The sequence below is a fragment of the Anser brachyrhynchus genome (genome assembly GCF_964034855.1).
Source record: "Anser brachyrhynchus genome assembly, chromosome: 4".
In the NCBI taxonomy this organism is placed as follows: Eukaryota; Metazoa; Chordata; class Aves; order Anseriformes; family Anatidae; genus Anser; species Anser brachyrhynchus.
The window spans coordinates 57543779-57615867 of NC_137698.1; the positions used below are offsets into that span (position 1 = coordinate 57543779).

At 36.1% G+C, this 72089-nt stretch overlaps 1 protein-coding gene across 1 annotated transcript; it reads left to right on the plus strand.

Moving 5' to 3' along the window:
• Positions 1-25905: 25905 nt before the first annotated feature.
• LOC308194035 (uncharacterized protein) lies at positions 25906-53028 on the plus strand. Its single transcript, XM_080589377.1, has 2 exons — positions 25906-26456; positions 52493-53028. The coding sequence occupies exons 1-2, from the start codon at positions 26426-26428 to the stop codon at positions 52840-52842; spliced, it is 381 nt and encodes a 126-aa protein (XP_080445503.1). The 5' UTR covers positions 25906-26425; the 3' UTR covers positions 52843-53028.
• Positions 53029-72089: the final 19061 nt, after the last annotated feature.

Genomic DNA, 72089 nt, shown 5'->3' on the forward strand with positions numbered 1-72089 from the left:
AGGGGGATTTAAATAAATTTATTTATTTCTAAAAAAAATATATATGGCAAGTCATAAACATAGACAAAAGCTCAATTCCATGTGATACTGAAAAGCAGGAAGCCTATAATTACTGATTTTGGACAAATGAAGTGAGGGGTTGTTTTACAATGTACCAAATAAGTAATTAAAGAAAAAGCAGAATGTCAGTAGACCATCATAGAGCTAATGGAGGTCTACACCTGTGATATTGCAAGTTGAGGGCCTGCCAACTGTAAAACAAACAAATATAGCATTCAGAAATATATTGAATGAACTGTATACCTAAAGTCCACTGCTGATTAAAACCAATTCTTATTTAGATTAGAGGTAAAATAACTATGAAACTAAAATTGAAATGATAGATACATAATAATTAATAGAAAAGGAAATGGTACATTATATAGGAAACCATTTTAATTCACGTGGAGGAAAAAGTTCACCATAATTCTTCAGACTCAGGTTGCTGCAAGCTGATTGTTTCCAACAAAGTGGGTAATACATGCCATGAATTATGCTGTCACAAGTAAAGAAGCAAATGGATAATCCTAATGATGTTTGTGACTGGGTTTGTCCATGGAATGCCTACCGTGACAGCAGTACAAATTGTAAAGATATATTGTGGAGCAGTTAGTTGGAGCAAGTGCAGAAACAGCTGCTGCAATCAGGTGTAATCAGAAAGTTGCACAGTTGATCAAAGGTTCTGTACTACCAGCTGTGTCTCCATACATAATGGAAGAGACATATTCAGATCCAGAAATCAGTAACAGATTATCAAGCAAGTTTTTGGAATCTGTTAAAGCTAACTTTTTGAGGCAGGAGACAACATCACTTAACTTCTAATTCAGAAGTCTCAGATAAATACTTTTAATGAGATGGAATGAAATGGGGACATAGTGCCAGTTCTTCAGAAGTTATATATATGTATATATTTCTATTCAATCCTCAGCTCTGAAACCCCAGCAAATAATTAAATAATCTATGACTACTTGGAAGAGAATAAATCGATAAAGAAATCCATCAAGATTTAATTAACTACATATATATATAATATAATTACCATTAATTACCATAATTACCACTTATTATTTTTATGGGCATTGTTAGGCATGTTTCCTGTGACTTTCATATAATCAAAATTTAGAAATAGTCTTATAAACAAGACTAAATACATAAAACAAGTCTTATAAACAAGAATAAATAAATAGTTTTCAATGATTTATAGGGAGAATATGATAGGAATGACAAAAGGTAGTACCATTACCAATCAGGATTATTTTGCTATCTGAATGTTTGTAAATTCAGTAGATACATCTGAGTCAAAACAATAACTGTCAAAAATGGATTAATTTTACCAGGAACAGTTCTATATGTTGCAACCATGAGCAGATTACAGTCCATGACAAACTGAAAGTAAATATGGTTTCATATTGTAGCAGAAATTCAAAGTTCTGGTTCTTCTCAAGCTCCTGCTTCTTCTCAAGCTCATCACAGCTAAATGTATAGACAAGAGTTTGACATGTAACGTATTTGAAGTATTTGAAGTAATCTACATGCTTTACTTGAGGTTTTTAGCTTGGAGTTTTGTCAGTTCTGGGCACCAGACTTAAGTACATGAACACGAAGTGTGTGCACCAGAAAGGTCACAGAACAAAGCAAGATGAATGAGGTTTGGAAAGCATGACCAGAAAGCAAATGTTAAATGCTTTTGCTCAATTAGACAAATGAAGGCTGAATGACATGATAAAATTCTTCAAATATCTAAAATAGCAATCTTATTCTGCAGTAAAGAAAGAATAACCTAACTTTACTTTGTGAAGTAAACCACACAAAAAGTCTGTAATTAAACTGGAATGAAGTACCTATGGAGGTTGCCAAAACCAGGTTAGAAAATAAATAAAAACTATTAAATAAAAACTATAAAAATTAGTTAAAAATAAATGACACTGAAACATAAATGATAAAACACTAGAGAACTTATCTGGCCTCTTGTTCTTCTGTTTTCTATAAATGCATGGTTTGAGACTTAGGAAGAGGAATAGGAGAAGATGAGGTCCTAATGTTTTGCCTCAGTTTTTATAATTCTTTGAATCACAATATAAACAACTTTCTGGGGCAAACTCATTTTTTTCTTTACTGATTTTTTTTCTAAAACGAGACCAAAAAAATCCTAACAAATATTAATAAATTAGTTACTGGAAGGTGAACAGTCAAAAGGAAATGATTCTGTTATTCATAATGTTTAGTACTTTTCTTCAAAGTGTGTACCAGTGTTTGTCTCTAGTTAGGAAACTGATAATGATTGACAAGTAGTTCCTTTGAAGCATTTTAAACTTTCTTTGTCGACAGTAGGACTTCAAGCTTTTAATATATGTGCTCTTCAGCACTGATCATGTGTTTAGGAAACTGCACAACTGACCAGATTTGGTGGTCATATAAATTTGGTGTGTTCAACCTGTATTGACCAGCCTCTACCAGTTACATAGGGATCATGTATTAACCAAAATGAAAACTGTAAGGTAATAGTGTAAACATTCATCCAAAAATGATCATCATCACACTTCCATTGAAAGTCTGTGAAAAGAAAAAATGTTTTTTTCCTCTGGTTTTGCAAGAATTTTTATTCTTATTCTTCTTATTATTATTATTATTAATAATAATAATTATTATTAATAATAATAATAATAATGTTTTGTTGTTGTTTGTTGTTGTTGTTTTGCTGTTGTTATTATAAATATAATTTATATTAATAATTATATTATTAATAATAATAATTCTAAGTCACAAAGATTAGTTCTACCTCATTTTTAATCTTGACCTCTGAGTCTGATGGATCTCAGAGAAAAAAAGTGTATTTATCCATCACCGAACATAATTAATTCTGTGTTGGACCCTGTGGAGATTACTATAGGACTTAATCATAATTTTCTGGGTAAAACTGTAAACAATTAACCACTGTTGCCAAATTTCAGTAAAAAACAAATGACAAATTTAACGTATCAGAACAAGCTTCAAGAAAAAGGAAGTAACAAATAAACAGCTTAATATGTATTTATTTTCTCTTTCCTTTTTTCCATTTAGAAATGCATTTTGTCCAAAACACTACTTTGAAACACAGATATAAAAATAAAAATAGTTCAAAGCATCAAATTAGTGGAAAACAATCGAAAGCTATTATGTTATGATATGTAAAACTTCTTTTAAAAGTATCAATGCAATCAATGTAATTTGGCATAAAAAATCATGGAAATCATGCAATTCGTTAACAAATGGGGCCATAAGCATCTAAATCTAGCAATTGTTTATATAAATTCTATTCATTTTACTGATCAATTGCTTGAAGATTTTACTGCTTGTTATTGATTATATTCATTTGGAAATGATGTCAACAAAGAACAATTGCTTACAATGCAATAGCTGCAAAGAAAATGTTGCATAGCAGTAGGGTGTCCAACAATAAGCAGTGGTCTAGAGAAAAAAAATCATAAATGAAGAAGAAAACAGAATAGAAGAAAAAACAGTAGTATTTTAGTATGAAATCACGTACACACATATATAAATGTTGCATTGCAGATTGGCCTTAATTATATTTATCCTAATCTGTGTGTACTTGTAATTATCTCCATATAAACATATTTCTGATTATTGTTATGGTTTATTTCAAAATACACAAATATGCTTGTGTGTATTTGTGTGTGTGTGCAGGGGGGTGAGGGTGGGGAGATCCAAGTAAAATTGTTTTGATTAATAATTCTTTTTTTGAAGCATTTCATCCAGAAGCATACCTGAGTACTTACCTGATATTTATTCTGTCTCTCTGGAAATAAAGCATCTGCAGATAATAAAGCTGAAATCAGTAGCTGAATTTACAGTACAGATTTAACATAGATTTAGCCAAATATTGAAAAAAAGAAAGTAAAGCTTCCTAAAAAAATGGACTCAGAATACAATACAGAAATAATCTTATACCAGACAGTAAATGATGTGAGAGGAACTGTTTGAAATGTTATTGCCTTCCTAGACACAGCTATCTGCAACCTTAATTAGAAGCCCATGTGAGGCTAGAATTCTGATCTGAAAGTGATTCCTGCACTTCAGCACTTCAAAGTACGGGGGAAAAAAAGGAATAAAAAAAAAATCCTATGTTTTAAATTGAAAGATGGAAAGTGGTCACTGTGTTTATCTGGTTTTTGTTTGCCTTATTGTTTAATTTTCCATTAAGAAAGCTTGGAATTACTTAAATTACTTGATAAGCTTGGAAAATAAAGGAAAAAGAAAAGGTGGGAACTGTGGAGAGCAATAATTCTCTGCTTTTGAGGCAGGCAGTTCCAGAAATTAATAACAGAATAATATGATCTGATACCTGACACTGTTAAAGTTTCAGTATGTACAAGTCACAGGGAGGAAAAACTGAATCACAGCATACCTGCTGGTTAGTATGAGACAAGTGTAATCTGATCAGGGAACACTGTAGGAAGACCTTGACAAGCATACCCTACTCTGATATTGCTATACTCAGATCATTCATGCTTATAAGAAAATATTGCCTACTCAAAGTAAAATTAAAATAAAATAAAATAATACAATAAAAATAAAATAAAATAATAAAATAAAATAAAATAATAAATCATTGCCAGTGACATCTTTAAACATCATAAACCTAATATTGATCCTAACAGTGTTATCTTCTCTTTACTACTGATTTTGTTTTAAGATGTTAAAAGTGTTAATTCATGCTGCCAGCTGCTGTTAATGTTTATACCATATAACATATACCGTTACTTAAATCCGATTTCAATCCTAGTAATATTTCCCATGTTTTCATCTAATGTACTATTTTCAATAAATGATGTACTAACATTTGAAAATGACTGTAACCAAATTCCTAAAATCTTACCCTTTAAGTAGGTCTTAAAATGTCAAATGTTCTGATTCGTTATTTCATGGAGATACTTAACATTTTCTACTGATTTTGATCATCAAGAAGGTAGCACAGAGCTTGTAGCCACGGTAGAGAGCCATGCTAGACTTTGCTTTGTTGTTGTTGTTTTGATTGATTATTTGTTTTGATCTGTTCCATTGTTAATTTAAAAGTTGTTTATATACAGAACTATAATAGTTGCCACTGGAAACCTAACTCATAGAAACCTGGAATAATCATAAGTACTTCAACTCTCACAGAAGGTTAAAAGCTTTGGTAGAATGCATCACTAATACATCTTAGAAGAATCGCATGCAGCTTTCAGGATCATAGACTGAAACATATTGAAAGTTGAGTGTAGAATATAGTAAGCAGCAACTTGAATAGACAATTTAAAGAAAACATTTGTGTTGTACAGTTTAAACCAGTAATTATTTATGATACATTTCTAACTTGAAATTGCAGCAAGAACTTATTTTATTTGTGGAAAGTAAACTTTTGCCCAAGTATTGATGCTTTTCTAGGACTCTCTAACTATGTGAAAAGTATCCAAAAATACATTTTCATGTGACTTAAATTGATTCCTTTCTTAGAAGCGCACTATGAATGAGTAGAAAGTGGTGTGCAATTAATAGTTCTGTTTTCCCAAATCACATGGTGAAAGGTCGTTCTTGGTTCAGAGGAATCCTACTCTGTCTTATCCAGGGTCTTGATTCATTCTTTCTTTCATGTCAGAAACAAATAGGATATTGATCCCTCTGAGACTGACCTCTTCCTCACTTAACAGTAAGGGAAAATAAATAAATAAAAAACAAAGCCTCCAAACTGGGAAAAAAAATAAATACATAAATAAATAAATAAAAATCAACTATTCTTAATATGAAATGGAAATATTTTATATTTTTTAAATGTTGACTTTTTAAAGAAGATAATCTTCCCCTCTTCACAATGTTTCAAGTTTTATTTTTCTTCACAGAGACATACAGCACTGGTATTTGAAAAGATATTTGGCTTAAAAACAATATCCATCAAACTTTTGATGACACTTATTGCATCAAGAAACAGAGTGCCTATTCATTCCAGTAAGAACAAATAATATTGCACCAATGAGCGCAATTACAAAGTAAATAGTACATAAGCAGAACATACATGTATACAATAAGATTTCTAAAAATTGTGTAATATTTACTCCCTCAAAATGTAATGTCATTGATGTTCATAATGAATGTCACCATCAGAATAAAAGTTATTCTGTCCCTCTAAATATTATGTGTTCCTTTCTTACTCTGCTCCTAATTTTATTACTGAATTTTTGCACATTTTATGTCACCTCCTTATTGCCATTGAATATTGATTTTGATTTGGTATTATTCCACATTCTCTGGAGTTTTCTTTTGCTTCTTTTATTCATTTTGTTTTGTGTTGCTTTGTTTTTTTAGGGTTGGTTTAACTTTCATTTATTGGAAAATCTTAGAAAATCTCAAAGTCATGTAGCATGTTAAATGTTACAGAATTTATTATTTAATATGATGCTAACATTCATAGATCAGGTTGTGAGCCCTGTACATGATCACATTAGAGAGCATTTACTCCATAAGCATTGCCATTAATTCGTTTTCAGAACAGTGAGTAAGAGGATAACAATCTGACCTTGTGTGATCCTATTACATTCAAAAACTTAAAAATCAGTTTATAAAGAATGATCTTGTTCTTGTATGTTTATAGGCAAACAGAGACTTCTGTGTAACAGTCACTAATAAAGCTTAAAACTTATTCCTTCATACATTGAGAAAAATGCTACCTGTCACTATTACTCGTGTAGTAAGTGATAGAAAAGTCCTTTATGGTGCTATGCATGTTTTGAAAAGCTACAGTGAACAATAAGTATTTCATATTATTGTAAAGTAATCAATTCACAATGCTCTAGTTGTGCCCTTTAAATTCCTAAATCTGTGAGTTTCAATGTTATTCTTTTCTACTTAGAACAATAGTACTAGATTAGATGTTGGTAAATTTGAATCAACTTTGGAGAGAATATGCAGCTAATACTTCACTGTGAAAAAGTGCATGCAATTGAAGAAATAGAGTTTTAGGTAGGATAAGTTGTAGGTGTTCATGCTTCCTTATCAGTGCTGTGCAGCTTCCTTATCAATGCTGTGCAACAACATTAAGGGAGTTAACAGCATTTGATCAGAATGAATGTTAAAAACAAACAAACAGAAACTAGAATAAATTTTTTGGCATAAAACTATTTAAAAATTTTGGAAAAAAACTAACTATTTAAATTATGTTGAAAGCACTGTCCTACATGACAACCTCTGCATTTGCAGGAATAGTTTCTACTACTTACAGCACCCTAACTATGAACCATTTGATCAACAAAGCAGCAGAAACCACCTGAGAAATTGCTGCAAGAGTCTCATTATCCCCCCAGCATAAGATTAACACACACTGGAAAAAATAAAATTAAAAATAATAATAATAATAATAATCTGTGTAGATTTTGTGTCCTTCCACAGTTTCAAATCAGTTCATTCTCTCATTTATGAAGATGACTAGACAGTAGACAGGCAGTTCCTGGCCCACCCAAGGAGTTAATGACTCATGCATGGGTGTATAAACAGGCAGAGCTGTGATGCTCAACTACAGCACAGTTACAACTGTGGTACAAACTTGAGTTTCATATACTTATAACTTAGTTTATATGGGCCTTGCTACAGTCCAACAGCTTAGAAGGAATGGGAGAGAGATTCAGTCTATTTCAGTCTGCGTTTATGAAAGAATGTTTATCTTTACCTTGTCATGTGAGAAATAGGATCACGCAGGACCAGACTGGAAAGATACTTAGGAATTTGTCTGTTTTTTCATCCCATTTGTGGTCCAATGTGTCATACAATGACAAAAATCAGTTAACTGAGAATTTTTTCCATTAAAAATAATAATAATAATAATAATAGTATCTCAGAAGAGAAAGCTGTCTAAAACAAAAAACACGAAGGTGAAAGCCATATATTAAATTTTGATTATTTGGTATAAGAATAATATGTGCTCCTCTGTTAGTTAAATTTATATCCTTGAATATCTTCTGAAGTTGAAGACTGATAACTAATCTTTTTTCTCATCAGTATTTGAAAGACAGTCCTTTTAGGCCTTTATTTATTTATCTATTTATTTATTTACTTTCCCTCCTTTAAAAAATGCAGGAGGAGTAGAAGTATTGCAATCTGGCAACTCAGAAGTAACATGATAATATGGTGTTGTGGAAATGGATATCTGAGACTTAGGTTCAGTTACTGGTGCTTGATGTCCACTGTGTATGCTTAAATGGCATGAAGTTTACATGGCTAGGCAATCTCTGTATGTACATGGCAATATGCAAGTCTGCTAGCTCATATTTTAGGGTAACTCTAACCAATGCTACTGCACATTTTTGCACTTTATTTCTCATCTAAGAAAAGCATCATATTGCTATAGTATATTCTATTCTAGAGCTATAAATCTATGCTGGTTCCAGTTCTAGATATACCTTATTCAGACCTAGCTACAGTATTTATGCTTTGTATACCACTGTAGTATGCAGACATTCCCAATGCAAAGCATTTGAAAACTAATTGTTTTGTGCTTCAGTTCCCTACATGTAAATGGGAGATAACAGCATTCATTTTGTCTTTCTCATTTAGACAGAATTTCTAAGACTCAGGGACTCCTTTATTATTGTGCTTATTCAATGATTAATTCAATATTATAGTTTTATTGAAATAAATAATTGTGAAAATGGATAGAAGTACTCGACCAGCTAAAGACACAAATACAATTTGTATCTACAGTTGAAACTACAGAAAAGTTACAGAAGGCAAACTATATGATAAAAATTTAGCCTTGGTGGATCATTCTTCACATTTATATTGCAAAATGTGAAGAAATCCAGTTCTTCTTCGCAAATACTTCACTTTATCTAGACTGTTAGTTAGGGGAAAATATGCCCCAAGTATTTTGGTCTATGGGTATGTACAACTAGCCAATAAAGCTTATGCTGCTTTCATCAGAGTTACTGCCCTCCAAACCTCAGGCTATGTTCCAACTATGTTTTTTGACAAGAGCAGCCAGCTGTCTAACATTTCTTCAACATTTTGCAGACAAAGATGACATTTTCTCCCAAATTCTAAAAAATATCAACTTAAAAGACTCATGAACAAGAAGCTTTACTTTTAAGGACAGAATACAGAATTTTATTCAGGTCCTAAACAGTCAATTTTTTTATATGTATTTTGTGTTTTAACTCCCTTGCTTGTAAAAAAAAATGTAGGATTTTATTGGTGTGCTGACCATGCATCTTCTACACTGCATTTTCTGCTCAAGGGGAAAAATGTTCACTTGCAAAACTGGAACTTGATTTCACGCTTCTTGGAGAAATTCCACACACTACAATTTACAGCTAACACATATAAAAGTTTAAAGTAAGAGACATAGTGCTATATATGTAACAAAGACTGAGAAGGATGCAAATGCCTTCCTGCCTTCAATATATTTTCTCCTACAATTAGAAGATGTCACTTTACAGAGTGTGGATTTTTGCAAAGAATAATGTGGTAGTATAGTGAATGAACTAGACTGAATGAATATCACTTTACAATGATAATGGCTAAATTGGGGTTTCAATTATTCTTATCATTTTTGTGTGAGGAAGACAGTAATATGTCAGAAACATAATCAATACTACTGATTAATTAGTAGTTTTGATTTAAAAATAGAGAAATATTCAATAATTTACTTTCAAAACTCGTATTTCTTGTGTATTTCTTGTATTTTCCTTGTATATTTGAAGATAGTACATGCATTTTGATTCTTCCAGGTATTCTGAACGGAAAGTGAGGCTTTGAGTAACTTGTGTAATTAGTTTGCATTTCAGAGAATGCAGGATAAAAATAATAGTGAGACAACAACCATGTTAAAGTTTATAGAACAAAATAATTAAAGATTCAAAACAAGTCTTTTTATTTTTATTTTTTTTTCTATTTTTATTTTTTTTCTGTTGTACTTGGAGGGAAGACAGGTTTGTACTCCAGATGTCTCTTTAAACTGGACTTCCAAAATTAGTATGTCTGTTATAAAATATATATGTTCCTGTGGCTTGAAATAACATCAGCAAATAAGGCTACTGATTTGGTATTTTCTGATCCTAATTTGACCTATTTTATTCTGTTGCTTACTTTCAGGGACACTAAGATAACTGACTGAGACAAGTTAGTTAGGTGCGGTGGGGGATGGGGTGGACGGGTATTTATTTATTTATTTATTTATTTTGGACATCTAGTCCAACTCCTTTGCTTGAGCAGGGTCAGATACAGTAGGTTTCCCAGGGCCATGTCCAGCCGTATTTTGAATATCTCCAAGGACAGAGATTCCACCACTGCTAGGCAGCCTGTGCCAGAGTTTGACCGTTCTCACATCCTCACAGCTCATAGTATGAAAGCATTTTCTTGTGTTCAGATGGAAAGTTAAGATGCTAGTTTCATAACGATTGAATTAAATTGTGTTTATAATTAATCTTCTCTCTTTTCCCTCAGAGACAAAGAGAAGTTCCCATATCATAACCTTTGTAAAACCTGAGAAGGGCTAAGAATACCTTAACAGCTTGTCTACATTACTGACCAGTATAGTGCAAAGGAGCAGATTTTCCTTTGCTGTTTTTTGTATGGTTCTAGGGCAATACATCTACATCACATCTCTACAGGCAATGAAATCAGAACCAGCTGCCCATTCTACACGTGCACTCTGTGTCTACATTGCTATACAGTCAACCCAGATTGATTTGCTGTGGGCTTTTTGCTTTTGTTCCACTGGGAAAGAAGTGGGTACACCTGAGAATGAACTTCAAGACTGCACTGATGCAAGTCAAATTCGCATTTTACAAAAGAAGAAAAAAGAAAGGGGGGGGGGGGGGGGGTGTTGGAGATTGAGACTCCAGTGCACTAAACTTGCAATGTACACGTTATGGACATTAATACAGCTATTAAGATCTTAGGACCTCAGACAAATCAAATTTTGGGGAGATTTAGGTTAGATATTAGGAGGAAGTTTTTCACTCAGAGGGTGGTGAATCACTGGAACAGGTTGCCCAGAGAGGTTGTGGATGCCCCATCCCTGGAGGCATTCAAGGCCAGGTTGGATGCAGCTCTGGGCACCCTGGTCTAGTGGTTGGCAACCCTGCCCAGAGCAGGGGGGTTGAAACTAGATGATCTTTAAGGTCTTTTTCAACCCAGGCCATTCTATGTTTCTATGAAAATTAAAAACAAAAGTGAGCATGGCAACTTTAGAGTATTTATGAAACAGTTTTTTTATTTCACCAGGTCAGGCCTAGCTCTACACTATAATGTTGTATTTATGAAACAGGTTTTTTACTTTACCAGGTCAGGCCTAGCTCTACACTATAATGTTGTATTGTCACCAATATATTACAAAGTCACAAAAATGCCTATCTTTGGAAGTCAGTTGTATTTTTAACTAGTTTTTGACTTATTTTGAAGTTAAAGATCACTTAGACATCTGTTCACTTGTTGAACGGTTTGGGTAGAGGCTTTTGAGAGGTACCAGCTTCTACTTTGTTAATATGTGGTTAGATCTGTACCAAGAAAGGATTAAGTGAACCTCAGTACAAAGGAAGTGATGTACAATGCAATTGCTTACCACTCACTGACCGATGCCCAGTCTGTCCCCAAGCAGCAGTTCTTCCCCCACCACCACCCCGCCCCGGCCTCCCTGCAGACAGAAACCCCATATAAATTGTTCAGCATGATGTCAGATGGTATGGAATATCCCTTTGGCTAGTTTGGCTCAGCTGTCCTGGTTCTGTCCCCTTCCATCTCCTCATGCACCCACAGATTCTCCTTATTTCTCCTTGCTGGCAGGGCAGCACAAGAAGATGAAAATTCCTTGACTGAGTGTAAGCACTGCTCTGCAACAATTAAGACATAAGTACGTTATCAACATTATTCTCATCCTAAATCCAAAACACAGTGCCATACCAGCTATTCTGAGGAAAATTAACTGTATCTTAGCCAAAACCAGGATAAACAGATATACTAAGTATATAAGTTTATCCATTCACATATTGCTTACGTTTTCAGTCCCCTTTTCCTTTAGATATCAACCACTGACCAAGAGAATAAATCTTATGTGGTTGCAAGCCATATAAGTGAAGGCATAAGCCTTACAAACATGCATGTTGTGCTGCACAAGGAAAAACATAGCAGCAGGTCAAAGGAAGTGATCATTCCCCTCTACCTGATACTTTTGTAATTGAATCTGGAACACTGCTTCCAGAGTCAGACTATTCAGTACAAGAGAAATATCTTCAAATTGGAGAAGATTCTGCAGAGGACCACCAAGTTGGTCAAAATTGATGTGCATGATGTACACCTACAGACAGAGAGAACTGGGCTTCTTCAGCCTAAAGAAAAGACAAGGAACAGAATATTATTGATGTCTTCAGCTACCTAATGAAAATTTGTGTTGAAGATTAAGTGACTCACTTCTCAGAGGTGCACAGTGGTAGGTGAGAGGCAATGGAACCAAATTGCACAAAAGGAAATTCAGAGTAGATATAAGGAACAGCTCTAAAAGACAAGGATGATATAATACTGGGGCAGGTTGCTTAGAGAAGCTGTAGAATATCCATGCTTGGAGGTATTTCACATTGAGTAGGAATAGCCCTAAGTAATGTGGTATAACATTAGATAGCCCTGATTTGAGCAAGTAGTAGAGTTAGATGACTTTCAGGTATCACTGGCAACCAAAATGATTCAATGTTTTGATAATACTATAACAGGAAATAGTCAAACTGCAAATAGGATAATAGGGTGAGTACAATGTCTAAAAACTCTGGAAGGTTTATTGCATTAATTAGTCTGACATAATTTGAATGCAAGCCCAAAAATGAGACATAGAAGACATAGTACTTTCTTGGTCCTGTAATTATATACTCATCAGTATATTAACCAAATAGCAACTTCTTGACTAAACATAACAATATGTAAAACTATTCATTCACAGACCATAGAGATTTAAGGCTTGGTCTTTTCACCCAAACAAATACGTGCTCTTGTAAGAAACATCACTATTTAGTTTTTCTGGATAATGAATGGTGTAGCCAAAGCAAAGGCCCATGACATTTTCAACTTTTCAAGATATTCTGCTCCTATTGTAGTAAAAGGAGGACAGGGATCTACATCAACACTTTAGAGTATGTATTGCTATTTGTGCACACATAATAAGGAGAATAAATAATTGATAATAATAACATAAAATTAACTGACACTGTTAAACCTTTATCTATAGAAACCAAAACACTTTGCAAAGCATACGTGAGCTACAGATTCCTAGTAGAAGAATCAGAAAATTTGTCAGTGAAAGGCAGCTACTTCTCAGTTGAAATGTAACAGTCTTTTTAAATGCACCATGACCTCACAGGACATCTGATGAGAGAAAATAAAAGATAAATCCAGTTCCAAATATATTACAGAATCACAGAATCACAGAATCATCTAGGTTGGAAGAGACCTCCAAGATCATCTAGTCCAACCTCTGTCTTAACACTAACAAGACCTCCACTAAACCATATCACTAAGGGCTACATCTAAACATCTTTTAAAGACCTCCAGGGATGGCGACTCAACCACTTCCCTGGGCAGTCCATTCCAATGCTTAACAACCCTTTCAGTAAAGAAGTTCTTCCTAATATCCAACCTAAACCTCCCCTGGCGCAACTTTAGCCCATTCCCCCTCGTCCTGTCACCAGGCATGTGGGAGAATAGACCAACCCCCACCTCTCTACAGCCTCCTTTAAGGTACCTGTAGGGTGCGATGAGGTCTCCCCTGAGCCTCCTCTTCTCCAGGTTAAACAACCCCAGCTCCCTCAGCTGCTCCTCGTAAGACTTGTTCTCCAGACCCCACACCAGCTTCGTTGCCCTTCTCTGGACTCTCGAGCACCTCCATGTCCTTCTTTTAGCGAGGGGCCCAAAACTGAACACAGTACTCAAGGTGCGGCCTCACCAGAGCCGAGTACAGGGGGACAATCACCTCCCTAGACCTGCTGGCCACACTGCTTCTTATACAAGCCAGGATGCTGTTGGCCTTCTTGGCCACCTGAGCACACTGCTGGCTCATATTCAGCTGCCTATCAACCAGTACTCCCAGGTCCTTCTCGGCCAGGCAGCTTTCCAACCACTCATCTCCCAGCCTGTAGCGCTGCTTGGGGTTGTTATGCTCCACGTGCAGGACCCGGCACTTGGCCTTGTTGAACTTCATACAATTGACCTCAGCCCATCGGTCCAGCCTATCCAGATCCTCTTGCACAGCCTTCCTTCCCTCGAGCAGATCGACACACGCACCTAACTTGGTGTCATCTGCAGACTTACTGAGGGTGCACTCGATCCCCTCATCCAGGTCATCGAGAAAGATATTAAAGAGGACTGGCCCCAGCACTGAGCCCTGGGGGACTCCACTAGTGACTGGCCTCCAACTGGATTTGGCTCCATTCACCACAACTCTTTGGGCCCGGCCATCAGGCCAGTTTTTAACCCAACAAAGCGTACGCCAGTCCAAGCCCCGAGCAGCCAGTTTCTTGAGGAGAATGTTGTGGGAAACGGTGTCAAAAGCCTTACTGAAGTCAAGGTAGATCACATCCACAGCCTTTCCCTCATCCACTAAGCGCGTCACTTGGTCATAGAAGGAGATCAGGTTTGTCAAGCAGGACCTACCTTTCATAAACCCATGCTCACTGGGCCTGATCGCCTGGTTGCCCTGCAAGTGCCGCATGATGACATTCAAGATAATCTGCTCCATGAGCTTCCCTGGCACTGAGGTCAAAATAACAGGCCTATAGTTCCCCGGGTCTACCCTCCGGCCCTTCTTGTAGTTGGGCGTCACATTTGCTAGCCACCAGTCGACTGGGACCTCCCCTGATAGCCAGGACTGCCAATAAATGATGGAAAGCGGCTTGGCCAGCTTGTCCTCAAGTTCTCTCAGTACCCTCGGTTGGATCCCATCCCGCCCCATCGACTTGCGTACATGCAAGTGCTGTAGCAGGTCGCCAACCATTTCCTTGTGGATAGTGAGGGCCACATCCTGCTCCCCATCCCCTTCCACCAGCTCAGGGTACCAGGTATCCAGAGGACAATTGGTCTTGCTGCTGAAGACTGAGGCAAAGAAGGCATTGAGCACCTCAGCCTTTTCCTCATCTTTTGTCAATAAGTTTCCCCCCACATCCAGTAAAGGATGGAGATTCTCCTTAGTCCTCTTTTTTGTGTTGATGTATTTGTAAAAACATTTTTGTTATCTTTAACGGCAGTAGCCAGATTGAGCTCCAGATGAGCTTTGGCCTTTCTAATTTTGTCCCTGCACAGCCTCGCAACATCCTTATAGTCCTCCTGAGTGGCCCGCCCTCTTTTCCAAAGATTATAAACCCTCCTTTTTCTCCTAAGCTTGAGCCACAACTCTCTGTTCAGCCAGGCCGGTCTAGTTCCGCATCGGCTCGTCTTTGGGCATGTGGGGACAGACCGCTCCTGAGCCATTAAGATTTCCTTCTTGAGGAGTGCCCAGCCTTCCTGGACTCTTCTGCCCTTCAGAACCACCTCCCAAGGGACTCTGCCAACCAGTGTCCTGAACAGCTCAAAGTCAGCCCTCCAGAAGTCCAAGACAGCAGTTTTACTGATCCCCTTCCTGACTTCGCCAAGAATAGACAACTCTACCGTTTCATGGTCACTCTGCCCAAGACAGCTCCCGACCACCACATCTCCCACCAGTCCTTCTCTGTTTGTGAACAGAAGGTCTAGTGGGGCACCTCCCCTGGTAGGCTCACTAACCAGCTGCATCAGGAAGCTATCTTCCACGCTCTCCAGAAACCTCTTAGACTGCTTTCTCTGGGCTGTGTTGTGCTTCCAGGATATGTCTGGGAAGTTGAAGTCCCCCATGAGAACAAGCACTGATGATTTCACAACTTCTGCCAGCTGCCTGTAGAACTCCTCATCTGTCTCCTCATCCTGGTTTGGCGGTCTGTAACAGACCCCCACCAGGATGCTTGCCTTGTTGGCCTTCCCGACGATCATAACCCATAGAGACTCAACCTTATCAGTCCCAGCCTCAAGTTCATCAACATCAAAACACTCTCTAATATAGAGAGCCACACCACCACCCCTTCTGTGCTTCCTGTCCCTTCTGAAGAGCCTATAGCCAGACATTGCAGCACTCCAGTCATGACAGTGGTCCCACCACGTTTCCATGATGGCAACCAAGTCATAGCCTTCCTGCTGCACGATGGCTTCCAGTTCCTCTTGTTTGTTACCCATGCTGCGTGCATTAGTGTAGATGCACTTCAGTTGGGCCATTACCTTCTTCCCCAGCTTTGCCATTGTTCCCCCTGGTACAGCTCCAACAAGCCTAATTTCAGCCCCATCCCCCTTCTTTCCTAGTTTAAAGCCCTCTCAACGAGCCCTGCCAGCTCCTGGGCTAGGATCCATTTTCCCCTTAGAGATAGGGACCCGTCTGCGGTCACCAGGCCGGGTGCCGAGTAAAGCACCCCATGGTCAAAAAAAACAAAATTTCTGTGTTGGCACCAGTTTCTGAGCCACGTGTTAATCAGGTGGGCTTTCCATGTCCTCTCGGTACCCCTCCCTGCCACTGCAGGGGTAGACGAAAACACCACCTGTACTCCCGCTCCATCCACTAACCGTCCCAGTCCCTTTACCATATTACCTTTGTGTGAGGCAAACAATTTCAAATGGCCAAGGAAATGTATTCAGTGTTTCCTTCTCCTTAAATCTTCTGGAGTTACAATGAGCTATCATGAACGGAACCTGTTAGACAGAAGTAACGTTCATTAAATTTTGCAAGATGAAATAACATTCATTTCAGGAATCAGTTCTTACTGATGGAACACTGAAATATGTTGCCAGAGAGGTAGTGGAGTGTCCCTCCTCGGAGATCTTCAAATCCACCTGGACATAGTTCTGTAAAACCTTCCCTAAGTATGCGTGCTTGAGCAGGGAGGTTGAACCAGATGACCTCCAGAGGTCCCCTCTAACCTTAACCATTCTGTGATTCTGTAAAATCAGAGAGATAACGGGTACTGGTACAGTCTAGACCATCCTTGAGACATCTAAAGTAACTCATGAAAAATAAAACTGGTAAAAATTAAAATTGGTACAAAAATCAGAAGAGAGGGAAAGACTTCCAAAATTCTGAAAAAGTAGAAAGGAGAGAAAACAAATAGTATATGGCTGCTGTAACTTAAGAAAAAATAAATAAATGTATTTCTGCCTGCTAAGACTTGAGCTGATCTTCAAAACTAATTTTTCCATTATTGTTCTTCCATGTTCATTTCTTTACTCTGATGTCTGTAGAATTAGAAATTCGACAATGTTTCTATTTAATTAGGTGGTTGAATCCTATCTGCAGAGCTGCTCAGTGTCCATGGTACTTAGGACTTCCTGATGTAGCAATGACATAAGTTCATTTCCCTTATGAATTCTGAATCATAAATTGCTTAGGACTTCAAAAGCTCTTTAAATCTTTTCTTTCTCATAATAAGACTATGAAGTGATCCACGCACTTGTACAAGACACATGGGAATCTAGACAAAATGTACTTTGCAATGTAGCACAGTTTCTGACAAGCCACGTGGAGTTTGAAACTGGCACCATATTGTTTTAGTGGCAGCCTATATGGTTTAAGATCGTTTATATGGGTTAAGATCGTTTATATTTTCTTAATTATTGGATTATATTTGCATTTCTCATGTTTATATTTAAATGAGGTATAGATGGATGAAATTATCTAATGAACCTTAGTTGGAATCATTACATTTTAATTTATAGTGGAAAGAGTAGACATTTAAAATAATTCTGTCTTTATTAATCACAATATATAACTCTAAAATAGTCACATAACTTAAAGTTGTAAAAATATACTAAAAATAAACCTTTTTGTTGTTGTTCTGGAGAATCATAAGAAAGATAGTTTTCTTAGTATATGGAATTGAATAAAATTTTACAAATAATTGCACACAAAAGAACAAATAAACAAAAAAGGAAACAAGCTGCTCATGGCCTTTGAAATTTAGTTCCACATGTCATATGTATTTATTTTAAGTCTCTGCATCTAGCCTAGGGCATTAATCATTGTCCATCTAGTGTTTCATTAACAAGTCATTAAAAAAAAAAAAATCTAGCGTAGGGAACACTGGATGGGATAAAGCTGTTAATACTACTACTACTACTGCTGCTACTACTACTACTACTACTACTATTACTACTACTACTACTACTACTACTAAGCTGCTTTAAGGATGTAAAAATAAGACACAAACACACAACCTACCCTGTAAAATCACACATTTAAAACAACCTGTCAACAAAAATGCATGGCGTCTGGGATAACCAGGATATTATGTTTCAGCAACAGGAAAGGGTAAAGTTTCATCTAGAGGCACATTTGCATACTTCTTAAATTCTTTGTGAAACAGGATGTCTAAGTGAAATTCTAACAGACTCAAGACTTAACTACTGCTTATTTATAAATATTATATATAAGCAGCATTATATTACCTATTTGCCAGTTGCTGAAGGAGATGTATTTAAGACAAGGACGAGCTTTTGGGTTCAGAAATGTTAAAACCAAAAAGGACTATTTAGACAATCTACTCAGATCTCTTGACCAAAATATAATCTAAAATGTTACCCAAGTTGATAGAATTATAGAATAAAATCATATAATGCTTAGGACTTCCAAAGCTCTTTAAATCATAAAGCTTTGAGTAGACCTTAAAGATTGTGGTTCCAATCCCTCTGCCATTGGCAGGGATACCTTCCTCTAGATCAGATTGTTCAAAGCCCCATCCAAACTCTTAAGGGTGCTCTGTCACCCTTACAGTAAAGAAATGCTTTCTCATATTCAGCCAGAATTTCCTGTGTTTCAGTTTGTGTCCATTACCTCTTGTCCTGTTACTGGAAACCACTGAAAAGAGTCTGGCCCCGTCTTCTTGACACCCTCCCACAAGATCACTTGCCTTGACATGCTGGTAACTCTTCTTTTGAAGCAGCCCAGCATACGATTGGCTTTCTGGGCTGCAAGTGCACATTTCTGTATCATACTCAGTTTTTCACCTGCCAATATCCTTCAGTTCCTTCTCTACAGGGCTGCTCTCTGATCGCCAAGCCTGTATTCATGTTTGGGATTGCCCTGATCCAGATACAGGACCTTGTATTAGTCCTTATTGAACTTTATGAAATTCATGGGCCTGCTTCTCCAGCATGATGACCTCAGTTGCTTAGTTCTGATGACGTCAGTTAAGTTAATATGATAATACCCTATGAGTTTGGGTTCTAAGCTAGATTAAGAACAAGATTTAAAAGGCCACTAACTTATTTATTTAAATAGCTAAACAATAAAAATTAGACATCTAAACAATATTTTGACTTTTTTATTTTTCAAAACATGGTTTTAAATCCTCCAAAAAAAAAAAAAAGTTATACCGTAACACTCTCAAATCTCGTTATGAACAAAAAGGGAAAATACATTAAATATAAAGAACAAAAATTTATCCATATTTATTTATTACAGAAAAAGAAAATAAATTATTAATACTATTAAAATTGTTATACACATACACTTCCTAGTATCTACCCCTTCTTGCTGGTATTATATCATCCATCCACTGTTCTTTTAGTTCTGAAGGTCCATGTAATCAGTCTGGTAGTGGTTCAAGGGTAAGGCAGTGAACAGGATTTGCAGGGAGGAATTTGATGTTGAATGAATTTTTGCCCTTCATTCAAGGATGTGCTTGGAATTATTTTTATATACTCGCTTTTACACCTTTTTTTTTCTTCATTTGTCTGCAAATCACATCTGAGATTATGTGCTATGTGTAAAATACTGTGGTTTTGTTCTGTTTGTTAAAACTGAAAAACAGTTTTGTCTAACTCTGTATTTCTTTAGCTGACCATTGTGGACTTGTCTATAACTGTAGGATCTCCAGTAACCTTTCACCACACCAAGAAGTAGCTGTTACTACTATTCTTTACCAAGGCCACAGCGTAGCACTCTCCTAAACACAAATGAAGTACCTTTAATTATTAAAGTGGATTTAAGTTAAATTTTAATATGTAGTTAAACTTAACTGGTAAAGACCAGAGAGCTTTGCACTTTCCAGCATAGACCCCTAAAATATTTTTAAGAGTCTTTCCTCAAAAATAGTTTCATGAAGTTAAGCCAAGGATTGACAAGTGACAATATTTATGCTGCAGTAAATGCACATTGCTTCATTCTGCCTAATTTTGTTGTTACACAACAGCCACAACTAACAAGATTATGGTGGGACACAGTGTGAGGTAACACACTAGAATATATCTCAACCTCATCAGATATTACAAAGAGGCAAATATTTCTAGACTGATATTCACTATAAATTGTATCAGCAAACATGATCAAGGTTTAGTAAAATAGATAATTATGGGGAAAAAAAAAATCCTAATTGTCAGGCACACCACACAAAAGGGGATATCACTGCTTCTCCAGCTGGTATAACCATATAGTATTTGCCATATCGCTTATTATTTTGGGGGTGTAGGAGGAATGATGGTAAAAATAAACCAACCAAGCAAACAAAAAACAATCAGTGATCATCCCTTTTAAGATGTGCTAAGTATTCTTTTTCTCTGTCTTTTCTTAAACACGTCCCCCAGGAAAAGGAAATGAATTCAAGCATACAGAGTAATAGCTAAGAAAAAAGAAAGCCTCAACAAACAGTATGGTTCTAAAAGCCAAGCCTCTTACCCTGTTCTGATGGAAAACTCCATCTAATGGACTATTTAATTGAGTTTAACAAGACTGTTTATTGTTAATCCTAAATGCACTAATAGGAAACCTAAGGTCTACATTCAATGTTACTTTGGTCCCTTTGGATTTTGCTCATAATTACAGTTTGCTCTTTAATTATTCTTCCTCATGTATTTAATTTATGATTAAGACCAACAGCTTGCCCTGGAGGCTGAAAGTGCTGAGGTGGACACTGGTGACTCAGCAGAGAGCAACTCCTTCAGCAATGTGCAGAAGCAGCCAAAAAGCAGCTTTTTACACTAATCGTGAAATTCAGAGCTCAAGACAGGGGAATACTACTTCAGCAAGTGAACAACCTCTGATAACTCTCTAGGGAAAGGAAATTAAAGAAAAAATCTATAGCTCTCAAACACAAATGTACTTTTATTGAAGAAAATTGCATTGTGTTAACAATTAGAACAGCTTCATCTATCTATTGCAAGTGTTGTACAGTCAAATGCTACCCACCTTTTGCTTCTTCCATTTGCTGTTTTATTTTCCCTATTTAGGTATATTAACCAATATGACATATCTGAATGCCCTTGTGAATGCCTGTTGAAAATCTGTTAGCAAAACAAAAAAAAATAGTGTTTAACTAATTTATCCTGTAATTTGTGATGCAGAATACAAAGGAACTATGTATGGAAATTTCAGTAGCATGAAGTAGTATATTTCTGTAGCATAAATGTGTTGTGCCTGGGCCTTTGATTTAAAGAACTACAAGATTGATTGATCACAGTAGATTTCTGTTTTGTGGTTAAAGAATTTTAATGAACTTTTGAGAAGCGAATATAGATTAATAGTTCTAGGAGTAGAGTTAGAAAGGAGCTAATAAGCACAAAACAATAATATAGGGCATACACATGTGTAGCACAAAATTAGCCAGGTCTTGAAATCAGTTTAGCCTAGCGAAAAGTGTATATCCATGTTCATCCCAAAATAAGAACATTTTGAACCTCTGTGGAGATGTATGCAATCTAATTTGATGGTAATTTCTTCCCCATGTTACATATACCTTAAATTTGATTTCAAATCAAACATCTGAGATGAAATGTGCAACAGGTAGTTAAGACAGATGATTGATGATTGATTGTTAGATAGATAGATATAGATAGATAGATAAAAGAATCGCTCTGTAGAAATTCCATACAGCACTTTTCAGTATAATTACGTTATGCTTGACATTGAATTCTGAACACTGATTTTCCTTACCACCAAAGAACAGCAATGGCATTGTGAAATTCTTAGTGAAATCATTCCCAGGACTGGAAAAGCTTGAGTCTGGAATTACTGCATGCTGTGAAGTAAGCATATTGGCATAACTCTTTAGGATGAGATCAACTCTAAATCATCTATTCTCTGGAACCCTCTCCTTTCTTGTCTCTAAAGTGGTAGGGTCTAAGAATCATCCTGCTGATAGAAGTGGATAAGCAACAGTGTACATTGGATGACAAATAAAAGAGTCATGCTTTTAAAATAGCAACCAATTGCATATACGAAGTAGAATTCATAGTGGATTTTTTTGTTTGTTTGTTTGTTTTTCTATTATTGTGTACGTTTTCTACTATATTTTAGATCTGTGTGTGAATTCATTAGCTTGTTACTTCTTTAAAGATTTTTCCAACCAAAATGGCTGTCACTTCTGAAACTGAACACTCGAAGTGCTGACATTAAGCCACAAGACCAAATTTTCATAGAGAGCTACTTAAGTATTCTAGAACAACATCTTTGTATCAGCCAGACCTTAGGGTATTTGTGATTTGTGCAGTTTTAACTGGAAGAAAAAAAAAGAAAAAAAATGTAGCTGCTACCACAGATGAACACAAAAAGCAATCTAAAAAGATTTTAAGAATAAACATGCTTTTCTTCTTCTATTTGTTTTTCACTATTGATACCAGAGCTACAATTCCTGTTTTTATTCTTTAGGAGAAAACTATGCTTTCTTCAATATGCACTGAGATTCTCATTAAAGGAAGTTATAGGAAATTGCTCTCAAGGTAAAGATACTTTTCAGGGGGAATAGCCATGAAATGTAGCTTTTCATAAAGTGTTATGAAACTTTAGTTCAGCTGTGACTCCCTTTTGTCATATATTTGTCAATATCAAATTCAAACAGCAAAACAATTGCTTTTCTATACTAATTATTTTGACTGTATTCAGTAACTTTTCATCTTTTTTTCTTTATATTATTAACTTGGAGGAAAGGTGGTCATGAAAATCCTTTAGCCTCTTACTCGGTATGAGGCTAAAGGCTACCTAAAGGTAGCATACCATGAAACTTCTCTTTGTAACAGGTAAAGTAATAGCAGGGAAAATTGTGTCTCTAGCATTATTACTCAATCCTGTTTTGGAACTGATTCTAAGAGAAATCTAAGAGAAAATCTAAGAGAAAATAGCCATGCATTTTCAACAATCCTTGGTCTTTGGGCTAGTTTGATAACAATAGTTTATATGAATTCTTACAGCAAGCTTGTGAGACAATTATACTCACTCAGACACTGAATGCAATTCATTATTTTTTGTGTATGGCCCCAAAATTAGCTTTAAGAATACTATACCATAAGTACGTATGATATGTACGTCAGCATATCATTTTAAGGATGAAGTATAGGACTGAGTGGTAATATTAATTCCTAAGTTAAGAACATAGTAAAAATTCTGAGAAATAAGAAAAAGATGCAAAACTGGGGAAACAGAAGTTCATGTCTGAGGAGGGAGAGGTAATTTTATAGAAAAATAAGAGTAACGACAATTTGTCTGTTATGGCAATTGAATGGAAAGTACAGGGCAAAAGAATTACTTTGGGTTCGTTATCTATTTATTTATTTATTGCTTTTATTATTTATTGATATAATATCGTATAATATAATATATTAATATATTAATATAATATATTGAATAATATAATATATTAATATACTATGATTAACATTATATTATATTATAATATTATATTATATTTATATGCTTTTATTTATTTATTTATATTTATTTAAAGATTATCATTATCTTATTTCTTACTTTTGAAGATTTTGAAATAAAGCTGTTTCATGATCAAAAAAATAAATTTTTTTTAAAGCTGTCTATATCTTTACATCATAATTCCTTCAGGAAAAATTTAAATGTAGATTTGAATATAGTTTTGTTCCTTCAGTGCCATTTACACAAACATTTCTTCCCCCAATAAATAAACAACTCTGCTTTGTTTTCATTTTACCAAGAATTTCAGAAATCCTGATGAAGTTGAGACTGTTACTTAGTGAAGGTTGAGAGAGTGATATAATTTCTACAATTTCTTATAGTTTAGGTCTGGCCAGTTTTACTGGGGGAAAAAATAAATAAATAAAATCTTTAAAATATTAAACTAGAAGCACAGAGTTGCAGAATCACAGAATGTTTGAGGTTGGAAGGGACCTCTGGAGGTCATCTGTTCCAACCCTCCTGATCAAGTGGGGACACCTAGAGCAGGTTGCCTAGGACTATGTCCAGATGGCTTTTGAATATCAAGAAGCACTTTATTGTGCTGGTGACTGAGAACAAGGACTACGTAAGGACTAGGCTCATTTTTAATCTCTGCAACACAAATAAAAGAAAGCAAACTTGTTAAGGTTTTCTTCTGGGGAGATATGTGATAACAACATGAGGGGATGAGAGGCTGGAGAGCAGCTTCGTGAAAAGGTGTCTGTGGGTTCTTGTTGTGGTTTAGCCTGACAGGCGACTAAGCACCATACAGCTGTTCACTCATTCTTAAACAAGAGTACAGTGTATGTAAGGTGGAAACAGAAGGGATGAATAATAACTCCTTGATAAGGAAGAATTGATCAAGTTAGTGCACAAAATTTGTGTTTATTGCTTTTCATAGCCCAGAATAGAACACAAGATTTCTGGAACTCATCATTTCTCTTCCAGCATCCAATATCACTAAAGCTCCTTAGCCAAGTGTCCATTATTCTTCTATATTTTAGAGCTGAACAAGCAGGAGATTTTATTCATATAATATTGCATACATAGAAGCAGACATTCACTTCAGATCTGTAAAATGGAAATTAAACCAACTTCTAATTTAAGTAATTTAATACTTTAAATGGATTTTTTTTTAATTGCATTTTATTATCTTATATCAAAATGTTATATTTGAATGCATAGAAAGCAGTTCTTTGGGGATAAATCACTGTTTATAGAAAGGAAATTTTTTGTCTACAGACTATATGCTTCAGGCAGAAGGCTTCCTAAAGAAATTACACAGAAATAAAAAAACAAACAAACAAAACAACAACAACAACATCCAACAAAAGAAAGCAAAAACCATCAGGGTTAAAACAAAGAAAAATTGTCCTCATGAGCTGGTTTCTCTCCCTGGTTCTATACATAATTGCTAGGACACTCAGCAGATTTTTTCTGAGTCATCAGTTATTTGCTTTTCTGTTTTTCTGGGCATCTGATCTCAGACTCTGAATGTCTCATTTACAACTGTACTAAACAGTCACAGCTGCATTATAGCTCAGTAGGCACTGTGCTTTGAAGTTATGAAATATTTTATAATGCAAGGTACAATGGAAAATTCGGTTCTGTGGTTCTAATTTCGGTATCCACGATAAGTAGATATACTAGAGATACTTATCTGTCTGTGATTCAGATCTTAACGTAAAGAAGATAACATTACCATCTTCCATGTTATGGCCATTATGAAAATCCATTAATTAATGTTTCAAGACAATCAGAAACAACATTGCTGTTAAATGCTATGGAATGTCTATCTAGAATGCCTTTGATAAAGCAATAGTAAATAAGATCTAGAGCTACACATTGAACTAGGAAGACACATTCAAACTAGGAAGTACATATTCAAATACTGCTTATTGTTCATCAGTTGATCTTCACCAATTCCATGCAATGAGTAAGGCAGAAGACATGAAAAACATTATAAATAATCATGAAACTGGAGACTGTAACATATCATATACCCAAAAGTTGAATGAACTATCTAAAAATTCCAGAATACTTGATTTTAACATTAACATTTTAACTTGATTTAACATTAATAATTTGTTTTTAGCAAAGTGGAGATGGGGATTTTTCTTCTGTACTTTTGATATTTGGCTCTTTGGGAGCAAAAAGCTCCTAGGATTTTATTGTGAGACAATTTGAATTTCTAGTCCAAAGAGAACAGGTACATCTTGAGAACGTTACATATTTTTATTATGATTTTTTTTTCTCTCATGAATGAAACTATCTGCAATGAACTGTTCACAATAATGTGAACAAGTTTGCTCTTCCTAAGTTGCTTCTTTAGTAGTATTTGTAAGCCTAAGATTGAAATCTCTCAGGTTTTATTTCTGTGACGTTGAATAAATTTGTAGTTATTTCTATGCTTACATTTTCAATTGTGTTGATATAAAGGAAGAAACCTTTCCTTAGTTAGATATTGCACATGATATTCTCTTTCTATGTTTTTGCTGTTTGTTTCGGTGCCTTCTTTCCCATTTTTTGTTTCAGCATAATTACAATTATATTTGAAAAGGATTACTTCTCTCTATTTCCAGGGATATTTTTATTTTTGTTTTTATTTTTTTTTAATTTAGGCATAAACAAAGGAGATAAAGTAGAATTTATCCTATGATCCACCTTCTTCTGCCTATATTTGCAGGTAAGAAACACAGAAGAAAGTTAAATTGCTTTTCTTAAGTGTTTTAAATTTTTTTTCTTTTTTTTCTTTCTTTTTTTTTTTTCTGCTGTCCGACTTCATTTCATGCCACTTTCCTCACTATTCGTACTAGGTGATTCTTGGTTTTTCTAACAGTCAAATCAGAGGGGGTTCCTGTGACAATAGAACTGACACAGCATGTGAATAGAGAATCTATCAATCCTGATATATAATTAATAGTAAGAAATAGTAAGAAATAATATATAAAGTCACTCTTTCTTTGTATTCCCCTTCACAACTGTAAAGGTCCACTGAAGCTTAATCTACACTTCATTTTAAAAGGAAGATACATTCTTCGAGGTTATTACATTTTTTCTGTATACAATTGCAATTAAATATTGTTTCAAATAAACGTATAGTACCATGGCTGGATATGCTGGGATATGCAGCAATTTAGGAACCTGATAATAAATTCAGATTCCTTAAATAGTATTGTTCAGGTCACCCTGGTCTGACAAATTTTGAGGGCAAACAAATATGGAATATTTGGAAAAGGTTTGATTTCCACTAATATCTGAAAGATGTTTAGAAATGATGTTTAGAAATTATTTTTAATAGAAGAACAGGAAAACAAGAACTGTCAATGACAGCATTTGTTTCACTCAAAATTTAGTTAATGACACTGAAGTTGTCCTCCATCTGTCGTTCTGTTGTCTCTTCCAGTCCTTTAACAAATGCCAGGTTTCTAGCGAATTGATTCCTTCCTATCAATGATGTTATCAATCTGTTGTCATAAGCCTGCAGTTTGCCGATATATCCATTAGCAATGTCAAAACTGAGAAGTTTCCATTTAGTGCTTATTTATTTTTCCTCTCTGACAAATACAGTGACACAGAAGTTTGTTTTCTCTGTTATGTGGGTTCCTAACTCTGTAATAGCAAAATTTACTTCCAGAAGTCAAAACCAAATGTTTTTGGCTATGATCTTGCAGATTTATGCAAGTGCTCCACTTTATTACTGTGAAGAAAGTTTATACCTGTCTCTCCACTTAAGGACTGAGGTTTTCACTTACATTATAGCACATTTCATCTGACATAGATGGGAAGATGGCACTCATTTGGGTTTTCTAATTTTTTAATTCCCCTAAGAAATACTTTTAAACTGAAATACTTTTAAACTGGAAAAAAAAAAAAAAAGTAGCGACAAATTACTGAACAGGTTCAATCATAATTCAAAATGAGAAATTATGCTTTTATTCAGAATCATTAAGAAAATGAAATAAATATTGACAAGAAAAAGAAAAAAAAAAAAGAACAAAAAAGAATACTTTCCAATGTGATAATTTCTTCCAAATGAATATTAAAAAAAAAAAAAAAACTTTTCTTATACATCAGTACAGCCTGAAATTTTACAAACAGGAAAGTAACCCTGACTAAAGGCTCATTTTAAAATATTAGAAATGAGGAATGGATTGCTACAGTCTTTATTATTGTATGGTTTCATAAGAATACCCACATATTTTAAAATAATTGGAAAAAATGCAAGCTACAAAACTCAAGTATATTAACATTTAATTTGATTTCAAGAATATGTTTGAATTCCAAATAACTAAATTTTCTTTGATACTTTAAAAGATGTGTTTATTATTTATGATTTCTTAAGTAATTTGTTTAGGGTTCTATGAGAACTATAAGCTTTAAATAATAAGAATCAAAAATTCAAAAATCACAAAGATTTCATATAGTCCAGGCATACACACCAAACATAAAGACAGAAACAAAATTTACTGTTGTAAATTGGCAGTTTTGGGATTTTGATCAAAAGAAGTCATATCATTATGTATTTCTATGGTTCTGTGGTGATATTTGGGTTTCTACAACTGCAGCTGAAAAAGTGTATGAGCTAAAACAAACATGACCATGTGTTCATAGATCTAAAAAAATACACAGAAGAGGTATAAAAAATAACTACATCATTAACCAATAGCTGAAAGTCCACAGTACAGGAGTTTGAAGTGCAACAAAATGTTGCTGTTGTTGTTGCTTCAATTCTATAGTTCAAATTTTCTGTTTGATAAATGAAGTTTTCTTTAATGATCAGGATTTAGAAGGTAAAAGATGCTTCTTTAGAAGGTTCTTTTACTGAAATGGAAGTATAAAGCTGTCATAATTCCTTTTTGTTTTTGTATCTACTTAACAAGTAAGGAATATCACTTCACTGAATCTCTGTCATTGGAGTTTAACAAAGCAACATGTTTTTACCCCTCTTTCCTTCTTTATCTCCATGGTAAAAAAATCCAAATAGTAATAAAAAAAAAACAGGATAAATAACATTTGTCAGAAAAGATTTAGACAGGGTTTGTCTAAACAGGACATAGCTGATACCTCATGGTCTCTTCCATCTGTATATTTCATAATTGTAAACTATGAAACTCATTTTGTAATATTGTGCAAGGCAGTTCCTGTGTAATAGGAAAATAGGCCTTGCGCAATAACAGATTATTGATAATATAGGTCAGAAAATCATATCAAAATATAGTAAAATTTATATAGGAAATGATATTTTAAATGACTTTCAAAAGTATTTAAATGTTTTATGGGGAAAATGTTTTTTATTCTGTTTTGAAATTAAAAATATTGCAAAAATATTGTCTTTCATGAAGTTACTCCCTTTTTTCAAATGGCCTTTGTCTAAAATTATTTGAAAGCAAGAACAATAGATGGTGTGGAACCTTCTTCACATACATTTTCACACTTACATTTTCTTATTATGTAGAGATAATGTTCATTTTTATTTGGAAACGTTTTTCAACAGCAATTAAACTTTCTCAAGTTTCCTACGAAGTTATTTTCTAATCTATTGTGAAAGATATATTCTATTTTATATAACTCTTCACATGATCCTACTTTTATAGCTCAATATCCAAGATAAAAATCTAAAAATAACCTTTGCTAAGTTAAACACAAATTATATTTAGATTTTAATTCTGTGATTTATTACTAAAGTGACAAGTTGAAATATATATTTTCTTGTCCACTAAAATCTAGAAATATTTTTTTTTTCTCCTTTGTTCCCAGTTTGCAGGCAAGGACAAATTAACAGAAACAAATCTCCATAGTTAACCTGTCCCCATTATCCAATGGGGACTCATTTAAAAATAGTTCAGCTATCTCTATGTACAATACATTGTTATGGCCTTTTCTGGAAGAGGAAAGTAAGATGTCTTAGCTTTTGCTAACATGATTTAAAAAATGTCTTCTTAGTCAGTAGAGGGAAAAGTTCAACACTTCTAAAAATGTGTTATCTGCCTGTGCCCAATGCTAAACAATTTCATCTTGAGAAAGCACAGAATATCATTAAAAACACCTCCAAAATTGGGTCATCTTTGGATATCAGCTATTAACCTTAGAAAATCAAGCATACTCCTCAATAAAACAAATCATAAGTGAGTCTATCCTTACACCCGTTTGTAGAACAAATAAGAAGAGTGTACCACTGTTAAAAGAACTGCTGCAGAAATAGCAATAGTTCAAGAACTTGCAGATGCAGTTTTTTCTGCTGTGAGCAGCAGGAGTTCTGGTGTCAAACCAAGAATCAAAAATCCCACAAATTTTTGGGGAAAAAGGGGAGGGGAGGGGAGGGGAGGGGAGGGGAGGGGAGGGGAGGGGAGGGGAGGGGAGGGGAGGGGAGGGGAGGGGAGGGGAGGGGAGGAGAGGAGAGGAGAGGAGAGGAGAGGAGAGGAGAGGAGAGGAGAGGAGAGGAGAGGAGAGGAGAGGAGAGGAGAGGAGAGGAGAGGAGAGGAGAGGAGAGGAGAGGAGAGGAGAGGAGAGGAGAGGAGAGGAGAGGAGAGGAGAGGAGAGGAGAGGAGAGGAGAGGAGAGGAGAGGAGAGGAGAGGAGAGGAGAGGAGAGGAGAGGAGAGGAGAGGAGAGGAGAGGAGAGGAGACGAGAGGAGAGGAGAGGAGAGGAGACGAGAGGAGAGGAGAGGAGAGGAGAGGAGAGGAGAGGAGAGGAGAGGAGAGGAGAGGAGAGGAGAGGAGAGGAGAGGAGAGGAGAGGAGAGGAGAGGAGAGGAGAGGAGAGGAGAGGAGAGGAGAGGAGAGGAGAGGAGAGGAGAGGAGAGGAGAGGAGAGAGGAGAGGAGAGGAGAGGAGAGGAGAGGAGAGGAGAGGAGAGGAGAGGAGAGGAGAGGAGAGGAGAGGAGAGGAGAGGAGAGGAGAGAAAACTTGATCTAGGTTATTTCAAAACAAGATTTCCAATAAGGAATTTTCTAATTCCTAAATAAGACACTATAAGGTTATTTTGGATGTGTTGGTGAACTTTCTGAATAGCTGCAAAAAAATAAGTTGTCAACTATATCCATTAAAAAGTGGATTTTTTAGCATTTTCAAGTCTAGAACAAATTAAAATATAAAGTAATATGAGTTGAATATCAATAGTTAATACTGACCAAAAAAATCTACTTAACTAATTGATGTTAAGCAAAACTCAAGACAAAATCAGAACTTTTTCACAGTCCTTTCACCTTTTTACCTGCTACCTTTCTACACACAGTTTTGTGTAATTCATAATTAATAACAACACAACCAGTTGCTCTAGTAATAAAGACTTGCATCAAACTAGCAAAAAGAACTGGAAAGCAGTGTATAGATCACAAAAATTGTTTAGAGGTTATCACTGAAAATAGCTATTTCTCTGTACTGTAATATCAAAGTAATGTTGTGAACTGTTTACTGTTGTGAACAGTAAAAATATGTGGAAGATAAAGTAAACCAAATTATTTTTTAAACAGGGCAATCACACCTCTAAGCTGACTATGGTAGTCAAGAACTACATAGTGAAATATGTTAACAGGAATACACTGTAGCAGCTAATGTTAAGCCCTTTATGTACTTTTCCATTCAGTAAGTCCAGTCTTGGTCACAGACTAATAATGCAAAACTCTGTCTTAAAATTAAATGTTGTCACTTTCTGTGCTTATTCTTTTACATCAGCATTCCAGTCTAATATAATTGATATCTAATTACATAGAGGTTTGATGTGGGTTTGTTTGTTTTTGTTTTTGCTTTTTTTACAGCATCTTTTTAAGTTATCTATGAAAATGTGCAGCACATATCACTAAAAAATCTAAGTCTTGCCTCTTAGAAAGCTTCTGTCACTGGTATAAGACAATGAAAAAACTTAAGTCTGCCAGCTGCCAGAGACCCTGTATTTGTTACTTAAGTAATGCTTTCTGGCATTGTTCACATTAGCTTCATCTGTGCCAGGTCCTAAGTCATTCTGGCTTAAATAACTGGCAATGCCATTCATTTCCTATAATGAGAATGAAGGTTCCGTGCACAATTCTGTAAGCAATATAATAATAATTTAAAAAGCAATAGGCAAATCTGTCATCTTCATTGAAGAGAAAGATCTTCTACCTCTGTCAATGAAACTCACACAGATTTAGTCAGAAATAGATGCAGTAATCTATCTTCACTGGTATATTCATTTTAGGTTTATTAGCCAAGAACTCTCAAATCAATGGTACATTAAAAAAAAAAATCAAAATTGGGCAAGTAAATTAGATCTAGCTTTAATTAGTGACTTTGGAAATTAATTTTATATAGTCATGCAATCACATGTATGAACAAAGTTTGATCAAAGTATCTTCATGTAAGTAGGTTTTTTTTCTTCATGTATATATCTTGTAATCGTCATCAACTGAAATCTATTAATTCAGGGTTTCAGATAGTTATTTTGCATATTTCTATAATATATGTCACCACAGGAGTCAGCACACTGTGGACATTATTACTGTTAGTTGCAGAGGACATAGGTGGTGGCATTTTATCATTTAGGCAAACCTAAAATTTGGGGGGGGAGGGGGGGAGGGTTGACCATGGGGCGGTTTACTCGGCACCTGGCCTGATGGCTGCAGATGGGTCCCACCTATCTCAAAGAGGGAAATGGATTCTAGCCAAGGAGCTGGCAGGGCTCATTGAGAGGGCTTTAAACTAGGTACAAAGGGGAATTGGGGGTGAAATGAGGCTTGATAGAGATGAGCCTGGGGGAGCGATGTGAGGCTTGGGGGTAAGGGCAATTGCACATCTGAAGTGCATCTACATTAATGCACACAGCATGGGCAACAAACATTAGGAGCTGGAAGCCATTGTGCGGCAGGCAAACTATGACCTACTTGCCATCACTGAAACATAGTGGGACCGGTCCCACAACTGGAGTGCTGCAATGAATGGTGATAAACTATTTGGAAGGGACAGGCAAAAAAATGGGTCAGTGGTGTGGCTCTCCATACTAGAGAGTGTTTTGATGTTGTTGAGCTTGGGGTTGTGAATAATAAGGATCAGGGGGTTGGCCAACAAGGTGGGCATCCTGGTGGGGGTCTGCTATAGACTGCTGTTGTTTGGTCTGCTATAGACCAAACTAGAATGAAGAGACGGATGAGGCACTCTACCAGCAGCTTGCCGAAGTCACACAATTGCCAGCACTTGTTCTCATGGGGGACTTTAACTTCCCAGACATATGCTGGTAATACAATACAGCCCTGAGGAAACAATCTAGGAGGTTCCTGGAGTGTGCGGAAGATAACTTCCTGACTTAGCTGGTTAGTGAGCCTACCAAGGGGGAATGCCCCGCTAGACCTGCTGTTCATGAACAGAGGAGGACTGGTGGGAGATGTGGTGGTAAGGAATTGTCTTGGGCAGAGTGACCACGAAATGGTAGAGTTCTCTGTTCTTGGTGAAGTCAGGAAGGGGGGCAGTAAAACTGGTCCCTTGGACTTCTGGAGGACAGACTTTGAACTGTTCAGGACATTGGTAGGGAGGGTCCTTTGGAAGTCAGTCCTTAAGGGCAGAGATGTCCGGGAAGGGCTGTATGCTCCTCAAGAAGGTCTTTAAGGTGCAGGAGCAAGCTGTCCCCACGTGCCGTAAGACGAACCAGCAGGGAAGAAGATCAGGGTGGCTGAACAGGGAACTTCTGTTAAGTATCTGGGAGAAAAAGAGAGTTTATGTCCGGTGGAAGAAGGGACAGACAACTCAATGAGAGTACAAGGAAATTGCCAGTTTATGCAGAGAGAAAATCAGGAAGACTAAAGCCCAGCAAGAGCTCAGCCTGGCCACAGTGGCTTTACATCTGTCTTTACTAGTCAGATCATTTATCCTTGGGGTACTCAGCCTCCTGACCTGGAAGTCTGGGGAGCAGCAGACCTGGATGGAGAGCAGAAGAAACTCCCCACAGTTCAGGTGGAAATAGTTAAAGACCTGCTGCTCCACCTGGACTGTCACAAGTCCATGGGGCCTGAGGGAGTTGGCAGATGTGATTGCTGAGCTGCTTTCTATCATCTATCAATGGTCATGGTCATCTGGAGAGGTCCCGGATGACTGGAGACTTGCTAATGTGACACCTGTCTATAAGAAGGGTTGTAAGTAGGACCTGGGGAACGACAGGCCTGTTAGCCTGATCTCAATGCCAAGAAAGGTGATGGAACAGGTCATCTTGAATGCAATCACACAGCATGTGTGGGTGTACTGGGTCTGGCTGGGATGTTAACTTTCCCTGCAGCAGCCCATACAGTGCTGTGCTCTGCACTTGTAGCTAGAACAGCACTGGTATCACACCAGTGTTGTGTCTGCTGCTGAGCAGTGCTGGTAGAGCATCAGGACTCTCTCTAACCCTCTCAGAGTCAGCAAGCTGTGGATGGGCAAAAAGTGAGAAGGGAACATCACCGCGGCAGCTGACCTAAACCAACCAAAGGGATATTCCATACCATATGATGTCACACTCAGCAATAAAAGGTGGAAAAAGGAAGAAGAGGGGTGGGATGTGCTCTCATTGCAAAATCATCTGTCCTCCCAAACAACAGTTACGTGCGTTGAGGCCCTGTTTCAAGGACATGGTCAAGCATCGCTCATTTGTGGGAAATAGAGAGTAATTTCTTTCCTCTGCACTTCCACACAGCCTTTACTTGTTTGTTTTTTTTTTCTTCTTCTTCTTCTTCTTGTTTTTGTTTTTGTTTTCCCTCCCTTTTCCCCTTTCCCTTTTTTCCCTTTAGTTAAATTGTTTAATTAATAATAATTAATAATTAATTAATAATTAATAATAATTTTTCCTTAATAATTATTTTTTCCTTTAATTAAATTATCCTTATCTCAGCCCATGAGTTGTTTCTTTCCTTTACTTCTGAGGAGGAGGGGGAGTGAGAGAGTGGTTGTGGTGAAGTTCAGATGCCTAGCAAGGTAAAACCACCACAGTGGGACAACCTGGGGATCAGGCCCAGTCAGCACGGGTTCATGAAAGGCAAGACCTGCCTGACCAACCTCAGCTACTTATATGAGCGGGTGACCCGCCTAGTGGAGGAGAGAAAGCCTGTTTATATAATCTACCTAGACTTCAGCAAGGCCTTTGACATGGTCTCCCACAGTATTCTCCTGGAGAAGCTGGCAGCCCATGGCTTGGACAGGTACACTCTTTGTTGGGTTAAAAACTGTCTGGACTGCTGGGCCCAGAGGGTGGTGGTAAATGGAGTTAAACCCAGCTGGTGACTGGTCACCAGTGGTGTTCCCCAGGGGTCGGTATTGGGGCCCATCCTCTTTAATATCTTTATTGATGATTTAGATGAGGAAATTGAGTGCACCCTCGGTAAGTTTATAGATGACACCAAGTTGGGGGGAAGTGTCAATCTGTGGGAGGGTAGGAAGGCCCTGCAGAGAGACCTGGACAGGTTGGGTTGATGGACAGAGGCCAATGGGATGAGGTTCAACATGGCTAAGTGCCAGGTCCTGCACTTTGGTCACAACAGCCCATGCAATGCTACAGGCTTGGGGCATAGTGGCTGGAAGTCAGTGCAGAGGAAAAGGATCTGGGGTGCTGATTGATATTTGCCTAAATGTGAGCCGGCAGTGTGCCCAGGTGGCCAAGAAGGCCAACGGCATCCTGGCTTGTATCAGGAATAGTGTAGCCAGCCAGGGTCTGGAAGACAAGTCCTATGAGGAGCGGCTGAAGCAACTGTGGTTGTTTAGTCTGCAGAAGAGTAGGCTCAGGGGAGACCTTATTGCTCTCTACAGCTACCTGAAAGGAAGTTGTGGGCAGCTGGGGGTCGGCCTCTTCTCACAGATAACAAGCAATAGGACTAGGGGGAATGGCCTCAAATTGTGCCAGGGGAGGTCTAGGTTGGAAATTAGGAGAAACTTGTTCTCAGAAAGAGCAGTTAGGCATTCAAACGGGTTGCCCAGGGAGGGGTCACTGTCCCTGGGGTTGTTTAAGGTAAGGTTGGATGTGGTACTTAGGGGCATGGTGTAGTGGGTGATATTGGTGGTAGGGACATAGTTGGACCAGATGATCTTGGAGGTCTTCTCCAACCTTCATGATTCTATGGCTCTATGACATAGGTTATTTTATCATTTAGGTAAACAATAATCCTAAATTTTACACTATTTGACATGAAAATGATAAGTACTTTTGATGGCATACAGCAACAGGGTATTATTCTCTTCAAGTTCTCTAGTACACATGAGTCTAAATGTAGTATGCAAACAAGCCCAACAAAGAAAACAGAAAGGTATGCCTGAACTAACTGTGGAACAGAAAGCAATACAGCCATACCAACAAAGTGAGGCTGAATTTATTATCTCAGACGTGACATCACACTACATCACTTGGCTAGCAAAAATCTGTGTCTGTAATGAACAATTTGCCTCATAGTAGCTGAAACACTTCCCTGAAAAGTAGAGGTAAAAGTTAAAACTATAGTCTATGCAATGAAAAGCTGTGTCTTGAAATAAACGGAAAGAGTCCTGGTCAAAGATGGAAGAAAACTTTAGATCTTTTACATCTGTCTGGGAGAACAGAACATTAGATTGTTAGACAGATGAGATCTCTGACAGTAATTGATGCTTTCCCTCTGGTCCCCTAAAAATGTATTTATCTGAAAGTACTAAAACCAGGCCACAATTTACAAGTAATCCTAAAACTACCAAAAGCACATTATTAAAGGAAAATGCAAACACCCAGATCTGTTTTTGTTGTTTTTGTTGTTGTTTTGTTTGTTTGTTTGTTTTGTTTTGTTTTGTTTTGTTTTCAACAACAATTCTATGGGAAAAAAACTAAGGGCAAAACTAGTGACATGAAAATATGTTTGATTCAGTTTGCTGCATGTGCTCTACACTGATCTGAGGAGAGCATATTCCCAGGACCCAAGAACAGTCTAAGTCTATGTCTGCATTAGAAGTAATATGTAGAAAAACAAGCATGATTTTTCATGAAGTAGAACCAGTTCACATTAAGAAACAAGGAAATTTTACTTGGACTAACTCCACTTTGGTCCCTTGAAAGTGATACTCACCAGCAGTCAGAGCACATTCACTGAGAGAGCATCTTCATGTTTAGTTTCATTCATACTTAAAGAGGTGAAACAACTTCATGATGGAATGAAAGTAAGATCATTTCTATACGTAGAAATGATCAGAAAAGTCACTTCAAAAGCACACTTCTCAACAAAATTAAATCTAATATAGAAACACCTTTGAGTTTTCCCAGGAGACAGTGTCCCTTCAAAGAGACAAATCTTAAAAGACTCTTCAGTGCTTCTTGTGTAACAGCACAGACTCTTTCAAGTTCACAGCTGCTTTAGTGATGTTTCGCAAGTTTGACTGTGAGAAGACATGAACCTATTGTGCTCCTAAGTCAAAGAAACATAGACTGTCTTTGAACAGAAGCCATATATGTATTACATTTCTTCTTGGTGAAGTGGATTTGTGTCTTGGTTGGGCTAGAGCATCAGTAAAGGATGCTGTCTTTGGGCCAGAACTAAACACATAGCTTTGTTTTAATGATACAACATAAGATTTTTACCAGCTCTTAACACTGTTTTGAGTTTAGGACAATGATAATGATGCAAAACTATGTAAAACTTAACAAACATATACATTTTATGCATCCGTAAGTCACAGAAAACAAAATTACATATTTTTTTGCTATATTAGGAATCATAGCCACTGAGTACTAGATAAAAAGAAACTAACTAAAACCAGCTTACATTCTTCCACAGGGGAAAAAAAAAAAAAAAAAAAAAAAGACTTTGCATTGACCGTATTTGAAAATTTTGAAAAGGATTTGCAAATTCCAAGATCATGAACACCACTTTTCAATGCAATTTTTTCTAGAAATCTGAAAAAAATAAAAATAAGAAATTACGCATCATTAATAAAAATGGCAAAAGAACAAAATGACAAATAAAAGCAGATTTGGTCAGTATATTTAAAATATCTCTTGCATGCTTCTTATACGTGCTTCTAAAATGCAGTGCAGCAATGTAATAATTATAGGAAATATTTTCCTTGAAAATTACAATCAAGGCCCTGAATAGATCCTCACTGCACCCCAGGGGTTTGGAGGACTGGGCTTATGGCCAAGGTAGTACAGCTGGTGCCCTTGGGGAGAGGCTGCCAGGCAGCTATGATGGAAGGCCTCAGGGAGGGTTGCCCCTTCATTCTCTTGGGAGGTGATTTTAAGCTGTGGCTCTCATTCTGGCCCCTTGCCTGATCTGCAGTTACAACAGTATCACAGCTGTGCTTGTACCTGGCCAAGGCACATCCATTCCAAGGCACAACTTTCAGGCTGCCATCCTGGCCCATCCTCAGCCCGTCCCATCCCTATGGCCCTGTCTGGCCATCCTGGGGAGGTATGTGACCTTGTTTCCCCTCATTGGGCCTGATTTTGACCCCTACGTGTGGGCTAATGGTCCAGCACAGCTCTGTCCCCTGGGAGGTGCATGATGCCCAGAGCTGTCCCAGCTGCCCCCCAGCCTGCCCCACTCCCCATTCAGAGCAGTGGGACAGGCCTGGCTGCCAGGGAGGCAGCCCTTGGGGAAGGCCCAGGTATTCCCAGCACCCCAGCCCCAGTGAGATGCTGGACCACAACACACCTTTACACTGAGACAGATCTGCCATTGCTCATTAAAGATTTCTGCACTTACATGAAAGCCCTTTTTCTTTTCACTCATGCTGAAAATGTACGTACAGAGACCTGTTCTGTAATTTTATTTAAAAGTGAGGCCAAATTCTCTACTGTAATTATAGAGGACTTGGGAATGCCTAAAGGAAAGTGTAAACTCAACCAGAGGCTTCCCCACTCATAAAGTCACTCTAATCTTCTTGTACCTATTGCTACTTGTATTACCTGTCAGGAAGATTATTACATAATCTTCAGCAGAAATGTCTGGGATAGGAGAGCTTTCTTTTAATAAACAGCTCCATGAAGACATTATTAAGCAGCAGATGAATTATGCATATGCCTAGCTTTTAGCAATGATCGTATTAAAAGGTCGTATTAAAGCACAGTTTTAAAACCTCTCACATCTTGTAGGGTTTTGTTTTGTTTTGTTTCTGAATCCAGCTGCTTTTTTTACCCACTTACAATTTTGAAGTTTATCCCTCCTGAAGATCCATAAATTTTCACTGGACTGGAAACAATATCAGCAATCTCTGTGGGCTACCTGCTTAACTGCCTTAGTTTCAGTAATTCATTGTGATCTGCATGGCACTTTGTGCACTGTCTGTCAGAGTGGTTGTGCCACAACACTACCGTCAGAACACATGCATGTTCTGGCAACAGAATAAAAGGTCTCAACAGGCTGTGACACCTGCTTTTATCTTTTTTATGAACTCTAAGAGATCATGCAAATCCCACAAAAGTAAAATTATCTTTCCAGTAAAAGCAATATTGCTATTCCAGTAAAGTAATTGTGTGAATCCAGAGATTAAGGAAATATTTGCCTTTATTACCTTTTAATTATTATTAAATTAAATGCCTGCACTCTCTGGAAAGCTTTACATGAAGACATGTAATTTTAAAAGAATTTACAAAGTTATTCACTAAACATGAAGATAAAAATTCACTCCAAATTATTAATAACTATGTACCGTAAGTAGAATTAACATGTGTTTGGCATTTTTAGTGAGAGATCACCTGTTTACTGATAAGCCTTGCGTATCTATAACCTTACATCTTTGATTGATACAGCATCATCAGGAAGTAACTCTTACTTCACACAGTATAACACCAAAGCCCAGCACAACTGCTAAAGCATGGCAACTCTGTTGAGTGTTTCATAGTATCCATATGATTCTTGTGGAAAGAGCCTTTAAAATTAAGCAGATAAAACTACTTGTAAACTCCTTTCTTTATTTGTTTTTGGTTTTTTTTTTTTTTTTTGGAAGCTGTTTTAGTTCATTTTTATGCATGAGACAAAACTTTGTGTCTCACCTAGTGATGAGAAGGGGAAAGAATTTTTAATCTGTAAGGGGCATCTTTAACATGCCAAGGAGCCTATTTTGAAAGGTAATTCCCTTTTCTTTGCTCCATAGTTTGGAAGCAGGGTGATGATCTGAGGAAAAGAGTAATAAAAAGAAAATAGAGTACACATTGAAATCTTAAGCCTCCCTCCCACAAATATATGGTTTATTTTGCTTTGAAATTTTGCATTACCTTGGATGTTCTTCTGTCTGCAGTATGAATATTGTGTACCTGCTATAGGACATAGCAAACAGCACAGCAGTGCACTCAACAGGACTGTTTCAATTTCATATATCATTCACAGCTTGCCGTTGTGATTCCAAAACTATCCTTAACTTTCTCATAATGTTAGAAGGACATGAATTTTTAACTGGCTTTTAATCTTAGGGAGTTCTTTCTGTAATTTTTTTTTGTTTGATTGGTTGTTGTTGTTTGTTTTGTTTTGTTTGTTTGTTCATTTGTTTGTTTGTTTTTCGCCTAAGAGGATGAAATTTTGAAGTCTGATTTTCTAATAAGAAAAGGAATTCAGATACAAAGCCAGGATCCAGGTGTGTAGTCAAATCCAAATTTTACTAGTTTTTCAGAAAGGTTACGATTGTGAATTTGTACAGCAAATGAATGGTGCTCCAGTTGAAAGATCATCTTACAATCTTTCCTTCCCATGCTGGAAAAGCAGGTTCCTTATGTAACAGAAGGCTGAAGATAATGTTTTAGATCTATGAATAATTAATGCCTAATGGCAACCTGAAAAATGAAATTTCTAAATTTAAGTATAAAGCTTCCAGTAAAAAGCAGACTATTGCCAAAGAAAATAAAGACATAAATAAATTATGTTAAAGTTGCAATTCTGAATTGATCATGTAGCTTTTAGATGAATTGTTTCCAAATGTAAATTATGGTTATCTTCAAGAGCAACCTCTTTAGGGTACAAGAATGGTCCATTCTTCTGAAGCATGTGTGGAAAAAAAGTCATCAATGAGCTGACAACTGAACTCAACCACAAAAGGGAAGTATACAGATGGTAGAAGTGTGGACAGACTAGATGGGAGGAATACTATGACATTGTCTACTCATGTAGGAATGGAGTAAGTAAAGCCAAAGCTCAGCTAAAGCTGATGCTAGTAAGAGAGGTGAAGAACAGTAAGAACCATTTCTTTGCATACATTGTCAGAAGAAGGAGGGTTAGGGATGGTGTGGGCCCAGTCTTTAGTGGAACAAGGGACTAAGTTATAAGAGTAATGGAAAAGGCTGAGGTACTCTGTACTTTTTTTTGCCCCTTGAATAACAATCAGCCTGTTAAATACATTAAGACAGATTCAGCACATCTTCTTTGCAAATTGACTACAAACCAAGCAAGCTCAAAGTTTTTTCATAAGAGAGACTTCATTTGTGTCTTGTCACATTCAAGGCTTTGGAGTTCTATTTGTGACTCAAAGTCGAACTCAGGTTTCCCAGTACTGAAAACCCTTAATTGATTAATATTAATAAAATCTACATTTTTAAAGTAAGCAAAAATTATCAAGGAACTTAGAACTAGAAACAAATTCTCTTGTAGCTCTTATCACAGACAAATTTTCCAAAACTCATTGCATTCCAAAAATTATGGTCCTAATGTATGGTTAAAGGAGAGCTGTGATTAACAAGGGAAGAATTTATCTTGTTGTTCCCTTTGACATTTTTCAGAATCTAGTCCAATATTTCATTCTGAAATGTGCACAGTGAATTTTCAGAACAAAATTTTGCAGTCACTGTGTCTATTTGTGCTCAATATCAAAATACCTTTTGCTGTATTAGAATTACAAAATCGTAGTTTTTTTCTCATCTTATCTATAGGATTTTGGCAAACTAAGTAAAATGTTGTTGAGGGAAGCATGGGATTCAGGGCTTCAAGTTCTGATAAATGGAAAAATGTTAATGCACTGTTCTGGTATTATTTATGTTTCAATAAATCTTACCTCAGTATCTACATATTTTTACGGTGCCACAAAAATCTCTAATAACAGCACCATAACATCATGCCTAGTGCTTGCATGAGAAAGGATGAAGGAAATAGCTACCTTACTTACAAACGATTATTGTTAACTCAAGATATGCCACTTTGCCTTTGTGTTGAAATGTCAGATCTCAGATGTAAAGCAGCCCGGAGCAGAATTCAGCAGTGATGTTACTTATTAGATAAGCAATAACACAGAGGACATGGGGCTCTGAAGAATAATCCCTGCTGTGTGCCTAAGGGCACTGCAGTATTATGAAATTTAGCATGGCATCTGTGACAGGGGTGGGTGACTCTTTTTAATTATGTGTGCTTTTGGATCAAGGCATCACACAGAACCCTTAGTGTTAGAAACTGGAGCATGAAACCCATGGTCCCAGGATAGACAAAGAATTCTGTTAACTCAGCAGGACTTTGGATAATCTACCATAGGTATGAATTTGGTCATAATGAAACCAAAAGGCTGATCTTTTGATGATATTAATATCTCAAATTAATTATAACATCACTATAAAATATTCTTCTTTTAACAACCACTAAATGCAATTACTTTAAATGCCTAAAATTAACCAGACAATTTCATTTCATGTACTTATAACACAAATGAAATATATGTATTTTAGGAGAGTGAAAGAAATTATCTTCTAACTTGAACCTTGAGTATAATACAGAATTTAAGGTCTCCATTTTTATTATTATTATTATTATTATTATTATTCATTTATCATATGGCATAGTTAGAAGTCTTGTTTTTGTCTCTCTAATTTCCACATGGAGTGTAGACAAAGCAGAGACTTCCAAAAACTGTATATTTTAAAGATATTCAAAATGAAATGTTAATTAATAAATGACATATTCTACTATGTTTGCCTTAAACCCAAATATGATACCAAGTACACTATAACAGAGTAATTAACAATAATTTTAAGTAATATTTACACAGCATAACCAAACATGTAAATATTTTACATAAGCATGCAAGAAATATGGTCATTGAAGGGACAACTCTGTGTTCAGTGGCACATAGGAAAAAAAAGGGGGGGGATAAAAAGAGGCCAGACAGAGGGCAAACAGCAGAATAAAATCCAGGAATTGTGTTTCCCTGTCCTATGACAAAAATCTCTCTTTAGCTTTTTTTTTTTTTTTTTTTTTTTAATAAATGATCCAAACAAATTGCAGATGTAGTGCTTTCTGGAGTGTGAGGCACTTACATAGAAGTGACTTCTATGAGAAATTCAAAATATGACACTTACAAAGGCACTTGTACGCATGACTTTTCCATAGTATAGTGGGTGCAAAATTTTGATGATAAAACATATGAGGAAAATAACTTTTTTTTTTTGTAGATTTATATGTTATTTTCATGCCACTTTACATCTGACATAGATGAAACATCTATGCTTAAAATTATGTATTCTCTAGAGTTTACACTTAGAGAATTTTGTCATTGATTTCTAGTGTTTTGGCAAATACAAAATCCTGCGTAAATTATAGTTATTTACAGTACTTTAGTTATTAGTATTTTTTTTATTATTTTTAAAATATTGAGAGATTTGCTATGATGTTTTTCTTGAAAGGAAAATCTTATTAAGTCAAAATCTTTTATCCTCTATACTACGTGAATGTCCTCTGGAAAAGGTTAAATTTGTTGAACTAAAAAAAAAATCAATACCTTTTTATGTTCTTTTTTATTTAGTAATAAATCTCTGATCTCTGTCAACATAATATTTGTAATTGGACTTTCAAAAGAAAGCAAAGATTACAAAAGATTACAAAGATACAAAATAAAGCAAAGATTCAAATATCTGAATGTTTTCTTTGTTTCTTGGTGATAAATTCTGCCTTGCTTGTTAAGTGTATGTACTTCAAGACAGAATGCCTATTTGCTAAAGAAACCCAACATTTCTAAAACTGGACTTCACTCTTCCTATTGAAGAAGATTACAAAAATTAGACATCCAGTCTTTGAAAACACAGTTAATGAATTACTTAACCTCTCTTTCAGAGAGAGATGTTTCCTTAGTTTGTTCCAGAGATCTAATTATATGCTAAAATTTAAAGCCAGTATAAGGAAAGAGACTGCACAAACTTCTGTGGCTGCTCATGCTTAGCTCTAGAATTGGGAAGATAAAGACAAATCCTGTTCGCACTCATTCATAAAAGAAGTGAATAAAGAAGACTTAGTTTTAATCTCCATATTTTTATACTGAATGAAAAACTTGGATTTTTATATTTTTTTATTGTCTTTTGAAAATCAGAATTGTTTTTATTTTCACTTTTTTTTGTATATTCTAGGAATGCACAAACATGGTAGCCATTGAAAAAATGTATTGAAAAATGATGCTGTCATTATTTCTATTTAGAAACATTTTACAAAATTTCACTCAAATTTAGCAGTTTTTCTGTTGCTTTTGTGTATGGGTGAACATGTATGTGCGCATTTATACACACTTTTTATAGGTAGAACTTCACATTATATGAATGAATGGCTATACAGAAGTTTAATTCTTTTTAAGATGCTAATATCTAACAATTTTCAGTTAGTTCTGACTGTTTAATTTTCAGTATTAAGAGGACAACTTGGGTTGGACTGCATTTTACCGTGAAACAGTCTGTTTTGTAATTTGCTTGCTCATTTTCTTCCCTAAGTAGAAATTCCCACCCTTTCATACATCTCAGACCATTTCTGGACCTTCTCCAAGAAATATAATCAATCTATACAATCCAATTCTTTAATGAAAATGAAATAAAAGCATAACATGCTGTCGGGAGTCATATAGGTCATTATCAATACCAATGCTAACACTAAACTCTCAACCAATACATTTTATTGATAGAAGTCTAAGTTGCTATCATGATTATACATCTTCAGATGAAAATGATGCAACTCAACATTTATGTGTTCTTAGAAGCATCAACGACTCCATAGAGATTAAGAATCACTAGACTCTTGGCAACCCTAAAGAGGCTCCATTCCATTCCATTCCATTCCATTCCATTCCATTCCATTCCATTCCATTCCATTCCATTCCATTCCATTCCATTCCATTCCATTCCATTCCATTCCATTCCATTCCAAAGGTCCAAACTGTGATATCTTTATCATCCTGAAGTTTTTTTTTCTAAACAGAAAAGTACTACCTTATTATTAGGTATCTAAACATGACGTCTACTCTGTACTTCTAAGAGCAGCAAACAGTGTAGAAGGAACAGTTAAGGAAGTATTTCCTTACTCTTGAGTCTATCTTATTCTGTCCTACTTCTCAACTTCCAGCAGATGCTATCTAAATTTAAGGAGCCTGATATCAGCTTACTTTTATTCTTCATACCATTCAGAAACTCCAGATGGAGTGTTTTGTTTGTTTGTTTATTTGTTGTTGTTGTTGTTGTTGTTTTTCCTACAAATGACTTCTACTTTAAATGTCATTGCACCTTGACACATGTCCCCATTTTAAGAGATAACTCTCATAAAAATGGTTAATTTCTTCAGTTTGCCAGAAAATTTTCCTCTGTTCAGACCTACAGGTTTCGTGTCTCTTTGCACTTATCAATTAAATAGAAAACAAAAGCAATATATCTTGACAGGCTGAGCCAATTCAGGGATTCTAAATACTGTAAAATAATATTGTCATCTTGAAGGACTTTTATTGTCCTTATTGTCAGAATGGACCTATTTAGTTTTGCTGTAGTGACAGAACAAATCTCTGGGTTGAGCCTGCAAAGAAACATAGGGGGAAGAAGTGCTTGTAGCCAAAACAGGCTTCTGACACTTGCAAAATAAAGATATATAAATAATATTGGCTCTTAATTCCAAACAGAAGCATACTAAAATTGTGTAATTAACAAAAGTGCAGCCAAACACATTGTATGAGCATTTTACTTTAGCGTGTGAGCAATGTGACCATTGAAGGAGAAAATCTGTGTGTAGTTGCACATAGGAAGCAACAACAGGATAAAAAGTTGCTGGACAGAGTGAAATATAGACACAAGACGTCACAAACAGACATGGTAACTTGCCTAATGCACAGGAAGGGTGATTGGCAGAACCAAAAAGCAATACTAAAATCAGAAAACAACTTTTTTTTTTTTTTTTTTTTCTGGGAGGGGTGGGGTAGTGTCATCAGACTTTGATAAAGAAAATTGGAGAAAAAAGAAGGCAAGCCCATCTCAGTTTTGACTTGTCTTTTCAAAGAGCTCTCAAGACTGGTCACCTGGACCTTGGCAGCTAGGCCTATGCAGGACTTTAGCTGTCAGAGCTAACTACTCTGCTTTAGCTCCATGGCATTGTATACTTATATACAATATATATAATTATATAAATATAATTCTCCATATGGTCGTGCCCTGGTTTTGATGAGATAGAGTTAATTTTCTTACTAGTAGCTGGTATGGTGCTGTGTTTGGATTTAGGATGATAATAATGCTGGTAAGAGCATGATATTTGAGTTGTTGCTGAGCAGTGCTTACACTAAGTCAAGGACTTTTCTGCTTCTCATACTGTCCTGACAGCAAGGAGGCTGCAGGTGCTCAAGGTGCTGGGAGGGGACTGAACCAGGACAGCTGACCCAAACTAGCCAAAAGGATATCCCGTACCACGTGATGTCATGTTGAACAATAAAACTGAGAGAAATTGGACAGGGAGACCACAGCTACTCAGAGGCTGGCTGGGCATCAGTTGGTGGGTGGTGAGCAATTGTGTTGTGCATCATTTATTTTGTATATTATTTCTTAATAGTTGTTGTTATTGTTTATTATTATTATTATTGTCCCTTCATTTTCTGTCCTATTAAACTGTCTTTATCTCAACCCATGAGTTTCTTTCTTGATTTGCTCCCACATCTCACTGGCAGGGAGTGAGCATAAGGTTGTGTGGTGCTCAGTTTCTTGCCTGATTAAACTGCAACAGGTCACTAAAAACTAGCAGTTTTGTGTATTTATTCATAGTGATTAATAGCGTGTAAGAATTAACTAGTAACTTCAAGTTGCTGTTAATGAAAGAATTTAATAAGCTTCATTTTTGAGTTTAAAACCCACCTGATTTGTCAGTTTTCTAGATGCTTCCATCAAAGCAATCTCTATCTAAACCTGTCTATAAAAGTAAGATGAGTTAAGACAGGCAGAGCGTTCAGGGCATAGTGGGCTTTGGGGGATCTCTCTCTTCACAATCAAAATTATGAACTTAAGTCAGGAAAACCTTTACTCCTAGCCTATCCCCTTCCTGAGAATTTGCTTACTTCTTCTTAGTATGTGTGTCCTGCCTGAGCATTCTTCTGGGACACACAGCCCATCCAACCAAGTCAAGGTAGTTATTCCTCCTATCACCCATGTGCTGTCTATCACGTCCATTATTTTCCCTCACTGCACCTCTCAGCTTCTGCTGTATGGAGAAGAAACTATCTATTAATGATGAGCTTCTCCTGCCACAGATGGAAGGGTGATATACAACAAGGCTGGGCTGGAGGATCTGCCAGTCATCTGTAATGTCAGCCTTAAAGAAATGGCCCTGCAATTCCTGTGATTGTCAAACAGGCTGCTGACCATCCTATCTTTAGAAAACAATCTTTGTCATCTGCATTGTGCTACAATATTTGTTGGAAATACATAGCAATGCTGAAGTAACTCAGTATCACTGCATTTTCATATCCTGACCTGTTTTTTATCTAACTGAACAGACTGTGAGGAATTTCTGTAGATGACATGAGAAACTCCTGAACGTAACAAATAATACAGTGGGATCTGAAAAAAATTATAGAGAGCACCTTGAGGGATGGCTGGATTTCACAGGTGATTAAGCACTAATACAACTTGGGGACTGATATCCCAGCCCTGCCTCCCCTCCTCCCAGTTCTCAGAGACGTATCTGATGCCTGGGCTGGGTCTGCCCCAGCCTAACCTTTCCCTGGCTGGGGTAGTGGGATGGGTCCTGGCTGCCAGGCTCTGCCCTGCTGCACTGAGGGAGACACTGCCTCAGGGAATTATTATATCAAATAATTAACTTCATCAGGATCATTTTTTGAAGGTGTCAAATTGAGAAAGACTTCAGTGAATGAAAAAAGAGTTGGGTTAGAAGTATTGAATTAAAGTTAGAAGTATTTCCATACTCAAACAGTTCTAATTGATATGGAGCATGCATCATTAAAGATTAACTTTTTATAGTTACTTTTTTATGAACTTTTCTCCCTTAATTTTATGTAATAAATTATAAACTTATGCAGATAATTTGATGTAATTCTTTGTAAAATCTCAAAATATATATAAAAATCACAGTCAGTAGCATGTGAGATGTAAGAGCCTTCCTAAAGTGGATCATAATGTGTCTTTTATAATCACAGATTTTTTTTCCCCCACAAAGGTAAACTATACTCTCTAAGCTTTTATTGCTGCATGCTTCTTCTGAGAACAGTTATAAAGAATTCAGATAGTAGATCTGTTCTGATTCCAGAAAGAAATAACATGAATATAGAAAGTTCCCAATAGCAACCTTTTTTTTATTGTACGATTGTCATGAACCTGCAGCATTTAAAATGCCACTCACAAATAAATAAAGGGGTACAACAGGATTCTTCATAGAACCACTACGGTTTTTTATCTCTTTGCTTATGCATATAATGAAAAAAAAAAAAAAGTTTTGTTTATTTGCATTTTCCATTCTTAACATTTTTCTTTATTCTTTTGAGAATATGGCTGGTACTTTTCTAAGAATAAAAGGTTACTGGTTGAACTGAGGTTTGATTTTGCAATATATGTGCCTTTGAATCTTCCAACTGGCGATATATTTTGTATTCTCTAGACACAGCTGTGAGGCACTCACGGGAAAAGTAACATAATGCTCTATCCCTCTAAAAAAGAAATTTGTTGGCATTCAAATTTGTCTGTGTGGCTCAGCAGCAGAAAATGCAAACCTTTCGTCATCAGGTTTCTGTCAGAGAAGATAATAGCAATGCTTGGTTAATGGTTCAAGGAAATGAAAGGAACCCATACAAGCACTCTGATTTCATTTACTCTATTATAATACTTTATAGCATACAGTTTCATTTTTGGGACCATTCATCGTTAGGTAATACATCATAATTCATCATAATTCATACTGTTTTTGTTGGTAGTGACTTGGTCATCTGGCATCTGTTTAAAAAAGTAATTATTTCTGAAAACTCAGGGATATTTGTAAAATGTATTCTACTACACAAAAAAAAAAATGAAGAAAATGTTACTCACAACTATGGTATTTCAAGACGAAGTTCTGCCTTAAGTTATATTGTAATTACTCTGGATATATTCTAAAATAATTGACAGGTGTAATTGGTTCTTTTCACCCTTTACATTGTAAAATTTGGATTCTACGAATTTCATGTATTGGTTAAAGCAAACAGTTAACCCAAGAGCTGGGAAAAAAAAAAAAAAAGGTCTATGAAAAAATAAATGTCTCTAAAATTCTCATAAGAGATTAAGTAGCATTGTGATTCATTGCAACTTACTGTTAAATAGTAGTTGTTCAAAAAGTACAATGTTTAAAAATGACAGTTTTTAGCCAGTTTCTCTTTTGTGCATATACTATGGTATGTTTTTGAATTCTTTTAGAATGGTGTATTCAGTTCAGCAGTAGTTTTATTTTTATTCTTGCTTAGTTCTGTTCATAGGGGAAAGATATGTATGCATAGGTAAAATATATGTATAAACACGAATGTGCATGTATGTTTCCTTATGGAACAGATTGGTGAGTTTAGATTTAAATTAACACTAAATTCAAATCACAGTGCGGGGTGATGACTTTATATTGTATATCACAAAAAATTTGTTATGGATTTACTTGTTTTATTAAATGAGAGAATAAGATGAGTTCACCTTTTGAGTCCTGTACCATGGGTATCATCAGCATTGTTCAGAGAAAATTCCCCTCTGGTTTGTCATCTTTAATTTTTTGAAAGCCTACATTCTCAATCCAGCTTTCAGAAAGGATATTAGGTCTTTTATTTATTTATTTATTTATTTATTTATTTATTTATTTATTTTATGCTAGCAAAAGGCACCAAGAGAATAGAGCTTCAATTTGGCAGAATTTCAAAAGTTTCAGGCTTTAAAAATGTTGGGATTAATAGGCCAACAATCAAACAGGTTTTACAGTCCAATGAGAAAACAAGTGCAGAAATGGATAATCAGCATGGGGTAGAAGAAAAGATCTGTTGCTGATTTGAAGCATGTGTAATAATTGCATAGAAATAGAATTGGAATAAATTCTACATGTTTTGGAGACCCCCAAATGAGACTTGGTGAATATTTCATATCAATTTATTTCTTACAATTGCATGGCCAAATTCCCACTAGTATGATTACTGCCATGCCTCAAAACCAATATTGTCTGAGATGTCTCTTACTTATCTTAGTCTGGTCAGGAAGATAGACTGGAAACTCATGTATAATAGCTCTACCTTGGTTAACAAAATGAATATGAACAAGGAACAAGGAATCTCTAGGAGTAAAAGTATTCTCCTTGGAAATAGAAGGGAAAAAAAAAAAAAACTCTTCAGCTGAATGTGTTTGAACCCAAAACTCTGTTAGATTATTAGAGAAAGGGAATTTTATATTATATAATATTAAAACTGTACCTATCAATGAATTCAATTGAGTTTCTAATAGAAAAATACTGGAGTAAGACATATACAGTGTACGTGCTGAAGGTTAAATTTCTCTATATAAAGTTGATATTGAGACTATATTAACTGTTTATCAGTCCCTCTTTGGGCTTAGAAACTCTGAATGATCTGTAGAAACTGGCAGACCATCCAGGAAACTTCTCACTGGGATTTTCTAACAAAAATAATTATATTGGACCTAAATTACAAATAAGCAACAATGAGAATAGAGAGTTTGAAAGTACAGTATTTCCTTGAAATTGCCCTTGTGTTCTGAAAAAAAATAAAAAGAAATGTTAATTCTGGAGACACACCCAGTATTTCTTTGATTGAAGAACCACTTATGTTGGTACTCTCATTTTTTGATATTAATTTTTGAAGTGAGCTTGTACTTTCCTTTGACTAAATCACTTCTATCACCAGTATCACCACGACTTTGTTCATACTGAAATACTTTGAAGATGTAAAACAAGGGTTAATAGCATTATTGTTTTCATTATTTTCTATTTTTTATGCAATATAGACATTTGCTTTTATAAGCAGGAATTAATTATTTCTGTACAGCAATATTGTGAAATAGTATTTTATTAAGATTATGTACACACTTGTTTTAAGCAATCATAGATTAACAATGCTAGGAATTATGTTAACTTTCTGAAGTGACACTATTTTTTGTTCCTGATGTCAGTTAGAAATATTTATACAGTAAGAAACGCTGCCCCGGGCATTTCCTTGGGATTAATGAACTAATTGCCATTTGGGATAGTTAGTTGCTTGAGGCAAAGCTGCTCATTAATTCCTTAGGAAATATGCAAGGTTGTGGGTGTTATACAATTGGGGGATTTTTTTAATTCATCCACAGAGTAAACTCTTGCAACTTTGCCTAGGAGCAGCTTCATTTTTCCACTGTGCCAAAAGTATATTAAGTTTAAATGGGTAGTACTCCTATATTGGGTAGTCATACAATATTTATAGCTAGCACAGCAGTATGAGGATTTTTTATTTTAATTCTTAATATTCTGTCAGGAATTCTAATGCTAATAGATAATGTTCCTGGTCCTTCCCTGTGAGTCCTTCCCACAGCATTTACAACATATTAAATGCTACCAACATAAAATCATTATTCTGAATCCTATGAGCAACATACCAAGCCTAAATAGAGGGGATTCCAGGAAAAACAAACAAACAAACAAAAACATATGTATCATGTGAGAAGATGTCAAGGGATTAACAATTCCATCAGTTATTTTAAGAAAATTAGAGGCCAGTTGCTGAAATTAAGTCCAAAATATTTGTGACAGAATATTGTTAGTGTAGCAGAATTGTATCACTCAGATATTCGGAAACATAGGTAACACAGGAAACATTACTCAGCAGGAGCTATCTAAAAATTATTCATAATTTAAATCTCTATCCTGCAGAAATCTTCTGTTTTAGGAAAGACAAAATAATAATAATTTATTATTATTATTATTGTTATTATTATTGTTGTTATTATTATTATTTATTATTATAATAAAAATCACTTTGAATGAGATCAGCTTTATTTGCCTTCCAAATGAAACTACAGAGTAAATTGAAAGTAATCATACTCTTATTACTAATTATATATCACAATAGGTATGTTAGACACGTGTTTTTCTTGTAAGCACAACATCAATCAAATAATATTTATATAATATTAATAGGTTAAATTAATATCATTTTCTTATGATGCAAACTTCTTGTCAACCAGTTTAAGTGGCTCCTTTTCAGCACTATGACAGTGGGGGGAAAAAATACCAGTCTCTTGGTCGATCTTATCTTTCAGTGTTCATGTTTCAGTGTTTGTTCAATCTGTCTATTTTGTTTGGGGTTCCATTACACCTTTCTGTAAATTATACACAATTCTAGTGAAGCTATACCGAGATAGTCTTCCCAGAGAACATATGAACATAGGAAATTTCGGAAGATAAAAGAGAAATTGTTCTCATGCACATCAGATTCAATCTGATAAAATTATTCGGGTAATAAGATACTAAATACCTCATTACCATATTCTGTTTCATAGTTTTGTTTTGAAGTTATTTTGAGGGGTGGTGAAAAAGGGCCAAAAGAAATTCCTTTCATATTGTGAAGTCTTTTGGTACAGGTGAATTGAAGACAGAGAAAAAACGCCAGTGTAATCACCATGATTTTAAGAAGATAACAAATATAATGAAGAAGAAGAAAGAAGAAGAAGAAGAAGAAGAAGAAGAAGAAGAAGAAGAAGAAGAAGAAGAGGAAGAAGAGGAAGAAGAGGAAGAAGAGGAAGAAGAGGAAGAAGAGGAAGAAGAGGAAGAAGAGGAAGAAGAGGAAGAAGAGGAAGAAGAAGAAGAAGTTTGTAGTAAAGTACATTCAGGTTTATTTCATTTTTTTTCTTCATTTCATAACTATAATCATTGGACTGTTACAGGAGCATATGCTAACCTTTACAGGTGCTTTGCCAATTTTTCATCTTAAACATAAATTATGGAATAAAATTTTGATACAGTTTAACCAGTAATGATGCTATCCCTGAAAAATCAATAAAAATTCCATGTTTATGATTTAATAAAGAAAACATCTGTAGACGAATGATATATGGCATGATTTGAAAACCAGATCATATGTCTCTGACCAGGTGATGAACAACTAATGTCTCTACTGCAAGTCCCCTCACTTCTAAAAACCTGCCAAAAGCCTGATACCAAAGATGGTCTGATGGTGTTAAGATGTTTCAACTCAGTACAATGGTGATGTTGAAACAACGTTTCCTAATTCCTACTTCTGGAATTATCTTACCTATCCCCAGATATTCATTGGTATACTTAAAAATCATATCTGGAAATACTCTTAAGAAAAAATTAGAAATTGTGTGAAAGTGACTAATTTTTGTAAATTTGTGAGAGAAATAGAAACCTAATTTCACAGGGTCCTCTTTATTTACATCTCTAAAAGGCAAGATTTAGTAGAACAATAATTTATCAAGAATGCTGATACAGTAACGTTAGTAAATGTTCCCTTTATTTATCTGGAATATTTTTATATTGTATAACTTAGGTTAATGAGCCATCTGAGAGTTTACTTCAAACCATGTCAAAAAGAAAACTAATCACTAGTGACATCTGGGTGTTCAGAAAGTTTTAGCAGAAAACAGTTTATTTGCTATGAGATACATTCTGTAGAGTTTAAGAAAGGATGAAACAAAACGTGTGTGTGTGTGTGTGTGTGATTATATAGGAATTACTCTAAACCCCATCAGAAAATAAGTGAAAACATTAGCTTTTCTGAATATTTCACCGATCCATCCTGTAGAATTAAAGACAGAAACTCTCTGTAAAGCTTATATTATGTGAGTCAGTCATGCCAATTGACCAGATAAGCCAAAAAGGATTACCCACTCAATGAGCTGGTACTGTATGTTCAGAACCTAGTAACACTGTTAGAACTGGTTAAATGCTCAGAAGATGAGAGTGGGAAATGGACCCTTACTACTTCTCTCTCACATTTAATTAAATTAAATCCTGCATTTACCATTCATTTACTTGATGAGCACCTGTTCCCCATTTTTCTAGAAAAGAAATGAAAAGCTACTGCATTTTGCTTGCTTTTGTCATAATTATGTTAACTGTATCCGTTTGACCTTGGACTGATATTACTTAGCATATGATTGATTTAATTAAGCATTGCCTACACAGGGGAAAAAAAAAAAAAAAAAAAAAAAGGGGGGGGATAAATAAGTATACCATAAGCACAAAAATGTAATCTTTGGACAGACTGGTACAAGTCCAGCAGAGGACCACCAAAATGATCAAATGATTGGAGCACCTCTCCTACAAGGAGAGGCTGAGAGAGCTGAGACTGTTCAGCCTGGAGAAGAGGAGGCTCAGGGGAGATCTTGGTCTATAAATACCTGAAGGAAGGGTACAAAGAAGATGGATCCGGGCTATTTTCAGTGATGCCCAGAGCCAGGACAAGAGGCAATAAGCACTAACAGGAGCACAGGAGGTTCCAACTAAATGTCTGGAAGAACTTCTTTACTGTGCGGATGACGGAGCACTGGCACAGGTTACCCAGAGAGATTGTGGAGTCTCCCTCATTGGAGATCTTCAAAAGCTACCTGAACATGGTCCTGGATAACCTGTTCTAGGTGTCGCTGTTGAGCAGGGATGTTGGAACAAAAGACCTACAGAGTTCCTTTCCAACCTTAACCATTCTTTGATTCTGTATAACATCAAACTATATCAACAGCGAACTTCTGGAATAAGAATATTGAGTTAGATAGAAGGGATTAAACCAAGAAGTGCTACCAGAAAGAAAATAACTGGAATGCAACCATGGTCATTAAAAATTACACCATGAATTGGAATTGTTAATAGTATGTACCACTCTTTTTCTGTTCTGTAATCCCATTTTTGAAATTTATCTCTTCAAGATCAATTTTATTTCTTTCATGATCAAGATCACGATGTGTTCTTTATTGACTGTCTTTTGATGGTATTAATGGTATTTTTTTGAATTCCTGGAACTGTTCTGAAACTTCATCAAGCTTAATATCACTGTGTAACTGGCCTTTCTTGAACAAGTAAGGTACCTGCTGAGTACTAAATGGTTTTGAAATTCTGCTCCTATGCCTAGGCTTTCAGATTTTCTTTATTGTTGTTTGCTTGTTTTAAATCTGGACCATGTAACAAAGATATTGTAATGACTATCGTGAGGCTCTTGTACAACACCCAATTTCCTGCTTAGGATAAAGTTTGGTCAAAAGACATTTCCTGTAGAACCAGTCAATGTATTTGCTTAGAGTACATACAAATCTTCACTGTTATTACACATAGTGTGAACGGGAGATTGAAGATGGCAAAAGGCACATGGGAATCTAAGAAATGTTTACCTGAGAGTTTTTTCTGCTTCCCTTTTATTCCCTACCTTTCACCTTCACGCAGAGCTAACACCATAAGGATTATCTTCTGAATACTCAAACTTCCTTAGTTCAGTGATCATGGCTTCTTTGAAACTTTTGCTGTTAGTTAATATAGACCACACATTTCAACCACATGTGCTGTTCATATTTGTTTTTCAAAAAAAAAAAAACCAACTTGTATTCTAAAGAAATTAACGAATTTCTGATTGTGCTGTAGTGGTTTCAGTGAAAACTATAATTGGCAGCTATTTGAATTTCCTTCAAATTGTGGTAACTTTCAGCTTTCTGTTCTATTTGGCAAAGACAAAGTTATTTATGAGAAAATCATATAACAATTGACTATTCCAAACCGACTATTATCCTGATGATACCCTGAACTTATGATATACTTGAGGTCATCTTATTGGCCTGTTGTATTCAAAATAACATGCTCTTCATTTGTACAGAATGATTTAGTAGGTATAGAAGAAAAAATATATATTATCTCAAAGGAAAACAATCAGGCAAAGAGAAAATCTCTTAAAAGGTAACCTAAAGGAGGAAAAGAAAATGGAATAAAGGGAATATTTAACATACAGTCACAGAATGGTTTGGGTTGGGAAGGACCTTAAAGATCATCTAGTTCCAACCCCCATAAGATAAAAATAATGTTCAAAGTAGCTTTCCCAGTCTATACCCACCAGGCTAATGGTACAGCACCTACATCAGTACAATACTGATGTAGGCTCAACTGCAAAAGACAGGCATCTTTAATCCATGTGCATTTGTTTACACCAAATATAAATATTAATTAATACCTTGATTAAATATTGACAAAAATAACATTAATATAAAATTAAATAATAATGTTAATGAATTAATATTAACACATTTATTTTCTGAGTACATTTTAAGAATTAATACTGGTTACAATTATCACACATTTCTATGTAGTTATATAGTAGTGTTCATACAGTTTTGTTATATATTTCGACAGATCGTCAGCTGTTATAATCTACCTGAACCTTGAAACATTTCTTGCACTTGACCATGCTGTCCTTGCAGGCTAGATCTGGAACAGTAACTCTCTGAATGAGAAATAATTTTTTTTTTTTTTTTGTCAAAATATTTCTACTTTTTCAGGCTATTTGCCCTCAAAAAACATTCATATATCAGTATGTGGAGAATGAAAACCAGAAGGTAAGAAATATTTCTGCACTTTACACAAGTTCTGCCACTAATCTAACAGCAGAATTTTGTCATTTTGAGTCACTGCTTTCCAAACCATCCAGAGATGGTAAGTTTTAAACTTTTTATTAAATTTAAGTGAACTGAAAAATTCTGTGAAACACAATCAAAATGTTAATAAACCTGTGAAACATGATCAAAATAATAATAAATAAGGATTTAGGTTAAAAAAAATATTGTTTCAAAGTTTAATAACAAAAACAGTATTTCACAAATATAATTATCAGTGTTATCAGAATGCCTTAGTGACATAGACATATTCATTATAGATTTTCTTGTTTATATGGTGGATACAAAAATCAGTGTGCTACGATATTTTGTCCTGAATTGTTCAGGATGAAGTATTTTTGCTCCCGGTGTCTTAGATCTCCTGAATGTTTCAAACCTTTCTTCACGTGTCAGTATACCACATCGGCCATAGCTAACTTCTTAATCATATGGAAGAAAAAAAAAAAAACGAAAGGAGTTAAGACAATTTATTCTAACTTATGATCGTTTCTGATAGGAAATCATCCTAAAATGATTACTTTCAGATTTCTTTAGGCAATACCTGCTACCATCTTCATCTGCTAGTAATACCCATCAAGGAAAAGGAAGAAATAGTTTCAAACAGAAAGCAATGGAACTATGTGTGGTTAATTCACTTTAAATGACCTATGATCACTTGCAGAAGTAATAAAAAATGCTGGAAAAGAAAAGTAGTGGAGAATAATTTAGTCTTAAATCTGACAGACAAGTAAAAATCTTCCTGGAGTATATATTTCTATATATTTACATCTCCCTACATGCTTGACTTCCTGCTCAAACTTTCATTAAAACTATAACGTATGTTATTTAAAATAATAATAATTATTATTAAATATAATTTATTATTTTTTCTAATTTTCTAATTGTCTTTTTAAAAAAAAATCTGATATAAAGATAGAATTTAGGCAGCTGTCTGTCTAAATCTATACTCCAATGAAAATTTAGTCTGAAGAACAAGCTGCTCAAAATGCATATGACACCTACAGACCTTGGAAACTAGAAATCTAAGAGGTCTATCTAATGGATTTGAAATTAGAGAATTCTGTAAAATAAGTCTGACATCTTTCTTTGGGATTCAAATTAAAGGTAGATGACTACACCATCATTAGATGAACTATGTTCAATCTAAATTTTCTGGTATACTGTAAACATTTTATAGCTGTTGCCCAGATAGTTTACTGACGAAGTAAACAATGGACTTGCATTCAAAGTGCTTTTCTCAGACAGACTTCCTCACCACTTTTTGTGAGCTGTAGGCATTTCTTTCAAATAGTTGAACTGATACAGCTTTTTCATTTCAGTTTTGCTTTGGGTTAATTCTTAATGAAGCTGGTCTGGCTGAGTTCTATTTCATATCAATAACTTTTGGTTTTTTGATTGCTTTGATAAGCCTCTTGGAGGGGTCTTGCCCCATCAAAAGGTGGGGACACCAGTGCTGGAGAACAGGAACACTTTGTTTATCAGAACAACATCTTAACCTCTCTCTAGATTGCCAAATCAAAAAAAAAAAAAAAAAAGCTGTATTGCTTTATTGCAGAGCTACATGTCTATCAGTACCATAGTAAAGATCAACAAAATCAGTGCAGAAAGAGGTCAAGGGCACAAGGGCATAGATGTCTTTTCTCACTCTGCGCCTTCTACAATGCAGGAATATAGTAATACATGCACAGAGTGATGTTCTCCACTATGAGAGCTGGGACACGCCTTGGATTGATAGGGCCCTTATAGAATGTTCTGGCAGGAACAAATGTATCTGTCCACTACAGAAGAATAACAACTCAGTTGGAATATTTTACCTAAAGATCTTCTTAGGAAAAACAAAAAATAAAAATAAAAACATAATACCAGGTTGAGGTAAAGAAAGAGCAGGCTCACACTGCATATGATGGCAAATCTGACAGTGAAACAGAGAGAATGATGTTCAGACGAAAAGGCAGGTGTAACATGAGGCTGCTCTGCAGGCTTTAGTAAACACAGAGACTTCATGCTGATTCAGATCCTGCCAGGAGATGTCAGTTTTTAGTTGAATCAGTAACTGGACATGTGTGTATGTTACATTATGCTGATTTCTGATTTTGGTTCAGCAAGGAGTTCAAATAGCTTTTACCCTTCTTTTTGATTCAAGAAAAACTGAGTTATTCAAGCAGATTTACAGTTGATGCACGGATTACTTCAAATGTCTTTCCTTCTAACAATATTTCTTTTAACCTCTCACCTGTAAAAAGACACTAAAATCTAGATTAATGTGTGAATACTGCCAGAACTGTTTAAAAGTTCAGAAAAGCTGCTTTCATTTTTTAACCTTTTTTTAACATCTCACTTCTACACTTTTCTTTTGCTAAAATAGCATTTTTACCATATAAGAAAGGCTGCTGATTCAGGTAACCCAAATGTGCACCCCTTAGAACAATAGACAGTTGTGCCCAAACAACTTCAGGCATTTCAAGAAAAAAGAAATATATATATATATATATATAGTTTCTCAGGGCTAAAATGGCTAATTTTCTTGCAATTTATAGTAAGTATAGTTAAAAAATTCAGTATTCTATATCATCCCATGAATGATTAAAATCCTTTAATGGAAAATTCAAAGAATATTTCACATTGGTCTTCCAGGCATGCTACTATTTATTTTTAACAGTGAATATGGTGTAGTAAATATCTTCAGCTGCTACATACTATGACTATAGCACTAATTACCATCTTGTATTATAAGATTTTAGTGTATTCACTACAGCAATTTTACTATGTTAACATTCTTTGCTTTTGAATGTTGAACTTTTTTATACTGTACTTTGTGAATTAACTTAAGATGCTTTCATTATTGCAGAGATTCCGTTTTCTAGAAGTTCAGCATTAAAAATATATATATAAATATGAAGTTTACTTTTAATAGTAGTTCATATTTTAATATTGTCATTTCCTTTCAATGCTGATATTTCTATCCTAATTAAAATAATTAAATACACTGCAATATATACCCAGAGTTAAATTTAAAGACAGATTTCCTTTACAAACCTTAAAACCTTTCAATAGCCTCAGAAAATTCATATGAAAAAACAAAAAAACTACAATGTCCACTACAACAAGAAAAAGGATGTTCTCACGCATATAAAATACACTTAGATTTTAAAAACACTATTTTTAAAAATACTGAAATTTTTTCTCTTCCCCATACTTGGATACCATTTGTGTTGGACAAGCAGTACCCAGAACAAGAAAATTTGCCTGGATAACATCACTAATTACAAGACTACTGACTACAGAATTTGAAATGGAGCCATATATTTCCAAATGGACTGTGAGATTTACAGGAGATAATAACATTATCATTTACTGATTAAAAGAATGTTTCATTTAACTAGTAAATAAAACAGCAATTAACCCCCTTGGCAAATACATGCAGATAATTAACAACCACCCAAACAAATCAAAGCTAGGCATCCAGGCCAAGTCTAAAGGAAGGGTTCGAGATGTTTTTCTGGTAACACAGATGTTTCTTTCTAATGTTTTTTTGTTTGTATGTTTGTTTGTTTGTTTGTTTTTTCCTGAAGAGGTTTGATTGTGCATGTTCCCACTCTCAGCACATTTGGTGGCAAATTGTTCCTTTGATTATGTTAGGAGCAGTTTAGAATTCTATGGAACTTAGAAATCAGTGGAGAGTTAAATTTTTTCCTTTGCATGTTTGCAAAAGGATGTTATATCCCTTTTATAAAAGCCCAAACATTCACAATTTTAAAATCCAAAATTATTATGATTATCTGATCTCAACTGTACCCTAACACAAGTCATACTTCAGTAATATCTGTACATGTCTTCAAAGTATACTAGGTGATGAATTTCTGAGAAACAAAATATTGATTTAAATTTTTCTTGTACGAAAGGTGTAATGTCTTCATTTGTAGACTTGTTTGTTAATACATCTGCCATGAATATCAGGAACTTGGACACAGTGTCCCATATCATATGTAGCAAAGAAAACTTCTGGGATGAGGCATTTGAAACTTATGTGCAACTATTAGTTAAAAAAATAATTTACACCTAATTCTTGCATTTTACTTATGCAAGAATACATTTTACTTATTCAGATACAGTTCAATAAGTATATGTACATATAAAATTAGAAATCTATTGGCTTCTAAGAGACAATCTTTCTTATTCAATTCAGGCAGTTTAGTGGTGACTTTGAACCAAGATCATTCAAGTACGTAAGTGACCTCAGTCTTTTGTGTTAAGTGAGGTGAATGGCACAGCTGTCTCCTCTGTCAGTGATCAGGCACCAGGCTCAGCCAGACAAGCAGACTGAGCAGTCATTTTACTCACAACTGTGCCTTTTCTACCTATCCCCCATTTTTGTTCTTCCTGCTCTCTCCCCTGTATTTTTCCCTGTAGTTTGATAGTTCATCAACTAGTGTGACTGGAAAATTTTGCTTATCCCTTTCTTTACTTCTTACCCCAATGCAGGGATCCTCACTCAGACAACCTTGCTTGAATCAACTTTCCCACATTCCTTCTCTTTTCCTATCAGTTTGTATAACTAATGACTTTTCTGGTCATTTTCTTCCACCTTAGAAGTCCTCAATCAGATAACCCTGCTGGAATAAACATTCCTACATTCTTGCATGATATTATAAATCAGTGTGACTGACCAGACTTGGTTCCCATCACTGCCTCCCTTTATTGTTATCTCTTGTTGCCTTGGAAGAAGAGATCGCTCTTCCAGAGATTTGCACATTTGTGTAAGGATGAATACAATGATTTTAATTCATGAAGCGTTTTAAAATGTTTGCAGATAGAAGACTTTATACACATAAAAATATTATTTTCCTTGTTACTAGATGTCTGGGAGTTTTTAAAACGATGAGACACCACCTAAATATGTCAGTAAGCTTTAGACAGGAATTCTCCAACTACTATTTTACTAATTACTTAGGGTGGCTCTACCTTAATCACCTTTCAATTTCTCTCATGAGTAATGTTGATGATACAAGTTAGGCCAGGTGCTGTCAATTAAAGATCAGGTCTAAACAAATGCAAAACGGAATCTGAAAGCAGTGAGACACAGTCGTGTAGTGACTTTGGCAAAAGGCCTAGTTTTTGTGTTGTCTGCAGACTTTAGAAACAATGCAGTGCTTAAAAGGAAAAAATATGTGTTGGCAACAGTACTTGATACATGTTTCCAGGGGATGATTGAAATTACATTCCCTCCCTAACACACCAAGAACATTGGAATAATGCTTTCATAAATAAAATGCTGCAGGCCAAGTTACTCTCCCTCTTACTTCTCAAATCTCAGAAAGTTAAGTACATGTCATGAAGCAGATTGCAAGTAGTTTAGAATATACAAAAATACAAAGACTGGTATAACAGTAACAACTACATTGGCACCATTTCCAGAGGCAATAGAAGCAAAAACATTACATTCTTATACCAACTACAAATTTAATTTATATATTAAATAAATACCCAAGTTGTTAATAGTTGGTGAAAGATGCTTCTATCAGGAAACACTGGTCCTAATATTCCTAATAATCCTAATATTTGTGGTCATAATAATCTTTGCTTTTGAAAGTATGTGATTATAGCAGTACAAATACAATTCCCATTTTACCTAAAACACTGGAATAAAATACATTTTAGTTAGTTCAACAGGTACTTTGCCAGGTTCATGTTTGTTTACAGTAATATTGTAAAAGTAGCAACAAAAACCCTGTGAGTACAGCACAAATATGCAAATGGCTTAGAGAAACTGAAAGACATTCAGAAAAGAACTGATTTGATTGAAATTTGACCGAAAGGAAATGAAGAGAGGTTAATTTGTTTAAATATATTTATCCATACTAAAGGTAGTGTGATAAATGTCTACATGTATTTAAACATTGGAAAAAAAAAAAAAGAAAAAAAAAAGAAAGAAAGGAAAAAAAAGTGTTTATGACTACAAAGTAGATTGCATTTAAGGAAACTGAGAATAGAAATAGGCCTACTACTATGTCTGAGCAGTGGGTGGACCTGTCCTTGCTAGGACCTCCAGGCCTATACAAAGATCAAGAATATAACTGAAATGTAATTATTTTTTTAATTTTAACGTACTGTAAGAATATTGTTAGTAAAGAACAGTAACTATTTCATTTTGTTTTGTGATAGTAGAAATTAGAGAATCATAGAAACATCTAGGCTGGAAAGGATTTATGGATGTAATCTGTTCAAAATATCTGTTGAAACCATGGCCCTAGACCATATTATGCAGGGCCATTGTGGTGGTTTTACCCAGCTGGGTAGCTGAACTCCACTACAAAGAGTCTCTCACTCTCCCTCCTCAAAGGGAAAGGGGTAGAAAATACAATGCAAAGGGCTCAAGGGTTGAGATAAGGACAGGGAGATCACTCAATAATTATCATCACGGGCAAAACAGATTCAGCATAGGGAGATCAGAGAAATGCGTTACCTAGTACTAATAAGCTAGAGAAGTGAGAAACAAAGAATGAGCAAACTTTGAACAAACTGTTAAATTAGAGAAGGAATCAAGCTGGTGAAGCATGATTTACCATGTTTATTTTTTCCAGTCATTTTCTTGTCTTTCATGTACCTCCTAAGATCTTCCATAATTTTTTCCAGGGACTGCAATGAACTTTCTGCAAGTTTCTTTAAGAAGTGCTAAGTAGACAATTCAACAGGAAAACAAGTGTGTTTGTGAAAAGCCAAAGCTTCTTGAGCAGCAGGAATTAACAGCAGTGCTTAACATCTAAGACAAGAAGTAAGCCCTTTTTTTTTTTTCTAGGAAAACAGCAGAACTTCCAGGGTAGAATTTTACTTTCACAGCTAATTAATTATTAAGACAAAATTCTGTCTAAAACTGAATAACTGTAGCCACCTTCATTAGATGTTTTCAGCAGCCATGACTCAGTATGAATGCTGTGCATGTGTAACAGAAAATCTGCATACACTACACTGACATTGAGCAACTGATGAAAACTGACTAAATCATGTTAGACAGAAAAAATACCAGAAAGAAACTCTTGACATATCCTGAAAGCTTCTCCTTTGAGCAATAAGCATCTTCAGAGGCAAGACCCCTAGCTATTTGCCATTTTAGTGTTACTTATTTGTCTGCCTATGCATTATCTGACATTGCATTTAATGGATTACTAAAACAGTTCATGCTTTTATTCATGTACAGAAGTATGAATTTTATGTGGGAGTCCAATCTACCACAGTTTTTCACTCAGATTAACCACCTCTGTTGGATGCAATACAGTTGATGAACAAATTTTATTGGGAACACATTCTTGAAGATTTATGTCAGGAAGAACCTATTGCATATTTAAGAGCAATAATAATTACCCCTCTACTGAAATATTTAGTAATTACTCTTGCTGCCAGTGGCTTCTTTACCAGAGTTAGGGTTCTCATAGTAACCATGAATGGAAGACTGGTCAAAGAAAATAAAGATCTAATCTTGTCTCCACTTTCCTCTTCTATTTCTTTTCCTTTTTAAACTGCTCAGATTTGCACTGATCCATTTAATATTTTTATTTTTAATGGATAATTAATAATTAATGGTCTTGCAAAGTGAGGATGTTGATCAAAGTAGGTCTTTATATTATTTTCACTTTGTTTAAACCTTACAGATTCATAAAATTAAAAGATTGTGCTTTGAACTTTCTTGCATGTTATGTGATGATACATATACGAGCAAAACAAGATAAAGCAGGTGTAAAACTCAGATAAATATTTCATTTCTATATCTGATAAACATCAAGAAGAGTTGATATAAGCTGTATTTCACTCATAGATGAAAATACTGCCTTTTTACAGTGGCAATAAATTTAGCAGATCTTATGAGACAACAGTTTGCATCAGGTGAAAAAGGTCGTTCTAGCAGTCTGTTTCCACAGACAGTGGAAACAGGCCCATGTGCCCTGGGAAGAGTACAGAAATGCTTTCATATGTGCAGGGATGGGATCAAGAAAGCCAAGGCATGGACAGAATTAAACTTGACAAGGGATGCAAAGAATTACAAGAAGGGGTTCTACAGGTACATTGGCCACAAAAGAAAGACTAAGGAGAGCGTACCACCTCTGACAAACGAAAATGTAGAACTGGTAACAATAGATGTGGACAAGGCTGAGGTTCTTAACAACTTCTTTGCCTTGGTCTTCACTAGTGGTCAGGCTTCCCACGTCTCTTGAGTCCCCAAACCTCTAGGCAGAGGTTGGGGGAGCAGAGTTCCTCCCGCTGTAAGCAAAGAGCAAGTTCAGGACCTCCTGATGCAACTTAACAAGTCTACAGGGACTGAAGACATGCATCCCAGGGTCCTGAGGCAATTGGCTCGTTGTGGTTTAACCCGGTTGGCAGCTAAACACCACACAGCCGTTTGCGCACCCTCCCCCCTCCCTCTCTGGGATGGGGGAGAGAAACGGGAAAGTAAAGCCTGTGAGCTGAGATAAAGACAGTTATTAAGACAGGAAAATAATAATAACAATAATAATAATAATAGTACTGCTAATAATAATGTGTACAAAACAAGTGATGCACAATGCAATTGCTCACCACCCACTGACCGATGCTCAGCCTATCCCCGAGCAGCCGGGACCCCACCCCGGCTAGCCACCCCTATATATTGTTTAGCATGACGTCAGATGGTATGGAATACCCCTTTGGCCAGTTTGGGTCAGCTGTCCTGGGTCTGTCCCCTCCCAGCTCCTGCTGCACCCCTAGCCTGCCTGCTGGCAGGACAGAGAGAGAAGCTGAAAAGTCCTTGGCTTAGTTTAAGCACTGCTCTGCAACAAATAAAACATCATAATGTTATCAGCACTCTTCTCATCCTAATCCAAAACATAGCAACCTACCAGCAACTAGGAGGAAAATTAACTCTGTCCTAACTGAAACCAGGACACTGGTGTAGTCACCAAGACACTCTCCATCACATTTGAAAAATCATGGCAGTCAAGTGAAGTCCTTGGTGACTGGAAAAAAGGAAATATCACTCCCACTTTTAAAAAGGGTGGAAAGGAAGACCCAGGGAGCTACTGACTGGTGAGCCTCACCTCTGTGCCTGCCAATATCATGGAGTGAATCCTCCTGGAGGCAATGTTAAGGCACTTGCAAGACAAAGAGGTGATCCGGGACAGCCAGCATGGCTTCACCAAGGTCAAATCACACCTGACCAATCTGGTGGCCTTCTATGGTGGAGTGACTGCATCAGTCAAAAAGGGAAGACCAAGTGATGTCATCTACTTGGACTTCTGTAAGGCTTTTGACACGGTCCACATGCCATCCCAATCTCTAAATTGGAAATACATGGATTTGAAGGGTGGACTATTCAGTGGATAAGTAATTGGCTTGGTGGTCACATCCAGAGTGTAGTGGTCAATGGTTCTATGTCCAGGTGGAAACCGGTCATGAGTGGTGTCCCTCAGGCGTCTGTCTTTGGACTGGTGCTTTTCAATATCTTCATCGATGACATAGATGATGGGATTGAGTGCACCCTCAGCAAGTTTGCCGATGACACTGAGATGAGTGGTGGAGTTGATATCAAAGAAGGAAGAGATGCCATTCAAAGGGACCTGGACAGGCTGGAGAAGTGGGCCCACAAGAACCACATGAGGTTCAACAAGTACAAGGTACTGCACCTGGGTCAGGTCAAGTCCCAGACAGGAGTACAGACTGGGAGAAGAATTCATTGAGAGCAGCCCTGTGGAGAAGGACTTGGGAGTTCTAGTGGACAAAAGGCTCAACATCAGACAGCAGTGTGTGCTTGCAGCCCAGAAGGTGAGCTGTGTCCTGGGCTGCATCAAAAGACATATGACCAGCAGGTCGAAGGAGGTGATTGTCCACCTCTACTCTGCCCTTGTGAGGTCCCACCTGGAGTACTGCATCCAGGTTTGGGGCCCCCAGCATAAGAAAGATGGACATGTTAGAGTGGGTCCAGAGGAGAGCCACAAAGATGATCAGAGGGCTGGAGCACCTCTGCTATGAAGAAAGGCTGAGAGAGCTGGGGACATTCGGCCTAAAGAAGAGAAGGTTTCGAGGAGACCTCATTGTAGCCTTTAAGGCGTCTTATGAAAAGGATGTAGACGAAGTCTTTAATCAGGTAGATAATGATAAGACAAGGGAGGGATAGTCTTAAAGTAAAGGAGGATAGATTTGAACTAGACATTAGGAGGAAGTTCTTCACTGTACGGGTAGTGAGGCACTGGATCAGGCTGTCCAGAGAAGTTGTGCATGCTCCATCCCTGGAGCTGTTTAAATCCAGGGCTGGATGGGGCCTTGGCCAACCTGATCTGGTGGGTGGCATCCCTGCCTATGTCAGGGGGGGTTGGACATAGATAATCTTTAGGGTCCCTTCCAAGCCAAGCCATTCTATGATTAAGAGAAACAAACACAGAATTTCTTAAACTGACAAAACTGCAAATTTGTGTCAGTTCTGGTGGAACTTCCAATCTGGGATTGTGGTGGGTCAAACTTGATCAACTACCATACACTCACCCAGCCACTCTCTCACTTCCCTTTCTCAGCAAAACAGATGGAGAGAATATCATGAAAAAAAACAGTTGAGATAAAGACAAGATCATTTATCAATTACCATCACAGGCAAAACATACCTGACTTGGTGAAAATTAATTTAATTTTTGCCAATTAAAAATGTATTTGATAGTGAGAAACAAAGACAAAAAAAAAAAAAAAACACCTTCTCCACCCCTTCTTACAAGGCTCAACTTCACTCCTTCATTTTCAGTTCCTTCCTCCCTCCCTCTCATTTTCAGTTTCTCCCCCCTCACCAAACCCCCCAGTCCCCCCAAATGCACATGATGGGTAATAGGTGGATACCATCAGTCTATAACAGCTCTTCTCTGCTGCTCCTTCTTCCTCACACTTTTCCTTTGCTCCAGCATGGGTTCTTCCCATGGCCCACAGTTCCTGTCAGGAAAATATGCTCCAGCATGTGCTCTCCACAGCCTATAGTTCCTTCAAGGAATATCCACCTGCTCCATCATGGGGTCCTCCATGGATTGCAGCATGGATACCTGCTCTGGTTTAGTCCTGTCCATGGAATGAAGGAAAATATGCACTCTACCATGGTCTCTTCCACAGGATGCAGGGGAACTTCTGCTCCAGTAACTGGAACATCTCTTCCTTCCCCTTCTGACCTTTGTGTTCACTGGGTTGTTTCTCACACTTTTCTTCCTTAGTTGTCACTGCTGGGCAGCATTTTACCCTTTCTTAAATATATTTTGCCAGGGTCTTCAAGAACTGCTCCAATATGGGTCTGTACCTTGGGGTCCATCTGTCAGGAGCAAAATTCTCCAGCACAGATCCCCCATGGGCGGCAACTCCCCCCAGACCCCTTGCTCCTGCGTGGGCTCCTCTCCACGGGCTGCAGCTCTGGCCCGGGGCCTGCTCCTGCAGGGGCTTTCCATGGGCTGCAGCTTCCTCCAGGCCACATCCACCTGCTCCAGCAGGGGCTCCTCCACGGGCTGCAGCGTGGAGATCTGCTCCATGTGGGACCCATGGGCTGCAGGAGGGACAGCCTGCTCCACCAGGGACCTCTCCACAGGCTGCAGGGGAACTTCTGCTCCGTGCCTGGAGCACCTCCTGCCTTCCTTCTGAACTGACCTTGGTGTGTGCAGGACTGTTTCTCACTCCTCACTCTCTCAGCTGCTGTTGTACAGTAGTTTTCTTCCCTTTCTTAAATCTGCTCTCACAGAGGCACAACCAACATTGCTTATTGGCTCAGCTCTAGCCAGTAGTGGGTCCCTTTTGGAGCAGTCTGAAAGTGACCCTTATCTAACATTGGGCAGCTTCTTCTGGACTCTTCTCAGAGAGTACACCCTCACAACCTCCCTCCTACCAAGTTCTTGCCACATAAACCCAAGACAAGTATCTATACACTGAGTCTTATTCTTTAAACTAGTTTCAGAATCAGTGGCAAATATGTTACTTATAAAACTTTTATATAACTTATAAAACCAAGAAAATTGTAGAAGACTATGTAATATGTTGCTTTTTTCAATTATCACAAAATCCTTTGGTCTGTAATATGAAAAAAAGCAAAGAATGAACAACTTGAGAAATTAAAAGACAACATATGAGATAAGAAGAGAGAATGAAGAAAAAATCAATTTTCTGAATAACTGGCTGAAAAAAAGAAAATGTTAAAGACTCGCTATGCAATTTTACACACTGTACTCTACCCTGCAGAGGACCTGATTTTTTGGAACACAACAGAAAATGAATTTGTTCTTGGATTTAGTTCAGAGAGAATCAGGAGAGCAATTTACTTCTGATGCAGTTCCAGTAAAAAGCTATTATTTTGATTGCCATAAAGTTAATGAGTTTAAATATATAACTTTTATTCCTGAGTCATAATTTAGATAAAAATGTTCATTCACTATGACAAAGATGTCCAAAATAAAAGTAACAATTATATGAAGAGCTGCCTTCTAACTGTCTATTTATATGTGCCAAGTAAAGGATGTGCAGTAAGGCTCATAGAATCTGGTATCTCTTAAAATCAGAGTGGGTTTGGGATTCCAGCACTTTCTCGCAGTCATTCAAGCTCTATATCATTTCTTAATTACAACTGGTGCTATTTTAATATTTTTCCCAGTTATCTCCATCTCATCTCTTTAAATCTTTTTCTGATATTGTTTCCTACTATTCAAACAGTCAGAGATTGAGGTGACACCACTTTAAATCTTGAGGCAACTATCTCATTACCTAAGTCATGATTTGCAGAAAACATTGAGTCATGCAATCTCACTCTAAATCTACATGGGCTAGAAATAAGATCTTGTTCCCACCTTTTTATATAGCTGAAAGCAGATAAAAATAGCACAAGAATCTCTTAACAAAATCATTATGGTATTTCTAGTTGTTTGCTATAATATACCAAAGACAATACTTGATAAAGTGAGGCATAGATAGTACACAGTGAATCACTAACACCATACAGATTATAGAGCATTCTCTGGATAACTGCCAGTCCGGAGGAGATGGAGTAAACAATATCGTTTGGAAAATGCTTTCTGGAAACCATATGATATTATTTTGTTAGAATATTTCCTGCAGCTTGGTTCTTGCTCTCTAATGACACTACTGACTGATTATGACAGCAATGATGGAGCTTTTAGCCTGCAGTTTTGTAGTGGCCATGAACTAACGTGCAATTCAAGCATCTCTATAGAGCTTTGTATTAGGAAATTACACGTCATAACCAAGTGAATCAAAGTGATTATAAGGTGTTTTAAAGTCTTAAAGTACACAGTATCAACAATGCCTATAAGATATCTGATAAAGGGTAAGTTTTTAAATGCGAAATAAACAGCAGAGGTAAGAAGAAAAATAACAACAAGAACAACAAAAATCGAGTGTTACCATTTCTTTATAAATAGAAATTACAGAAAGTTTACATTGAGAAACATACACCCAAAAGATGTTTTCATTTTAAAATTTAACATAAAATTAATTATTGTATTCTGATTGCAAATATTTATCAGATATAATTAATTATTGTATTCTGATTGCGTAATTTCTAGTTCTAAATACATTTGATCACTGAATTCTTAAATGTGTGTATGATTCAGGGGATGAAGTCAAAGTGATGATACATGAGATAATATATACATGTAATTGAATGCTATACTGAAGGTTAATATACTTTTCCAGGAATGTGCATGGTGAAACTCCCAAATAGGTTGAAAGGTGTCTAAGCACATACCCCACAGGGTTTTGGTTACCACAGCTGGGGCCAGCCCAGTGCCAGCATGGCTGAGGGCAGGCCGGTGACCACTGGGAGAAGACACCCTGGGCACGCTGTTGGGAGGTTTTGCCAGGGCCAACACCCTGCTTATGGGAGCTGCTTTTGGTCAAGTCACTGGTGCCACAGGTCCAATTTATGGTGGTACAGTATAGTTAATAATCTTCCTTCATTTAGCATTTGGGTAACCATTATGTGAAAACTTGTCTGCTTGTCTACATTCTATACTGTAGTTAATATGGCTACATTTAGCATTGTAATATTTCTCATCTGTCTTTTCCCTCAATGAAGAACAGATATGCAAGTCAGTATGTCAGGTAGATATTTATCTGACAAAATAATTCCAAAATAAAAGTCTTTGTCAGTGGTCATTTACTATGTGTTTCTGATTTTCTGTGTGTTTATAAGGATTGGTGAATGATTTAACATACTCATTTTCAAAGCAAATTGTGCAAAATCTTCAATTCATGTAACAGTTCATCATTATCTGTAGCACAGAGCCAGGTAGGACAAACCAAAGTTCTATATGTTGGAAAATAAATTCCAAATGATGGCAGACCATGAGTATTTTTAGCACTTCCATTAAACTTATATTAAACATACTTGAGACAGTTGGAATTTTCATATATTGTCATGAACATTAGTATTGTCTAAATATTATTAGAACAAAACCAGTAATCATATATAAGTGACTCACTTTTTATGTCTATATATCTTTTTCAGCAGTTGTTAAGCCAATGTTAACATTATCACATCTGAGATACATTACAAGGAAAAGGAAACCTATGATAGTTTCCTGAAAGTTTATACACTTTCTTTTAGAACTTGTAATTATTTTTTTTTTTCTCATAGATCCATCAAATAAACTATTGTGTTTTGGTTTTCGTTTTGTTTTTCTTCTTATATAGTTTTACAGAGTCATTAAATGTTCAGCAATAGCCCACATATGCCTTGAAACACTACAACAATCTGCTTTATTAAGAGAAGGAATATTATTAGTACACCTAACTTAATCACTACAAAAAGTTCCCTGGCAGTTAAAAGATGTAGATCTTTTAATGTAGATTCAATCACTAGAAGAAAAGAAATGACATTTCTGATAGTTCAATGTCTTTCAATTGCACTGCAATGTCAGCACTGGAACAGTGCCCAGGTCTCAGTAGCTGTTCTCTAAAATGTACCATAAATTACACCTTAGTATAAAGTATACACTTTCAGTGTTATTGAAATGTTATTATGCCCATACGTAGCTATTGAGTTTTTTTTGGTAAAGGAAAAAAAAAAAATGGTGTCAGAATACAAGCATAGTCTGAGAGACAAATTCTGTCTCATTTTTTATACTCTGTAATTTTATTCATGTCACTGAGTTGAATGAAATAGAAGTCAGGGCAATATTTGTCAGCGTGTCCTTGAGTGTGCAGAGAATACCTGATATTTCAAACTATGGAGCCCATTTTAGAAATTACTTCAACCTCCATCATATTTTTTATTTGACCTGTTAAGTTTGGTATTTAGATTTAGTTAGAAATCTGCTTACAGCTCCCTCTTGCCTTCTTTAAAATTATATCAGCAGACTCTGACATAGTCAAAAACAATAGACTGAAACAGTATATTAAAAAGACAACTCCACACGTCAAAGGATTCTTCTATACTAGATGTAATTGTCTTCATGAATACTTCCGACAGTGTTCGCAAACCAGTCTAAATTTGGCTGACATCTCAGAACACTTTTATTTTTTGCATTTTAAGAAGACATATAATTGAAATGTCATTAGGACTCTGTTTTGGTTT

Bases quoted from the DNA above. Each gene is read 5' to 3' on its own strand.
- LOC308194035 (XM_080589377.1), top strand. From the start codon at position 26,426: ATGATCCACCTTCTTCTGCCTATATTTGCAG. The intron at 26,457-52,492 runs GTAAGAAACACA...CTTTTGGTACAG, and splicing joins TCTTCTGCCTATATTTGCAG to GTGAATTGAAGACAGAGAAA.